The 72089-nt window shown below is 35.5% G+C and overlaps 1 protein-coding gene across 1 annotated transcript; it reads right to left on the reverse strand.

Annotated features, from left to right (window-relative positions):
* Positions 1 to 12814: 12814 nt before the first annotated feature.
* LOC136766632 (complexin-1) lies at positions 12815 to 60635 on the reverse strand. Its single transcript, XM_066720234.1, has 5 exons — positions 60528 to 60635; positions 59844 to 60091; positions 58632 to 58747; positions 23757 to 23932; positions 12815 to 17948 (listed from the first exon to the last, which is right to left on the reverse strand). Exons 3-5 carry the CDS (start codon positions 58660 to 58662, stop codon positions 17751 to 17753), a joined length of 405 nt encoding a protein of 134 aa, XP_066576331.1. The 5' UTR covers positions 58663 to 58747; positions 59844 to 60091; positions 60528 to 60635; the 3' UTR covers positions 12815 to 17750.
* Positions 60636 to 72089: the final 11454 nt, after the last annotated feature.

The raw sequence follows: 72089 nt of genomic DNA on the forward strand, positions 1-72089 counted from the left end.
AGCAAGATCAACAACAACTCTACTACCTCAGGGCTTCTACTTATATAGGTAGCCTGATGAACGTCCTCTGACGCGATTAATATGTATGGGCTCTGTAATCTTATGTTAAGGAAACTACTATGATACAATGAAAGTCCATAGAGAAAATAACTATGCACGGTCTAGAATATAATATATTAATGAGAAAAATTCTATTCATCAAACTAGTTATTTCTACAGCTTTCAAATAGTGATAGCTAGCAAAAAGCCAAGCATCTATCATCTGTATATAGTTTTACTTTACATTTACATGGACAAATCTAATATTTAAATGCTATATATGTCCAACTAATGGATTTTAGACTTTATCCATTGCTCTGTCACATTTAATTGAGAGCTCTGTTTTATTCAAATTTTCTAAAATCACGACATTGGCTACAGTAATTGTGCAGATAATATTTAGATATTTTGATTAAATTAATAGTCTCATATGAGCCCACATATAGGCCTACAGTATGGACAAGGCTAGAATGATTGTATGCAACATATGTTCCTTATGTGATGTATTCAATTTTTCAATTTAACTTAAATAGTGATAAAAATAAAATCCACATGGGAAATCAATTGCAGTTAAGCTAGACCTGTAATTTGTTCATGTCATTCCACTTAAAGAATGCACAGAGCGACCATAAAATCTATCTAAATTCTGCTGACTTACCAGGATATATCACCATACAACTGGATGAAGCTGATATATCAGTCAGCTAACAGCTGTGTGGAGAACACAGACCAAGAGATGCCTTCCCTATACTATAGCCTCCAGTTTGATTTCCATGCTTTATTTACCACAGTTTAAACAGCTACAGTGATCAAGCATGGATCAGCAATGCAAATACAAAAAAATGACATGTATTGTGCATTATTCCAGAAATGCATTTGAAATTATATTTTTTGTGGGTTGTGGTTTAAGAATGAGTAAACATATCTAAATTGTTTTAGCAGTTACCTTTCTGGGAAAAGAGCATAGGCATAAGTTTAGGGGGGTGGGTCCTCCCCAATGTTGAGAGAACATTAAGCTGTCCTCTTCAATAATTTATGGATGGCTCTAATAAACAAATCTCACATGAAACACCCAGTTGTAAATTTTTTTCCCCTTCCTCCGTAGGTTTTCTTTCATGTCTAATAATGTTTACATAAAATTATTAACAGTAATGGACCTGCAAGTTCATTGTGCTGAGCAAGTGTGGGTTCAAATCCTGCTCTCGCCTCGTGGATAGCAGTTTTTGCTTAAACATATATATATTTTTTGTATTGGATTTATTTAACTGAACTGATTTTTACCTAACTTAATTGTATAGGTTACACATCTCTCCTTACAAAGATGGATTTTTCATCAAAAAACGCACTGTTTTCTTCGCAGCAGCCATCTTGGATCCGGCCTCCGCTACATCCAACATCTGGTAACGAATTAAGAAGATAAAAACTTATAAATGAATATGAGATCACACTATAGCAGAAACATGTGATATTGGAGGTCATGGGTGAAGGGGCAGCGCCAAAGGATGCATTTCTGTAGGTCACGTGCGTCACGCCAATGCAGTGAATCACTCTGAAAGCAGCTGGTCACGTTCATGTGGCGCAGATGTCTGCAGTTCTGCGCTGCTCCTCCAATGGGGTTGGTGGGATTCTGCAGGTCTGCACTACAAGTTGAGTAGTTGCTGAGAACTGGTGGTGACAGTGACACTATCTGGAGGCGAGTTCAGCCAGATCGAGTAGGATGTCTTAAGTCATACACAGAAATTCATACTATTAATAATGCCAGATCGGAACATTAAGTTAATAATGTACACTGTATTAAAATTTACCAGATTAATGTTTTATTAAACAGTATGAAGATGTATCTAGTTTTAGTTTAGTTTTACTGCAATGCTAACGTTAACTGTTAACAATATGAACTATAGCTTCTTACTGTCATGGTCACCTAAAACAGAAAGTTCACATTTGCGTCCTTAAAGATCGAGTTGCCAATGTTCCAGTCAAAGTATTCATCCAACTCTAGTGCTGAGGCAGCAGAGAAACAGAACTGCCAACAGAAGTGCGGCCATTGCTCTCTCATGTTGAAGTTCTTGTCAGGTAAAAAAAAGATAAAAAAATGTTTCCTTCGCCTTGCCTGAAAATTTTCACATTGAGGCCTTCAGTTCAATTTATTTGTTTATCGTGCAGTGTAGCTGCACTGTATTCAGATTTTTTGAATGACATCATACAATCACTTTGCTTAATGTTTATCGCAGTGTAAGCAGGGGTGCAAGGTTGATGTTTTATTGATGATGTTTTGAAGTGGGCAAGTTGTCTTGAAATACACCAAAATTGTATACTATACAAATGTACACTCACCTAAAGGATTATTAGGAACACCAGACTAATACTGTGTTTGACCCCCTTTCGCCTTCAGAACTGCCTTAATTCTACGTGGCATTGATTGAACAAGGTGCTGAAAGCATTCTTTAGAAATGTTGGCCCATATTGATAGGATAGCATCTTGCAGTTGATGGAGATTTGTGGGATGCACATCCAGGGCACGAAGCTCCCGTTCCACCACATCCCAAAGATGCTCTATTGGGTTGAGATCTGGTGAATGTGGGGGCCAGTTTAGTACAGTGAACTCATTGTCATGTTCAAGAAACCAATTTGAAATGATTCGACCTTTGTGACATGGTGCATTATCCTGCTGGAAGTAGCCATCAGAGGATGGGTACATGGTGGTCATAAAGGGATGGACATGGTCAGAAACAATGCTCAAGTAGGCCATGGCATTTAAACGATGCCCAATTGGCACTAAGGGGCCTAAAGTGTGCCAAGAAAACATCCCCCACACCATTACACCACCACCACCAGCCTGCACAGTGGTAACAAGGCATGATGGATCCATGTTCTCATTCTGTTTACGCCAAATTCTGACTCTACCATCTGAATGTCTCAACAGAAATCGAGACTCATCAGACCAGGCAACATTTTTCCAGTCTTCAACTGTCCAATTTTGGTGAGCTTGTGCAAATTGTAGCCTCTTTTTCCTATTTGTAGTGGAGATGAGTGGTACCCGGTGGGGTCTTCTGCTGTTGTAGCCCATCCGCCTCAAGGTTGTACGTGTTGTGGCTTCACAAATGCTTTGCTGCATACCTCAGTTGTAACGAGTGGTTATTTCAGTCAAAGTTGCTCTTCTATCAGCTTGAATCAGTCGGCCCATTCTCCTCTGACCTCTAGCATCAACAAGGCATTTTCACCCACAGGACTGCCGCATACTGGATGTTTTTCCCTTTTCACACCTTTCTTTGTAAACCCTAGAAATGGTTGTGCGTGAAAATCCCAGTAACTGAGCAGATTGTGAAATACTCAGACCGGCCCGTCTGGCACCAACAACCATGCCACGCTCAAAATTGCTTAAATCACCTTTCTTTCCCATTCAGACATTGAGTTTGGAGTTCAGGAGATTGTCTTGACCAGGACCACACCCCTAAATGCATTGAAGCAACTGCCATGTGATTGGTTGGTTAGATAATTGCATTAATGAGAAATTGAACAGGTGTTCCTAATAATCCTTTAGGTGAGTGTATATTCTATAAATTATAACATTTCATTAAGTTGAGCTTTCTTGGAGATTTCAGAAAAAATATGCTGTGGAGGTATACGTACTGTACTTTTAATTCTGAAAAAAGAGCACAGATGCACTACCAGTTTAAACATGGGGGCTACACAAGAACTGTCCCCTTTCCTTGCCTGCACCAGGAATGCTTGTTAACTCCCTCAGTGCACTTAAGGAACATGTTCATTCCAGCCTTGAAACTGCCCTTAAAGTCCTGGTTGAGGAAATGCAGAAGCGAACACCTAATGGCCTAATTTCTGAAGCAGAAAATGGATCTAACATTTGCACGGAGACGAAAAGAAGTGCTGGAGTCAGAACCTGCCATATGCCCAGTGGCTGAACGTTGGCATGACCTCTTTATGGAAAATAAGCTATGTTTTAGACCCTAGGCAACTCATTAGACAAATTTCTGTCATCGATATATTGCTGCACTGTATGTATTTATGAATGAACAATAAAGATTATCATAATTTAACTTAAGGTGCATGGACTTTCATGCATTTAAGTGTGAGGCATGTTTTGCTATGCATTTTACCCTGTTTAATTTTATCGGTTTTATTTAGACCTGAGACATTATAGTGTGTGTTTTTGTCAATGGTCTACATGGAGTTCATCAGGATTACTGGCAAGAATCTGAAGGATTTCTATGATGGACTAGATCGACACAGTCCTTGCCTTATTGAGATTTTCAGATCTAAGAGAACAGGACAACTGTTGTCAAACTTTTTACAGCAAACCAAGGTGAGTGTGTATTTTTATTATTCACCTTCTCTATTCTAAACTACTACACCCCAACTGCAAGACTGTGTCCCTTTGTTCAAAGAAAATGTTATCAGCATTGCAATGTCTTCACTCGATTGTATAGTTTCTGTGCTTCATAAAGTAGCGTAATATCCTAATGTATCACAATGAAAAGCGAATCGATGTGCACAGTGATTTCAACCAGTCAATGCAGTCATTTAAAAATATTTGTTTTTTATGTAGACAGTCTTAATCAGTTTGGTGTGTTGAGTGGGCTTAGACCAGCTGAAATTACCCTTAAGAATTTAGATCATTTCCCTTGAATAAGTAAAAAAAGGCCTTCATATTAGTTTAAGTCAAGAACTATAATCTTAAAATAAACCATTGGCAATAGTAATAGTTAACAGTTATTTTAACTTAAAGAAGTTAAAATTATTGTTCAACAATAATGATTATAAGTCATAATTACAAATTAGACTACTTTTTTTAATTTTTTAGACTTTTTTTGAGGCAACAAACTTTGAAAAATATTTTGACTAAAGTCAATTTATCAGGGTTTACAGTGTGGTTTGTACTGTCCATAAAGAAAAACTACACATTTTGGATAGAAAGGGTATCTACCAGGGATTTATGGCTCCAAATGATTGAGGGGAAAACATGTATTAAGTTATTAAAATCTAAGTTCAGTTTAAATTGTTAATGGCTTGATGCTGCCACCATAAAAAACTATGTAGATTTGTCTTATTCTTTTTTTATTTCATGGGTTAGTGGCAGTGTTGGAGACAAACCTATGAACATGGAAAAGGGTATTATTACAAGAGTATAACATTACTGTTATATTGTTATATGTTGGTGTTTCCATTCATTTTAAATGTATACAGTGCCTGTATAAAGTCTACATTCGCTTTCAAATTGTTTGTCTTCTGCTGCCTTATATCCTGCAATTAAAGTGCAGTTAAATAGTTTTATCTATATATCCTACCCCACAACTTCCCAGGGAAACAAATTTGTAGAACATGAATTAATAATAAAAACTAAAATAGCTTGATAGGATAGGTATCCACCCCCTTGTAATAGCATCTTAAATTAGCTCAGGTGGAAAATTACAAATCGAGTTAAATGGCCTCCACCTGTGTTAAATTTGAGTGATTCACATTATTTCAGGATAAATTGGGTAGTTCCTGTAGGTTCCCTCTGCTGGGTAATGCATTTCAAAGCAAAGACTCAACCATGGAGATTAAAAAAAAACTCTGCAACAAAGATGTTGAAAGGTACAGATCAGGGGACAGGTATAGAAAATATCAAAGGCCTTGAATATCCCTTGGAACATGGTCAAGACCATTATTAAGAAGTAGAAGGTGTTTGGCACCACCAAGACCCTGCCTACATCATGCAGTCCCTCCAAACTGGATGACCAAGCAAGGAGACTGATCAAAAAGGCTACAAAGGGGCCAATGGTAATTTTGCAAGAGCTACAGGTATTTATGGCCAAGACTGGTCAAAGTGTGCATGTGACAACAATATCCCAAGCACTCCCCACATCTAGCCTGCATGGTAGGGTGGCAAGAAGGAAGCTATTACTCAAGAAAGCCCACCTGAATCTCGTTTGAAGTATGCAAAATAAAACAAACAAAACATTTTGTAGACAGACCCAACACTGCATATAAACAACCTCCCTATTGTGAAGCATGGTGGTGGGAGCATGTTAAGGAGGTGTTTCTCATCGGCAGGGACTCGGGCACTTGTCAGGATAGAAGGGAAAATGAATGGAGCAAAGTACAGAAAAGTACTTAAGGAAAACCTGCCCTCTGCAAGAAAGCTGAAATGGATGGAAATTTACCTTTCAGCATGACAGTGACTCAAAACACAGCCAAAGCTACACTGGAGTGGCTAAGGAACAAAAAGGTAAATGTCTTTGAGTGGCCCAGTCAGAGCTGCAACCTAAATCCAATTGTGGCATGACTTCTCAAAGAACTTGACAGGGCTTTAACAGTTTTGTAAAGAAGAATGGTAAAATATTGCCAAATGTAGGTTTCCAAAGCTGTTAGAGACCTGTCCCAACAGACTCACAGCTGTAATTGCTGCCAATGGTGCTTCCACCAAGTATTAACTCTTGGGGGTAGAGATACAATCAGTTTTGTATTTTTAATCTGTATATTTTTTTCACAATTAAACCTTTTTCCTCTTAACAGTGTGGAGTATGGTGTGTAAATCCTCATTTAAATGCATGATGAAACTGATACATATTCAAGTTCAGCTGTCCACACTAGGTACCTACAATTGTAACAATTGTAAGTCACCCTGGATAAGGGTGTCTGCTAAGAAATCGGGTAATAATAATAATAAAAATTAAAAAAGCAACATGGAACAATTCTGTTTGCCTGAGAAGTCACGTGAAACTATTTAACCAGATCAGTGTGTTTGTGCCAGACAAAATAATAATCATAATCATACAAGTTTTGAGTAGTCAACAGCAGCAAAATGTAATATTCTATGTTATGAACAAGGTACTATACATTTCTTACTTAATTGTTTAACTGGTGATGTGTAGGCATTTTGTTTATTGTACTGTTTTGCCTCTGGTACTGAATGCATGTGTCTGGGAATGTCAGTAATGCAGATTGAATGCCAAGACAGAAAAAAAAGGAGAAAGGTATTATGTAGCCCCTTTTAAAGTGAAATGTTCTGCTGATTCCAAGGTTTTGTTATGGATTTCATTGAATAACTACAGTACACATTAATGTCTGCTAGACATTTGGAATATCAACAAATAGGTTTCATACAATTAATACAAAGGAAGTTATTTATGGCAAGTCAAGTTATCATTTTCAGATAATTACATTTCAAGATATGTTTAAATCTTTACAGATTACTTTAAATATTTAAAATACTTCCTGTATATAGCCTGTATGGCAAGCCAAATTATAATTTAGAGATATCTCTAAATCATTTAGAGATATCTTCAAATCATTTAAAGATATCTGCAAATCATTTAGAGATATCTTCAAATGACTTCCTGTATGTAGCCCAAGATTATCACTTCCTGTTAACTTGTTCATTCATTTCTATGTAACTGAATAAGGAAACAGGAAGTGATAATCTCAGCCAAAATACAGGAAGTAATTTGAAGATATCTTGAAATGATTTGCAGATATCTCTAAATGAACAGGAAGTCATTTGAAGATATCTCTAAATGTTTTGCAGATATCTCTAAATTAACAGGATGTTATTTGAAGATATCTCTAAATGATTTGCAGATGATTTAGAGATATCTGCAAATCATTTAGAGATATCTTCAAATGACTTCCTGTATGTAGCCCAAGATTATCACTTCCTGTTAACTTGTTCATTCATTTCTATGTAACTGAATAAGGAAACAGGAAGTGATAATCTCAGCCAAAATACAGGAAGTAATTTGAAGATATCTTGAAATGATTTGCAGATATCTCTAAATGAACAGGAAGTCATTTGAAGATATCTCTAAATGTTTTGCAGATATCTCTAAATTAACAGGATGTTATTTGAAGATATCTCTAAATGATTTGCAGATGATTTAGAGATATCTGCAAATCATTTAGAGATATCTTTAAAAAGCACCGTATTTAGATATCTCTAAACCGTTTGCAGCTATCTCTAAATCATTTACAGGAAGTCATTTGCAGATATCTTGAAATGATTTGTAGATATCTCTAAATAGGATTTTTTTGATATCTTGAAATAAAGATGTCTACATTTATTAAAGATATCTTTTAATTATTTTCAGATATCTGTAAATGGCGTTAAATGAGATCTCAAATTAATTTAGAGATATATGTAAATTATTTAAAGATATCTTGAAATGCAATTGGCTTGCCTATCCTTTTGAGTTTGTATTTCACAATAATAGTACTTGAGTATCTCATGTACGTCTTCTGGATTCTGATGTAGGTCACAGGTCAACTTAATTGTATGCATATGCCTAACGCTGTCCTTGCCCAATTTTCACATCAATTTAGTGCATATGTGATCTGTATCAGAACTCAGAGGAAGTACAAGAGAAGGTAATGTACTTTTATCATGATATTCAGTTTAAATGTGCCTGAATTCTGATGACAACTGTAAACACCATAGCTGTCAAGCAAGGTTTTATGCATATATATTATGCATATATCACATTCTACAACACATTATACCCAAGCTTGCACATAGTAAAAAAATGCACATGCATTCTATTCCCGATTCAGTCTAATAGCATTTTAATCAAACCAGTAATTGTTTTAGTTTGACCTAAATGTCAAAACAATTAATTTAAATGGAATGTCCAGTAGAAGGAAGACCACCAAAATCTCAGATGCACAATCACCTATAAACAAATGCAAATATGCATAACCAACTGCTTCCCAGTGTCCTTCACTTCACACCCCCCCTCTTCCACTGCTAGGCTGTCATTCCCTAAGATAAGGAGATAAAATTCAAAATATTTCCAACTACCAAGCCACTCAAATACTACGGGTTTCTCTGGAGCTCATTAACTAAATTTAGTATGTATGTAAGGCATGCAGCAAATTTACAAAGGAAACATTCCTGCCTATATTATTACATTCCACAGTTGTTACTTATCCTGGTGTGTATTATATTACATTTATACATTTTTCTTTGGGCATAGACAGTCTCTGGAAAGTTTTGGAAAGTGGAATGAAAGGGGAATCAATAGTTAAGTACTTAAAATACTACTACAGGGGCTTGTACAGTTCTCAGCAACTCACATTTAAGCTCTTTTGAGAAGCTGTTTCTGCAAGACTAGAGAAGTTGTTTCTGCAAGACGAGAGGAGCATCTTAATGAAAACCATATTCTTGGTAATAGTCAACATGGGTTTAGACGAGGCAGATCATGTCTTACTAATTGTTTATTTTTTGTAACATGCCACTGCAGCTGTAGATCACGTGAAAGCATATGATATGATATACTTAGATTTTCAAAAAGCTTTTTATAAGGTTCCTCACCAAAGACTGATCCTAACATTGGAAGCTGTAGGCATTCAGGGTAATGTAAGTAGATGGATTATTAACTGGTTGATGTATAGGAAACGGAGGGTGTCGATAAGAGGAGTTGCTCCTAACTGGAGTTGGTAGTGGGCTTCCACAGTGATCAGTTTTGGGGCCTGTGCTTTTTCTAATCTATATTAATGATCTGCACTAGTTAGCAACCTTGTCAAATTTGCAGATGATACAAAAATACAGTTAGGTCCATAAATATCTGGACAGTGACACAATTGTCATCATTTTGGTTCTGTACGCCACCACAATGGATTTCAAAGGAAACAATCATGATGTCTATGGGTTCCAGACTTCAGGCAGTCTTTGACTGCAAAGGATTTGCAACCAAGTATTGAAACTCACAATTTAAATCATGATTATGTTAGTTTGTCCGAATGCTTTTGAGCCCCTACAATTGGGGGGACCACATATAAAATGGGTATAATTCCTACACCATTTACACAATTTGGATGTACAGTAATTACCCGCAAATTAAAGACAGAAGTCTACACTTAAAGCACATCTTGATTGTTTCCTTTGAAATCCATTGTGGTGGCATACAGAGCCAATCTGATGACAATTGTGTCACTGTCCAATTATTTATGGACCTAGCTGTAAGGGACTTAGATAATATTCAGTTGTGGGCTGACACCTGGCAGATTAAATTCAATGTGTACAGGACAAGTGCAAGGTATTACATAAAATTACATTATAATTACACTAGGAGAGGAATAGAACTGGAAGAAGTAACACATGAGAAAGAAAGGAGTCTACGTGTACTCATCACCTTCCCCATCCAAACAAAGCAATAAAAAAGGCAAACTAAATGCTAGGGTATATTCTCAAAAGAGTAGAATTTAAAACAAGGGAAGTAATGTTAAGACTACAATGCACTAGTTAGACCTCATCTGGAATACTGTTAGAGGCGAGTAACCAGGCTTCCATGTTTCCGAGAGACTGAGGGAACTGAACCTTTTCACCCTGGAACAGAGGAGACTATGTGGGGACTTGATTCAAGTCTTCAAAATCATGAAAGGCATTGACCACATCAAACCAGAGGAGCTTTTCCAGATCAACAGGGACACACGCACCCGGGGACACAAATGGAAATCGGGCTTAACGTAGGGCTGGGCGGTACACCGTAAAAAAACGATATACTGGTATTCATTTACGGACCGGTTTGGACTTTTCCTATACCATCATGACGATATTTTAACCTTTTCTATGCTAAATTGAATAATTTACTAATTACCGTGTCATTCAGTCATAGCATTCAGCTACCAATAAATGTGTTACGTTCACGTATGTTCACGTATCCCACAACTTGCTGCGCCGGCTGCTTGAGGCTGCGCTGTCTGACATGAGACGCATCTGATCAAAGAACGACGATAGTGTTCGTGTAATGCAAATTTGCACAGAGCTGCACGGCTCCACCAATGGGATCGCTTGGATCCTGCAGATCTGTGCAGAACTGCGCAAATCTGCGCTACAAGAACGCGACCACCTTTCTTCACACACCCTGCAGAAATCGATGTAATTGGATGACTTAATTTATTGTTTTTATTTTTAAAAAATTGAATTGCCAATCATTTAAGTAACAACTTAATTATTATGCATCATAATCATTATTTACATTATATTTTTTTAAATAATGTATGTAATTGTGTTGATATAGAATTCTATATCTATGGTTTTGACAATAACTGTTCACAGCTTCATTGTGTAATGAAAGTTGACATTCGCCTCTGTTAACAAGGGGACAGCAGTACTTTTCATACAGCTTAACACGTCCCTCTTGATTTCTGCATAATCTTTTGTCTCGCAGCCACAGCTCGCCTCCCGCAGCAGCTTCTCAGACTGCGTGATTCTGCGCAGACTTCTGTGGGCGGGGCTTAGTGGCGTCACGCAGAAACACTGCAGTAACGCGCATCTCTGAATCTCTGCGCAGAGCTGCGCTTCTCGAACGCGACCCTTGTTTTGGAATGAATGCGCCTCAGCCAGATATCGAAAATAAATTCCATGTGCATTGCTTGTTGACATAAACAAACAAACATGATAAATGCACAATGAATGAAGACAAGATGCAGGAGAGTAGTGTGGGTGAAACTTCACAGCAAAGTGACCCCAGTGAATTTGTCCAGGAGAAAGGTTGATAGTGTGGTCATGACTTGGTTTCAAGACAACTGACACAGAACAGGGAAACATAATTCAATGTCAGTTGTGTCCTATTATTTTTGCTTTACGGACAGTATAAAATGGCCATTAATAAATACCGTCATACCGTCACAAATGTGAAAAATACCATGATACTGTATTTTGGCCATATCGCCCAGCCCTAACTTTTTAACTTTTTAAACAATGTTTTTTGGCAAAGTTTTGGTACAATTTTCTCCTGAGCCTCAAGTAGTATATTCTTAAGATATAACCATCCATTTTCAACTGAATCTGTATCCAGTGTGCTCCAGTCTAACTCTTCTAAGTGCCGCCTCATACCTTCAAGGTTTGCTTTTCTAAAATTGTAGACCATTGTTTTAGACTTGTTCCTTGTTTTTTTTTTAAAGAATGCCTCAAAGCTAACCATATTGTGTCTCTAACGAGTGTCCCTCTGACTCTATCTTGGTCATTTGAAAAGATCATTGTATAATGCAACATCTTTCTGAATATCTGAGTTGGGTGGTCTGTAATACACTCCTACCACTAATCCTCCGGATCTTTTATTCAAAAGTTTAACCCACTTCTGTTTCATTACTAGGATCTAATTTGAGTTATTATGCCTCAATGTCATTTTTGACATACAATGCTACCCCACCACCTCTTTGATTTTGCCTGTCCCTCCTAAATTGTGTGTATCCTTTCAACTTGTATTCATCCACATCATTTTCTGTAAGCCATGTTTCCGTCATTCCTACAACATCATAGTCACATGCCAACACTGTGGATTCTAGGTCTAACATCTTGTTCCTTATACTCCTGGCATTGAGGTACAAACATTTCAGGACTTTCCTACTAGTAGTTTCCCTTGGTTTTCTTTCCTTAGTGGAACATCTCCCATTGTCAGAGCTCCCTGCCCCCCTGGTCCCTAGTTTAAAAACAACTCCTGTTCTTATCTGCTGATTTGTGAAGGGAACTTTGTTTGGGTTGTATTGGATATAGGACAGAATTATTCTGGTCATTGGTGTTTGCCAAGCCAGTTGCCTCTTTGTTTCTCACTGCAATCCAGAACCAAAGGAGTTTCTGTTTTTCATTCCACCATTCATTGATTCAAAACATGATTATGATACAAAGTCAAATCACCTGACTGTTCCAGGTCTTAATCAGTTGCTAATTAAAAAGGTAGTAATATAATCTACAGGAACCCAGCCCTCATCAGTTTTTATGTGTTTCCCAATAATACTCCAAATGGTGCCAAAATATATATATATAGATATAAAAAAACAATTATATGAAATCACTTTATTTAACCTGTGCTGTGATTCCATTTTGAAAGTAATGATACAGTCTAGAATATCTGACTTGATGGCATGCAGTGAGTACTAACAGGCGGAATATAAACACATAGATCACACAAAAGTCTCTTAAATCACCTTGCTGCAGTGGCAGACAATATGCATGCATACATGTAGAAACAAAATTAAAGAGAGAGAGTTAGAAGATATTACAATACAAAAAAACAAAAACAAAAAACACACCAATTATACAGATTCTTGAATACAAGCACCAGAAGACGTAAACAGAAACAGTTACATACATAAAAGTACATCAAAATCAGCTTTTCTTAAAACACGAAGGATAACAGTTAAAGACAATGCAGAGAAATGTTAGACAATTACATTCAGGTCACATCAAAGGAATATTTTGTTATTTGTTGTTGTTTCAGACTGTATTTAAATGGAGACAGTCCGAGTGATCAGTTTTTTGTTTTTTTTCATTGAACAACGGTGAACCTTACGATGAATGTAACAATGCGACCTTGGCACAGGTTTGGTCTGATATTGTTAGGGACACTAAAAAAGATAAATATAGTGCAAATTAATTAATATAGATCTGATACGCTTGCCACATAGATGGATATTTAATAGCTTTATCTATATTTCCATCTTACACAAGGGGGTTCTGATGTAATAAAACACTAATGTGGAGCTTAAGTTCATACAGATTAAGTTTCTCTATAATCTTTTCTTCCAGCTACCTTTAGGTTTTATAAATGTTTACTGAGAATAAATAAGAAACATGTCCGAACATATGTCGATGATGTTCTACTGAAGCATTTTTGTAAAAATCAGACAATGACACATTCAACTTAAAATCACAAGGAACAGAACATTAAAACAATAAACAACCAACAACACACAATGCCCAAGAGAAAATATATATTTTAAGGCCCAGACCAAATCAAAAGCTTGACTGACTTATCAAACATAAAATTAATTCCCAATACTTGAGGCCAATCATTAAGTGCTGTGTTTTTAATTTGAGATTAGTGGGCAGGATTTGTTTTTATTTGGTTCAGGTCTTAGAATGAAGACAGCTTGCAAGAGTAAGGCTGTTCACATCAAACACAAAAAATATTTAGAAACAGCTTTCTTTGGTTTAATCAAATTGTGGGATTAAAGTTGTGAAAGGCAGTTGGCTAATGGGTTCTATACATCTTTTTTCAATAGGATTGAATCCTGGTATGTCATGGTATAATCCAAAGGTTCTTACAATTGTATGTTTGCTGAATAGATAATGTACTAGCAACAGTGCATATATTGCTTAACAGATTGTTTGAAATGGAAAAGAAAACTAAACTTAATTGGATGTGATTCTAGGAACATTTGTTCATTAAATGGTTATTGAATTTAAATGTTCATTTGGTCTAGGCCTTTAAATGGCTGGGACACTTTAATGTGAAAAGAAAAATACACAGTCAATGTAATATTACTGCATGAAATACTGTATATTATTAATTAAATGAAGCAGTAATCAGTAAAGTTGTAATACTGAAAAGGAACAGTTATATGGAACTGTTTAGTTTTTTAAAGAACGTTTTACAGTGATAAATACATTGATATACATGGATATTGATTATCTGCTACAAAGGTAAAACCCAAACATAGCTGGTTCACTTACTCTGGTGGATGGTAAGATGTGGGCGGGGTTGATTTTAATACAATGGTGCAGATAAGTGACGTCAGAAAATTAATACAATTCTCTGGAAGCAAGCTAAAAGCAGAGCAAAGAAGAAAGTAAAATTGAGAAAAGTCTCAAAGAAGGGGGTAGGGGGGCTCTTTAAGGAAATATAAAACTGGTACATCTCCTGTCTCTCTAAAAGCAGCAATGTTCCTATCTCTGCTGCGAGACTGAGCACTGACCTTGATGCTACCATCCTGCCATTTTACATTACAGGTTTGAAATCTCATGTCAAGTGGTTAAAGTCTGCACAGTTTTGCAGGAAATACAGAAATACAGAACCCAAAAAGTGCTTGTATTTATTTACTTCTTTCCCAGGAAAAAGAAAAACAAACATAGAATAATGTATTTGTATGTAGTGCTGAATCATATTAATATTTTATTTAGTTCATCTCACTATAATTTAAAACCTGAGCACAGACAAAATATGTATTGTGTTTTATGCACATTTGTTTTCATGATAGCCAAAACTAGGTACAAATCTGCAGAATTATTTTATGACTGAGGGGGTGACATTCTGCAAAATAGACTTCAATATACAACCACAATATCTGAAGTGTGTGTTTTGGACAACACAGTTTAATATGACTAAAAGTCATATGTTTTCAAATTATCTTTGTATATAACAAACAGACCAGGAATTTATCCCAACATATATCAACCATATGGCAATTTTAGTCAGAAATAGTTACTGAACACCCTTTTTCCCAATATATTTAATATGCACCCTGAGCGATTTTGATCCAGCATCAATAGGGTATGCAAAAACGTCCTGGGTACAAAACTTACTGTAGCACCAGTATTAAATTAAAAAAGCCATTCTAATAATGAGAGTCCTCCTACTTCAATCACAAATGTCTGTCACATTTTTTCTTTCAAACAACTAAGCTCAAGGAACAACACATATTTGATTTTGAGAGAAACATTAATAAAGAAATCAAATTAAATTCAATTGCACATACATTTATGGGAGTTCCTATTTGATATCATTATTAGTTGAGTGTACATGACTATTTATAACCCCCATATAATCCTGGATGACTCGAAATTTGATTGTATTATTATTCCACACTCTTTATATTAGTCCTGGCATACTGAATGTTTGACCTGAACAAAATAAGGTGTTTCAAACAGCAGTATACAATGACTCTCGTGGTCACTAACCTGCTGATTATGTGCATAAGTGCTGCTAGTCTTTTAAAATATTTACGGTATAATAATAATATAATTGGCTTCAGGTTATTTTCTGATATTTACATAACATTTGTATTGTTTTCAGTAGTTCCTTACAATGTGAACAAGTACCAAAAAATAAACGTGTATACTTTTTTGCAAATAATGACATAGTTGTTCATACGAAATCTTATGACTGAGAACAGCAAGTAGCAGGTAATGCAATCAGGACAAGAAAGGTAAACAGCATGAGGTTTCACAGTGATAATCACACTCGAGTTTTGCTGAATGTAACTATTCAATCCCATTTCAATGGCTTTCAAAATTCTTTGAATACCTATTTACACTATTAAGACTATAAACACTGACATGCCAAACGGATCACCCAATAAGCAGGCAAATATTGAAGCCACTGTGTCAATGTAAAATAAAGGGGAAATAAGCCTTTCAAAGGTTGATTTGTTTAATTGTTTTAACCAATAAAAATGTATTAGAAACTCAGTCCTGCTGGTTTCCCTTTTATTTTAGAAATAAACGAGGTACAACACCACACAAAACATTTAAAGCTGGTAGTCACTAGCATTGGTTGGTGTGCCATATATACTTCACAACATTGACTATCAATTGAACTCTAATCATATCTGAAATACGGGAATTATTTAATTGGGGGTTGTTTTCAATAAGGGTTCTTTGCAAAACATTCAACTAAGCTAATCATTAAAAGTTTTTTTTTTCCTACATCCTTTTTTAAATGTGTTCATTTTATTCCAACAAGCTTCAATGCTATTGAACTACCTTCTACCACCCCCACACCCACCCCCAAACACCATCTGCATAATTTTTAGGGACAAATATTTTACTGCAGAAGACAACACTGTAACTGAACACCCATTGTTTTACTTAACAAGCTGAACATACAATAATGAAGATTGTCTGTTATTGCCGATTTGGGAACGCAGTCCCTTTAATTCAACGGATACAGGACAACTTCATTCAGAATAATATTGCACCATTGTCACTGTCTGTTTACATCAAGTATATATGAAGCATACAACTGGCTGAAAAACAAAACAATGAAGTAATCTAGCATTACATGAGAATCTCTATTTACATTAATGAAACTGGAAAAATAGCCCTCTAGGTTCTAGTGCTTTTATTACAGCTTGATACATTTGCATGATGTCACCCTATCATCTAGTTCCTTAAAGGATCACTGAACAAGTTTAATAACTAGAATTACAGAATATTCAGCAATGGAGTTATTTGGCTTGTGCGTATCAAGCATGTTATCAAATCAGCATATGTGAAAGAAGCTGTTTAATGCAGGATGGCTATTCATTCAATGAGGACATTTTAACTACATGAATTTGTTGGAACCGAGAAAGTGGCATACACGAGACAACACAATTGAAAACTGAAAGCCAGAATTATTGCCTTAATCCTTTATGCAATTCACCCCCCCAAAAAAGAAATCATTGTACAGATGTTCACAAATTGTCTGATCATTGGCATGCTTAAAAATGAATAATTGGGAGTACTTTTAAATTGATTTGTTTTTCCAGTTTACAACATTGTGATCAGTCTATTTGCTTACATTAATATTCACGAAATGAAAGGGGAAGTTTGGTCATAAGTACTAGTAAATTCACACTATGAAAAGTTAGACAGATACATATGTAAATGTGTGTGTGTATATATATATATATATATATATATATATATATATATATATATAATGTGTGTGTGGTGTGTGTGTGTGTGTGTGTTATAAATAACAGATCTTATACAACAACAACATGATATGATTCTGATATTTTTCATCAAAGGTAAAAGTATGGCTTATACTCTTAGAGTTTTTTTAATTCTTTTTTTTCATTATATATATATTTATATACTTCTTTGAAACCAGAGGTTATTTACAAATAAAACAGGTGGATTGTGGTTACCTAGGGACTATATACTAAGTCTCTGGGGGAGAATGAATTTGCCGTATAAACTAAAGGGTAACAATCTAACACCTCTAACCCTGTTACTTTTTAAACATGTCTTGAAGGGGACCAGGAAGGTATTTCATGACAGTATCTATGATGCTTTCTTCTTCCTCCTCAGCTTCATCACCACATCCAGCAGGTATTGCCTTCTTTGGACGAGTAAGACTGCCTTCTGCAGCTACCTCCATTGCAGCCTGAGCTTCTGCCTCTCGTTCCTCCTTCTTCTTAATGCCATACTGGAGAAAACAACAGAGAAAAAAACAGGTACGTGTTTAGAGAGCCGGACTCCTCTCAGAGGTTGACACTGCCATCTCCAATTATCAAAACTTACAGACTTCATCATGTCATTGTATGATTGTATCTGATCTCAGAAGGCTAAGAAGTCCTAGTTCTGGGAAGTGAGAGCTCAGGGAGCTGTGTTGATGCAGGGATCAGGAGAGGGTGAATCTGAAGTTAGAACTCTCTCCTCGGGACAACAGAGTTACCTTGGATGAAGGTGCCAGCCAAATGAATAAATGATAACATTTAAACACAGAAGTCGTATTGCAGCAGAAGATTGTTGTATGTTTTTATCAGAGAACTTAGCAAGCAGACAGAGTGATTGGTCTGATTCTGTGCTGGAGTCTTTCACCAGACTTCAAATATACATCTCTCTCTATCTACAGGAATGTCATAAAGACACCTCATGTTTTGAGATTTACAGTCCAAATGTAACACTGTAAAGAAAGAAAAAATCTGCAAACATGTTGGTTAATATGAAAAGGAAAAGGGCAATAGAAGGTACCTTATGCTTTTCTTAAGAAAATATTTTCCTTTCCCATAGGCTTGGCATTCTGTCACAACAGTATATTGTCATCCAATGGTTTTCCAACTGATTTCTGTTTAATGCCCACTAGTTTTGTAACCATTGCCCTATTGTCTAATCTTTATGACTTAGTGGCCAATCATACAACATTATTGTAGAATATCGATCATAAACACATTAAACATTGATTAATAACACTTTAGCATTATATATATATATATATATATATATATATATATATATATATATATATATATATATATATATATATATATATATGCATAGCCATCATTTGCTCTGTATATACTTGCTGATGCCTGCTCTTCATTATGCAAAGCTTTGAATGTTCTTGCAATTTCCCTTGCAGACAACTATTCATTGTGAAAATTAATTATGGCTACATGGTTCTTTAACATGGACATTTGATATATTGTTGACATTGTGAAAATTGTGCAAAATATTTTTTCAGAAAATGTCAAAAACAAAATGCTAAAAATAAAAAAAAATCCCAAAAAGAGAAAGCAAGCAATGTAAACAAAAACAACAACAGAAACCACTGTAGCATACATAGCAACATGAACACATCACTTGTTCTTTAATCTATATTATTGTCCCCAGCTGTTGCTTATTTTGGTCAGACTGACCCACTTTCCAGATCAGATGTGTCCTCCTCATATACATTACAGCAGGTGTAATCCTAAAATAGCTTTCCTCTGCTTCTGATAAACTACGTAGTGGTTGGTCTTGAAAAAGAAATACTTACTGTGCCGTTCAAATTCAGTAGGAAATGTTTCGGGAATAACACTTATAACACCAAACTCATATATCTATATGAAAGATGTGTGCATGAATGTATAAGCTAACAATCAATCAGGAAATACTAACTAATTTAAACAAAAATGAATGTTTTTTTTTGTTTTTTGTTTTTTAAAAATTTACTTGGTAGGTGCCAAACAAATCAATTGACTGCTGTAATGCAGGATCAATACGTAAGACTTATACATACATAATATATGGAATAATTACAGAATAAGCCTGCTTTAAGGAGAGAGACAAACTGTTCAAACGTAAAAACAAAAACAATTAGACCACAATGAGTCTAGAACTCTTCAACCCTTATTTTTCCTTTCTTATTCAATATATCAGAACATTTCACACTCCTGCACCTCACCCATATGGCTGCACATGTGTGTGTCTCTGTGTAATGTAGAGAGAATATAGAGAAGCATTGGCATGTCAATGTGGGAGAAAACATTGGCATATGACCCTCCAGAGTTTTGCTTCAACTATTACCCGTGCAATCTCCCCTCTAGCAAGCAGTGTCTGGCTCCTGGAGCATGCATATGTGGCGTGACTAAACCCCATCTGTACGCACAGGGCCAGTAAGAACCATCAATGGTGACAGAACGTGATGACAGACAGTGTGTCCCGTGCGATGCCTTATCCTGACGCATCCAAGTGGAAGTGTTTTTTTCCAATGATGTATAGCTGAAATGTAGGAGAGTGGTGATCATCCACTGTGAATCCCAGACTAAAAGATCCAGAAAGATGTTTTTCTCCTTTAAGGGGCCTGTCGTTCAATGGCATTTCCAATCACATTTAGAAGAAACCAAATATCCTAAATTAACATTAAAGAATTAAAAAAAGAATAAAAAATACAACAAACAATACCTATTCTATTGTTTTTACATATATCTGTATTATATGTTTTTAGAATTTGGAAATGCAGAGCGTAATCTTCTCATAAATTGGTCCCAGAGGTCAGAATATAAGTTATTCAAAGACACAAGTTGTTGCATGTGCTTTATACCACTTTTATTATTTATTTATTATTTATTAATTTATTATTGTAGTTTCTCCACTGAAATGTATACATTCATACAATCTCATTTGGCTTATTTGTTTCCAGATTCTGTGTATTTTGATCACAAGTTGTCTCTGTGCTCCGGAGAAGTCTAAAATCACAAGTAAGTCTAAAATCTGTACAACTCATTTAAGGTATTCATAGCTACATTACAATTTCAATGTTCTAATTTTAAGCTATGCTTCCCTGAGCTGACCCTTTTCTCTAAAAAGTAAAATATGTAACACTCAACATCCCAATGAAATGGTCTGTTTCCAGTTTTAGAGCAAGAGAGTAAAATAAAGCTCCCTTTTAACCTTCACTTCAAAAGGAAAAGGGTCATTATCTAGAGGTGCATTAAACTCAACTCCCAAGAGAGCCCAAGAGATTGATGTGCCATTAGCGCTGCAGTCTACAATTGATTGAAAAGGTCAGCATTACCTTTCAGTGTATTGGCACATCTACCCCTAAATCCATTCTAAAGAAAAGGCTTTCTGATTCTTACAATTCAACTTCTGGTTACAAAAGTGTTTTTTTTTCCCAATCACTTGACATAGCAATATGCTATCTCTCTCTCTCTCTCTCTCTCTCTCTCTCTCTCTCTCTCTCTCTCTCTCTCTCTCTCTCTCTCTCTCTCTCTCTCTCTCACACACACACACACACACACACACACACATAAAAATACAATTGGTGTAATAAAAATAAATGGGTTTGTACATTTTTATGACATGTATTTATTGCTCCATAATACAGGTAAGAAAAAATGATTGTAGAAGACAATCTGCAACATACTAACTGCATATACAGTACTGTGCAAAGGTTTTAGGCAGGTGTGAAAAAATGCTGTAAAGTAAGAATGCTTTCAAAAATAGACATGTTAATAGATTATATTGACCAATTAACTAAATGCAAAGTGAGTGAACAGAAGAAAAATCTAAATCAAATCCATACTTGGTGTGACCACCCTTTGCCTTCAAAACAGCATCAATTCTTCTAGGTACACTTGCACGAAGTCAGGGATTTTGTAGGCATATAGTCAGGTGTATGATTAAACAATTATACCAAAGAGGTGCTAATGATCATCAATTCAATATGTAGGTTGAAACACAATCATTAACTGAAACAGAAACAGCTGTGTAGGAGGAATAAAACAGGGTGAGGAACAGCCAAACTCCGCTAACAAGGTGAGGTTGCCGAAGACAGTTTACTGTCAAAAGTCATACACCATGGCAAGACTGAGCACAGCAACAAGACATAAGGTAGTTTAGCTGCATCAGCAAGGTCTCTCCCAGGCAGAAATTTCAAGGCAGACAGGGGTTTCCAGATGTGCTGTCCAAGCTCTTTTGAAGAAGCACAAAGAAATGGGCAACGTTGAGGACCGTAGACACAGTGGTCGGCCAAGGAATCTTACTGCAGCAGATGAAAGACACATCATGCTTACTTCCCTTCGCAATCGGAAGATGTCCACAGTGCCATCAGCTCAGAATTGGCAGAAAACAGTGGGACCCTGGTACACCCATCTACTGTCCGGAGAAGTCTGGTCAGAAGTGGCCTTCATGGAAGACTTGCGGCCAAAAAGCAATACCTCCGACGTGGCAACAAGGCCAAGCGACTCAACTATGCATGAAAATAAAGGAACTGGGCTGCAGAAAAATGGCAGCAGGGGCTCTGGACTGATGAGTCAAAATCTGAAATATTTGGCTGTAGCAGAAGGCAGTTTGTTCGCCGAAGGGCTGGAGAGCGGTACACGAATGAGTGTCTGCAGGCAACAGTGAAGCATGGTGGAGGTTCCTTGCAAGTTTGGGGCTGCATTTCTGCAAATGGAGTTGGGGATTTGGTCAGAATGAATGGTCTCCTCAATGCTGAGAAGTACAGGCAGATACTTATCCATCATGCAATACCATCAGTGAGGCATCTGATTGGTCCCAGATTTATTCTGCAGCATGACAACGACCCCAAACATACAGCAACAGTCATTAAGAACTATCTTCAGTGTAAAGAAGAACAAGGAGTCCTGGAAGTGATGGTGTGCCCCCACAGAGCCCTGATCTCAACATCATCGAGTCTGTCTGGGATTACATGAAGAGAGAGAGCAACTGAGTTTGCCTAAATCCACAGAAGAACTGTGGTTAGTTCTCCAAGATGTTTGGGCCAACCTGCCTGCTGAGTTCCTTCAAAACATGTGTGCAAGTGAACCTAGAAGAATTGATGCTATTTTGAAGGCATAGGGTGGTCACACCAAATATGGATTTGATGTAGATTTTTCTTCTGTTCACTCACTTTGCATTTAGTTAATTGATAAATATAATCTATTAACATGTCTATTTTTGGAAACATTCTTACTTTACAGCATTTTTTCACACCTGCCTAAAAACTTTTGCACAGTACTGTATACTGTATACATATTAACCTACAGATATATTCATACCCATGCAGGTGTACAAATACAGTAAAAATAACTGTAAAAATGAATTGTATAACTATCTATATACTATTTATAAAAAGGCATACCTGTCAAAGCTAGTCACATATTGTAACATACCGTTTCCGCTTCATTAAAAGGCCTAATCCCCTTAGCCAGGCTTCAGAATCGCTAAAATAGATTCCTAAATACCTGACTTTTAAATTGTAAATTACCTTACAGTTACACTTCATCAAGCTAACTCAGAATTGCAATGCAATTAGGATTCTGATTTGATTACTTCTCATTTGGATAATTTCTAGGTCACTGCCAAAAAAAAGATCTGAAGCACAAGTCAACATTCCCCCTTTCTTGTATCCAGAATCAAACTCTTGCCAAAGCTGTCAAATTTACAGCTTGCTGCCACTCAGATGTCTCTGCAAGTTTCTCAAGGTTCCTCAAAGTCACACACTCCTCACTCTATAGGCTTGTGAATGGATTAGAGCTGATCACAGAGATTCACAGCGCTCCCTCGTCTACCCTGTATTGTGAGCAGAGGGCTGATAGATAGTCTTGTGCAATGATGCTCATCAGCCGACACTTGGAGAGTTCAGAAATAGCTTCCTCTCCTCTCTAGGGAGATTAAGAATGGAAATGACTAGGCCACGCAGCTACACTTCCCTTGTATGTATGTTTAAAATGTCCCTAAAATATTTCTGTTGAATAATATGTTCCTTTCTTTCAAAAACATGTAAGTCGTTTAAAAAGGCCCTTTTTTTCTGATAATATTTATAAGATATAAAAAAATATGAAATTTTACTGGCCAAGAACAAAGGAGAAATGTTTCTGATTAACATATTTCTAATAGAAACTTTAAACAAATGAGATCCCACTATACTACTACTCTTTTAACCCAGATTGTGAGAAAGAATCATGCATAAAATAACATATTTCTAGTTATGTAAAGTACATAATTCAGCAGCAAGGTTCCTTACCTTATCCCTGATGCCCTGACGCATTGTTTCTCTTTCTGCTTCCATTTTTGCATATTTTGCCTTCCTCTCCTCTTCCTGTTGTCTAAGAGCTTCTTGTCTTTCTTCTTCCTTCTTTTCAGCATCTGGGTCCTTCTCTTCATCCCCACCAAGCATCTTCCCCATGTCTTTGGTAGCCCCTGTAGAAAGGAAAAAAAAGTTGATTGTTTATTGTATTACTACAATAAGAAGGTTGACAATAATACAACATAAAATGTTCTTAATAGAACCTTCACACAGCTACAGGAAAATATAATTTATTAAAAGGGTCATTTGAAATACTTGACTGTACCTGTCTGCTGCCTATTCATGTATAATGAGACAAGATTACTAGTCAAAGACTGGGGTAATGCTGGGGTAAGAGTAGGCCAATACATATTTGACAATGTTAGCTTTTAAAACATTGTTTTAATTATCATTAGATGTTTAATTTTTGTTCTCTCTCTCTCTCTCTCTCTCTCTCTCTCTCTCTCTCTCTCTCTCTCTCTCTCTCTCTCTCTCTCTAAGTATATATATACAAAACACATCCATACAAACTACTCCTTTAAGACAAGGTATAATAGCAGTGTTTTTAAAGCAGATCATGGTTATCATAATAATTAACAGAGCAGAGTAGGTCATTCATTCCTCTGTTGATGGCCAACAGGGAGTTCCCCACTGACCCCTGTATTCCCAAAGGGCAATGGAAAGGAAAGATAGAGAGAAGAGAACAGAACACTGCCAGTAATTTCCTCCATCCCTGTTGAGAAATATATGGTCTGCTGTGTCTAGTTAAAATTGCCATATATAGTATAGCTCATTACATCACATGGATCTAGTAAAAATACAAGACCAAAGATCACAGAGGTCTGTGGTCTATTTTTACAAACTGAACTGTGACATAGATTCCTGATATCTCCACTCATGATACAATCTGTATTTTAATGAGGTAGAAACCCAATGGTCACATTTCAATTTTAATTTCTCAGTTTTCTTTTCATTTATATAAGCCACCCAAAACTTAGCTTGAGGTACATAAGCACATGCAATCTTAAGCTGCCAGAGTCGCATCATAATACATGCATCATCACAATTAATGCTTGGGGCAAAAATGTCAACAATACCTTTATTGTTCTAATTTCATACTGCAGGTGATGTAAGATAACATCTAAACCACACAGTGAGTCTCTGAACCTCCCTGCAGCTGCTTTGTTATTGTTGCCAGGGCATATTCATATCATTGTTTTATTTTTGACCAAAATTAATAACCAACATACACCATATTAGGACATCCTAAGCATAATGCGTCATGCATCACTTAGTTTTGCAATCAACCTTCAGCAAGGGGCATTTCACATGTACGATTTGATTCAGGTTGAAGTGCGGTTTGGTGGGTTTGGAGTTATATGTGAAACCTCTGATAGTGACGAATCCCATCAGGATGCAGATCAATCCAATCAGAGTGAGATCACTAAAAAAGGGTGGTCTCAGGTCCGTTTGAAAGCTAACTCCGTACATTTACGTCCTTGTCAAGTGATCTGAGTGTGATAGTGCCCTAAGTTTAGCGTTCAGCTGTCAGTTATCACTCATATTTGATATCATTGGTTATCACCTGCATTCTGTATAGAGAATTGTGCCTATTTATTGTCAGGTCTCATGCATCATTCCTATTTTGTATCTGCTGTCACTCACATTTTATGTCAGGTATCACTCTAATTTAAAATCAGGTATCAACTATATTTTGTACTGGTATCAGGCGTCACTCGATTTTTATTTTATTATCAGTGCTCACTTAATGTCAGGTATCACTTGTATTTTGTGTCAAGAATCAGGTATCACCACACTGAAGATGGTTACTTATTCCGTATTCCTTATTTTCCTATTTACACAAGGGGCAGGGGGTAATGTAATCAATGAAATAATAGTTTATATGCATATATCATGGTATCAATGTATAGATGATTGCTTCCTTTTGTAAAAAAGGTGTAAATATAAAAAAAATAACAAAACTCATATAATTTAATTGTGTATTGTCTCAGGAAAGTCCCTAATTAAACTATGTCTGTGTATTGGAGGTCTTAGAACAACATTCATATCACAAGTGTGATAGTTCTTTGCAGTGATCCATACCACATTGCATTAGTAATGTTAGGCAGTCGCTTTTAAGTTGTGTCAATTCATTGAAATATAGCAAAGTCAGAAAATAAATTCATATGTTGTTATATTTATTCATTCATTCATTCATTTCAACATTATTATTTTTTACATTTAATTTTTTATCATGAAATATAAACCCAAGTTTTAAGAATAAAACAAGATGGTTGCCTGTCTTGAGGCCACTCTCTGGTTCTGTCATGTATCTTGACTTGATTGACATGTCCTGTAACCAATTAAATAACAGCAAAGAAGGTTCAGTCATTTGATTCACTAGTGAATTAAATCCAAGAAAAAATTAAACACACTCTGATACCCTATACGAAATACAGGAGATACCTGACAGAATTCCAGTGACACCAGATATCTGACTTTAAATTCGAATGATCCCTGATACAAAAACCGACTGACACCTGACACTGGACACAAAATAAGGGTGATACCTGATATTAAATTAGAGTGATACCTGACAGCTGATACAAAATAGGCATGATTCTGGATACGAGTGATATGAAAATACGAATAATATCCGATGGCTGATATTATGAGCGATAACTGATGATTGAATGATAAACTTACTGAGACGTCGAGGGGTAACAATGTCCTATTATGGACATTTAAGGGATTGATTCTGGATTGATTCTCCAGACTGCTCAATAGAAGCCTATTCAGACAAGAATGTATTGCTGAAGACAAGCATATGATTGCTTCTCTGAAATATATTGATTAAAGTCGTTTTTGATATAAAAGTTCTGATAAGGAAGTAATTTGTGCTTACTGCTTACGCTCCTCATTATCACTATGATATTCACGCACACTTAAGCACTTAAAGAAAATGAATACTGAAATACTGCAGAGGAACTGAAATAATTTAGACAAGAAACATTGCAAGACTGACAAAGCAGTGCTATCTCTGTCCTAATAGTGAGCCCTTATGTTAGCATTGTGAGGATCATTACAACCAAATCCAACCATTTATATTATAATACACATTTTAATCTGCTGCATTGCAGGAGTGTAAAACAGAAGTGGGAACTGCATTTGAAATGAAGGTGGAAGGAAAATAATGCAAGTGTACATTTTAAAAGATTTTATAAAACGGAATCACCATGCAGTGATAAAGAAGGTGATTTAGACCTAAAAGATAACTAATCTGAGTCATCAGTGAGGGGGGTTGAGCTATATTCTGCTTTTGCTTGTATGTGTATTATTTATCTTGTTGAAATGTCATTCGTTTCAAAATAAAGGTGTAAAATTTACAAGTAAATTACATTTTTATTGTAATGCGTCTGAGCGATTGTGAGAATAGCTGTCTATAAAGTAAAGTGCCTACCATTCTCAAGTAATGTTAGTCTGTATTCAATAAAATATATCTATTATTGGACACAATTTAGAAATTCAATTGCTTTTACAGTAGGTTCAGGTTCAGGTTCAGTTGCAATATTATGCTCTGAAAGCTACTGTGATGTGTTCAAAACATTACAGTAACATTTGTCTCTCTGTACAAGGATCTGAATAATAACACTCTTAGAAATAATCATATATATATATATATATATAGCCAGACTGCTACTTATACCATTAGTAAGTAGAACACAACATTTGAAAACAAAGCTACATACATTTTGTATAAGGTGTGTTCTGTTATTAAAAAACAGAATTTGACTTAAATAATGAATTGACATTAAAACTGAGGAACCTGCTGTTCTGTCTCCACCCATTAGAGTCTCACAAGGTGCCCTATGGGCTCTCCTGACTCTTAACACCCTTGGTGACTCATGACTGACAAATTGTGCAAAAATGTCATTTCATATAAGGGGAATCCTAACATATTTTAACAATTGTTCCCTGTGGTATTATTTTTGTTTATCTTTGTATGGAGTTACTTTAATCACACAAATGTCACAAGGACAACTTACAGAAATGTACTTGTTATTTTCAATATTTTTATAAAATCAAGATAGAGTTAAAGCTTTGATATTTTGTTTTTGTCACATTCCTATTCACCATGCAGAACTATAAGGCTTCATTAATGAATGCAGTTTGTGTTAGTTTGTGGTTAGACGATTTCCTGTATTAAACATAGGTTTGTGCATTGTAGTATGTATTAAATTTTTTACAAAATAGTGGTACAAACAAAGTTATATAGTTTATTACAGAAGCAGATATACATCAAAGGTATACACCAGAAAGACATTTCTTAATTAAAGAAAGTTCAAGACAGCATACAAATGAGGAGGCCCTTTACATTTCAAATTTCAAGTAGTAGACATGATTTGTAAAGCTTTAGAAAGCCTAAGAACCTTATTTGTACACATGGAAATAGCAATGCCTTTGGGATTGACAGGAGGCTCAAAACTTTGATTTGGCCTGGACCTTAGATGTTTAGATCTGTTCTTATGTACGTGGACATTTCTAATTGTTTCTGAAGAGATGTACTAAGAAAGTTAGACACTAGATTGGTATTCATTATGGTTCCATACATGATCTACAAATGTGCCTAAGATCTTATGACCTTTTACACAGCTTTACAGCAATGTGAATTTAATTTAATGAGCATGGGGTGATCTAAGCTATGAAATTAATCTAAAATACACCCTGCCACCATATCCTCTCCAGGTTTAGGTTATTAGAAGTTCTCATCAATTTCTCAGTCATTATCTAATCTGTGTGAAGTGCAGACAAGCAAGCCTGTTCATTTCTCTTGAGAAAAACGCAGGAGATATTGCCATCTGGTTTACACTACAAATTTATGTACAACATTACTAACCAGAGGTCATCCATTACCCTCTGCTTAACATACTGTTGGAGAGCAACACAGATGTGACATGGAGCACCATATTTCCTCCAGAATAACACAGTTGTACACATCGATTAACAAACATGTTTTTTCTGGCCATGATTCAGCAAAGCTTTGGCTTGGAAAAATAATAAAGTTGCCCCTGTATATGTCTTATAATGAGTCAAGCAGCTGAACTATACTGAACTATAAAGACAGGTTGGAAAATATACAGAAGAAGACAAGGATCAAACCCTGTTCTAATATCTCAGTTGTTATTAGCACTGAGTTCAAACTGAGTTCAGACACAAATGTGCTAGTCTTGTGAGTGGGGTGAGTATGAGAAAAATCACACCTGTTTGTTTAGAAAAGCAAGTCATATCACCATCAAACCAATATCGATCCACTGCTGGATGAAGGCCCCCCATGATGTTTCCATATACAAGTCTGTTGCATAATGTATACTTTTGATGGGTTTATATGCTATGGGATTCAGTGTTTCATTATTATTATTTCTGCCATGAAGATTTTCTCCCCCCTTCATAACTAAATATTTCAGCCCAAGCACCTTATGTAAAGCCTATTCTCAAAGTTGCCATTAGACAGTATTTGGAAGCAAATTAAATTTAAACCCACTGGCGAAGCACAGTTTATCAAAGCATGTGCAACACAGATATACTTCTCAAGATAATTCCTACAAATAAAGCCCTGTGGAATACTTTTAAGGTAGTTCTGTTGCAGTAGCTGGTTAGCATGAGAATTACTAAGAGCACAGCTGAACAATAAACAAGTAAAAATGGGAATAATAGGAAAGGGTACATTATTTAATATTTTAATTAAAACGATTTTAAAATAAAATGCTTTTCATGCATGGTTATTATTCCATTGTGTATTTCCTGTAGCATTTTCTATGATTGTTTTTGTTCATGCCATCACTTGCAAATTCAGATCACATCTAATTTACTAAGCAGAAGTTGTAATGTCAAATACACTGCTGACTCTTGTCTTCATACTTAAAAAGTAAATTCCATACTGCCACATACATCTGACTTCTTTTCAAAACCGTTCAGTGTTCTGTACAAAATTATATGAAACCAAATAGGGAACACATGCAAACACCCCATAAGATATAATGTAATTAATCAATAATTTATGTTAAGCAAGGAGACACATAGTCAAGTGGATATATTAATTTAGCAGTCACATAATCTTCCTATTTCAATAAGAAATAATTGACTGTCTAGTTTCATCTGTACAGTTGAAACACAAATAAAAAAACAACAAACAGCATAGCAAATACATATCTGGGCTTCAAATGATGAAAAATTAATGGAATAAAAAGAGCTTTGAAAAATAAGTCAGTTCATAAAAAATACAAATAAAAAGTATTGTGTGTCATACACTCTACATGTAATCACTCAAGGGATTAAATATGAAACGTGGTCTTGAATATTTAAGAAGTTACTTTGCAATTACTTGCTAATGAACCAACTTAAATTACGGTTAAAATACATAATTTATATACTTATTTTTTTTCTTTGTTATGAGACATTAACTACATATGTATTATATCCATAGATGCTTTAATACTTAGTTCCTAAAGTTGAGCTCTAAGAGATGCATTATAATAAAACTGTGTCAGGGCTTGTGTTCGAAGGATGTGTGGATGTGTGTTTCCACCTGAACACATCAGAACACAAATCTCTCAAGATCACAGCACCGAGTCAGAGGCTAAGAATGATGGTCACTCTGTAGGGGTTCACATGTGAGAGGGAGAGGACGTTGCGACTCACTCTGCTTAACTGCCGAGACCCTGCATTCACTCTCATAAATCACACCTGCCTGTGTTGTGTCAAGCTGTTCAGGGGGGGAACTCAATGTTTTTTCTACCACTCTGGCCTTTCTTTAGATAAGAAAGACACATCATGGTTAAAAAATACTAACATTAACCTTAATATAAAATGCATTTGAAATCTGGAATTGTAGTGACATGTTATCCTTCTAATTTTAAAGTATGATTAATGACACCAGTGAATTCAAAGTTCTGCAAATCATTAATCATCAATTACTATACATGAGTCCTTGTTTATATGGTGTATACTCCCAGGTAAAATTTTTGGTTTCTTCACCCTTAGTAACTTCTCAAGCATGTCACCAACCTGCTTCAGCACATGCCTACCAGACATTAACAGGCTAAATAAACCTTCCTAGACATTCTAGAATTGGGTGGATTAGAAAGTACATATTGACCATGTTTTTCCATGTTGATCTCTTCAGAGTCATATGCATATAATTTCAAGTTAAATAATTTTTCAGACACATTACCATAATATAATTTACAACTGCTGTAGCCATGTTTACTACTGCTCCTCCTTCCTTCATAATCTCTAGAATAGTAGTAGCAGCCTAGTAGAAAAGAAGGAGGAGGAGGAAGATATATAGATCAATTGAACCAGCCTAATGAGACACAAGCCTTAAAAGACGGAATGTCTCTTTGAATAAAAAAAAGACTGGACCTACATCATTGCGATTTTTATTATCCATTCTGTGTCATTATCTTGGGAAAGCAGTCTCCGAACCCTTTATAACACCAACAGCAAAGAGATGAGATAGTCAGAGGGTCGAATACATCAACCTAGAATTGTCTTGTGAAGGACATTGCTGTCAAGTATCAAGAAGCCAGATTAATCCCAGAACGGAAGAACAGATATGTTAGGATAGGGTGAGGATTCTAGCTAGTAGTATGTTATTCTTTTAAAATGTATACTACACAGCATCATGACAATAAGCACACTATAAACATGGTCATTGAGAAAGAAATATTGTAAAGTAAATACAATTTTAGACATTTAAACCATTCACAGATAGTTGACAATCTTTTTAAACAGACTTGTGGTATGGTTTAATTGCGTTTCATACATTCTTCAGAGAATGTAGCTCTTTGCTGAAGTCTCCCCCACAGACACAATGATCAGGGCCAAGGCATTCAGAGATGGCTTGGTTTAAAAGTTTAGACTTGGCTACTGCAGATTTTAAAATTACTTCCAAATGGCTTGCACTCCCTGCAGTAAGGTAAAGCCTTTCATCATGTTGATCCTTCATTTGTTCCTTTTAAAAGTGAAGCAAGATTAGCATTCATCCAGATGTCAAGGTTCTGTACAAAACACAGCCATGATGGAGTGTGTCAGATACACTAGAGTGTATCACCTGAACCAATGGGACAGCAACATAATAAGAGTTATTTTGGTAAATGCACTTTTGAAAGTGAAAAAATGTGAAGGGCAAGTATAGAATAAGAATCCATGTTTCTCACAAAAATGCATCACATCTCTGACAGTTGTATGAGACAGTGCATTCAGCTGTTTAAATCTGGGGATCTCCTGAGTGATTCTTAATTTAATTTAACTTTGGAAATGCCCTTCCTTCTGAATATAAAGGAGAGCTATGTATAGCTGTTTCACTGCAGATGTCTGTGGAGAATATCCAAACATTATTTATCTGTATTATTAGCTTTCTCCTGCAAGCCATTTTCTCTTTAAAACATATGGATTGCTAGCGTAGGATGATAAGGATTGAATAGGCTAGGAAATCATGTTAAAATTAAATGTTTTGGTATTCAAAAACAAATAGCCCTTTTATTTTTCTAGAATTTAATATAAAATCTTTACAAATGAACTTGGATTCTTTGTAGCCCAAAGGTTTGTAAAACAACAACACAAATCACACTAACTGCTTCTGTCTAAGTCCAGGACATAGTGTTTGATTTGTAATGATCAAATGGTCTAATTGTATGTACATAATGTTCCATGATCAATAAGGCATGTTTATCTAAACTGAATAATAATTAAGAGAAAGTAAATGCTGGTGTTACACTGGACTTACTCTGTTTTCTGTTTTTGGTGATGGTTTGATAATTAGAATAACTAGAATGTTTACAGATTTACAAAATTATAATTTGCTGTGACCCAGAAAACTAACTGTATTGGGACTCTCGGATCAATAACTTATTTCAGCTAAATTTGAAGCCAAGTCTTTTTGACAATAGACAGTACTGAAATATTCTGGTAATAAGCATCATTTGTTTTTCAAAGAAAGTATGAGATGTTTTATAAATATGTTGTAGAACTAAGAACTCTTAGATATGGATCACTTTACAATATGCTTTCTATGCAAAATACTATTTGGTCCATTCCAGAAATTATGCAGACAATAAGCATTTGCCAATACCATCACGTTTTTCTCAAAGATCATGGTCCTTACTAGAAGAACATTAATAACATCTCATATGAAGAAAAAGGAATTCATATCAACACCTTACTATGAAGCAATTCCAAAGAAACTTTCTGACACTGTCAGTCAAGCTCAAGACTAAACAGCATTAATAATCAGATCATAAAATGTTCAACATAAGAGTGAATGCCACAGAATTGTATTATGTTTTAACTTTAGTGTGTACATAGAAATTTACTGTAAAACTTTACACATATTGATGAGTATGGGATAAGCAGTTTTAATTTCAATTATTTCACAAAATCAAAGCACAAATAGCTTGGTTGGATAAGTGTCTACCCCCTTCTAATAGCAATCCTAAATTATCTCAGGTGCAAGCAATCACCTTCAAAATTAAATACCAAGTTAAGTTGCCTCCACCTGTGTTAAATTGTAGTGATTCATATAAATTCAGCAGTTCTTGTAGGTTCCCTCTGTGAATTTGAATGCAAAGACTCAACCATGCACACTAAGGAGCCTTTTGAAAGAACGTGAGGATACAGTTTTTGAAAGGTACAGATCATGGGATGGTTATAAAAAAAAATATCAAAGCCCTTGAATAACCCTTGGAGCACAATCAAGATAATTATTAAGAAGTGGAAGGTGTGTGGCACAATCAAGTATAGAGGTGTAAAAAATATGGTGTCTGAGTATCGCATATCATCATATCTCCATTGTTTTGCTATGTGATAATACTCCCACGAGTTGTGTGATTCTCGCCTATGCAAAGTTTTGCAGGACTGCAACTCTTGCGTACCTTGAAGGAAGTACTGTATATATAAACACTTGTGTGTGTATTCAAGTTTAATACTACTGTTGTACTGATTCTCCCAGGAGGCTTCCTCACTTGGTTTGTGACAGTCCACTTTATCATAGCAACCTGAGGATATCCCATTCATCACAATTCAGTGTGCCTAATGGGGTCCCTGAAACCATCCACACACCTTTCCTAGGCAGCACCCATTCACTTTTAGCTCATACACAAACACAAACACGCATATATATTCACATATACAGCCCTCGTTCAAGTTTTTTGATTGAACTAAAGTCGGCACACCCTTAAGATCTTCAATTTCAGTTACAAAGTGTAGCCTGCAGAAAACAATTTAGAAGTGACCTTTACTTTGTGCTTTGGAGGGTTGTGGGAATGATGGAATATGTTCAGCTTGAACCTTTTGGCAGGCACATTTTAATCAAATCCATATGTTTTATACAGCATACATTATATTCCATAATTCTCTCCTGAAGTATGGTATTAAAAATGAAATGAGACTGTGGATGGTGTAATTACCAAGTACTATAATGCTGGGTGGCGACTCATTTTAGTAGCATTATCAGGCTATTTTTTTCTATAATGAAAAGTCTTGTCAATATGATTAAATATTAAACATATCTGCTATGAAAGTCTGCCTTGTGAAAAGCAGTAAAAGAGAACCTGTAATTGGAGTACCATTCATACGTTATTTTTATTTTTTACGATGATGTAATTTTCTTGGGGCAAATGTGTATGCTCAGGACATGACACAGAGCTTTCATTGCACATAACCTGTCAGATAAGAAACACAGATGAAAGAAACAGGTATTTAAATCAAATAAGTTGGGTTATATTGATCAATGAACAATAGTACAAAGCATAATTATTAATGTATATATATATCATTGAAGGCTTATTGGATAGACAAACACGGCAAGAACAGATTTTCTTAGATATTTATTTCCAATTATATTTAGTTAAAGGTTTCTGCTTCCATTCCAGTGACCATAAACATTTGCAAATGAATATGCTATGATGATTGTCTTACCAACAGAAAACCCAGAAGCTTCTAACATTTGCATCTACAAAATGCTCTTGTGCAGAATATATGACAAAAACTGAAACTATCCTAATGCTTTCTAACTTCAGTGGCTAGATTGTGGTCTTTCAAAATGTTCTCTGTGTGATATGCAGAAAAATCAAGGTCACAATAAGATTCTGTAACAGTTGCTGTTGCTGGGAGGTGTTCCTGTTCTAAATATCAAGAATTCCCCAAGTGAAGAGAATAGTAAAAAAAAAAGAAAAAAAGAATAGGAGTAGGTTGAAATAAAAGAACCGAGGGGGAGGAGAACAAGCTGCTTCTGCCTCCAGTGCTGACTCACCGCAACTAAAGCAGCAGGGCTTACAGGCAACTAAAGTTAGTCTTTAGCATTTATCACATTCTGAAGATTTTTAGAAAATAAAACGATCTACACAGAACATCGTACATCTATCAAGTTAATACCATTCTAATAAAGTCATTTTATGGGCTGCTGGTATTGATGTTCTTTTTTCCATTCTGTTGTTATTTGTAAGAAGCCCTTCGAATAACCTTGCCTCATCCTATAGTGTATCAGGTGTGCATTTATTTATTATTTAATTCCCTAACGAGGGTAAGGAAACGCATATACAAAAGTATGCCTAGGAAATAATCCATGAGGAATGTTCAAATTAAATATGTAATTACTTCTGATCGAGGGCTTGGGGAGAACAGACTAAATCTGTATAAGATACTGCCTGCCTGTTACACTGGGACTGCTACAACGTGGCTTTGTCTGTGTGAACCTCTCTGCATTTTGAAAGAGGAACATATTTAGATTTGCTAAACAATGGCATACATGTGCTCCGCAAATAACACCTCCCCATCAAGAATGCCTGTTGACAAATCACAGTCAACGGCATTTCCTCTAATTAACAGATGAACACTGCCTCCCACTAAAGTTCAGAGGGGTAGTGACGGCACCCCACATGACAGTGCGATCTGTGGCTCCATTGCACATTGTGGGATGTCCATGACTATTCGCCTGCTATAATTACAGATGCTTTATAAGAAGGAATCTTTTTTTCATCAAACCGTAGCATAATCTGACATACATCAAAAATTTAAAAGATAGATGTAATGGATTTGTGTTTTTGAGTGTGTAAAAATAGCAAAATACGTTTGGGCTGCCTTTTTTAATTAGTTCCTGTCGAATTATAATTATTATTAACACATATTACTCAGAGCTGTTAAATGTGGGTGTTATTAGAACACTTTAAGCATGGGAATTAGAGACTGGTGTTCATGTGCAATTATACTCCTACAGGTACCTATGCACTTATATATTTAGTAATGACATTGAATTTGAAAAAAAATTAAAAAGAAAAAAGTATTTTATTTGCAAGTCAAGTGTAGACTTTCCACACACAACTAAGTGAGTCTAGAGGACAGAGTCTGCACTTTACAATGTCTGTGTATCATGATCAACATATTTTAGTCATTGTTTTTATTTTTGTATTTGTTTTGGTTTTAAACAATTCATTTCTGTAGGGATCATTTACCCACGTTAACTAGCATTTTTTTTGTCACTATCTGCACTAAGTAGGATTACGAAATGTAAATAGGCTAAAAGGATCCAAAAATAGTGTGATTTATGACAAATATACTAGTCTGAGCATTTACTTTTTGTTATGAATCATGTTTAAATAAAATGTCTTATTAAAATTAAACATGTAGCTGCCCACTCACCCTTACAGATAAGCAATTGCTGACTTTTCAAATACCTTAAACAACAAATAAGTGGAGTATTTGAATTAAATATAAATTGATCAATCAGTCAATCAATCAATATAATAAATAAATAGATTAAATCTAGATTAAAAAATTTTATTTGGAAAACACGGCGAGTTGAGTTGATGCCAAAGAGCTCGATTTTGGTCTCATCTGACCACAACACTTTCACCCAGTTCTCCTCTGAATCATTCAGATGTTCATTGGCAAACTTCAGACGGGCCTGTACATGTGCTTTCTTGAGCAGGGGGACCTTGCGAACGCTGCAGGATTTCAGTCCTTCACGGCGTAGTGTGTTACCAATTGTTTTCTTGGCGACTATGGTCCCAGCTGCCTTGAGATCATTAACAAGATCCTCCCGTGTAGTTCTGGGCTGATTCCTCACCGTTCTCATGATCATTGAAACTCCACGAGGTGAGATCTTGCATGGAGCCCCAGACCGAGGGAGACTGACAGTTATTTTGTGTTTCTTCCATTTGCGAATAATCGCATCAACTGTTGTCACCTTCTCACCAAGCTGCTTGGCTTTGGTCTTGTAGCCCATTCCAGCCTTGTGTAGGTCTACAATCTTGTCCCTGACATCCTTGGACAGCTCTTTGGTCTTGGCCATGGTGCAGAATTTGGAATCTGATCGATTGATTGCTTCTGTGGACAGGTGTCTTTTATACAGGTAACGAGCTGAGATCAGGAGAGTCCCTTTAAGAGAGTGCTCCTAATCTCAGCTCGTTACCTGTATAAAAGACACCTGGGAGCCAGAAATCTTGCTGATTGATAGGGGATCAAATACTTATTTCTCTCATTAACATGCAAATCAATTTATAACTTTTTTTGAAATGCGTTTTTCTGGATTTTTTTGTTGTTATTCTGTCTCTCACTGTTAAAATACACCTACTATTAAAATTATAGACTGATCATTTCTTTGTCAGTGGGCAAACATACAAAATCAGCAGGGGATCAAATACTTTTTTCCCTCACTGTACATGTATTTGACTTTCCTGAACAGATAGAAATATTTGATCTCTTAAAAGGTCTTTTGCCTTGTATTTTGTGTATTTTGTGCAATCACTTTGTGTTTTTTTCAAGCAGGCAATGCATGAAGTATATCATATCATCAGTGCTTTTATGAAAGGCAGTGTGCCCTTGTAAAACTGCTGTTAGTAGCAAGTTATGCATTATCAAAATATGTTTACAACCACAGATTGTGGTTAGAGTCCTTAGATTTCAATTTAAATAATTAGTAGTTTTACGAAACAGAGAAATACATAAGCATTTAGTTTACCGTTTTTAGAAATACGGTTTACACAAATTACCTTTCTTTTTATTTATAGCATTACTTAGTATATATCCTTCTGTGGTTTAGTTAGGTTTAAGAGTTTCCTGATAACGTTCCATGCATTGATGTACAACAGTCAATCGAGGAATTCAAAGCTGTTTTTTTTTTTGTTTGTTTTGTTTTTACAGATCCTCAGTGGGTTTGCGGATGATTTTGAGGAAGCATGTAAGCAGGGGCACTGGCAATCTAAATATGGCCCCCAGCACTGCATACGAGCACATCATTACTACCCACTTATGAGGTTAGTATTAGAATTGTAGTCCTAGGTGCATCACACTGTCACAGCACAGACAACTCCCACTGTGGCGTAAAGCCCTTAGATAATATGATAGTAATGTTCACAAAGTGGAGGAGTACCTACTGCAAATAAGCCTTTATTTTTCACGATTTTCATGATTCTGTTGGGCTGACTAATGTTGTTGGTGGATAGATACGGTTGTTTGGGTTATATATTGTGTTAACCAGACAATACATTCGGCCCTGCATTTGACAAAACCAAACCTTTAATAAACATGGGTTTTGTCCTGTGTTTTGTCAGTTTGTATGGTTCTCAGTTAGGGACAGTACACTTTGGGAAGTCCATTACTTTTGAGAAACGGAATATCTGTATGTAAACAATATTGTATAGCTGTTGGTTAACAGGACAAAGCCTGATGTCTGCTCCCTCTGCTCAGATTCTCTTAATGCTGCAGATGCCGCAGTGCCTTCCTGTCACCTTGCCTTTTCAGATGCCAGTTACACTGATTTACAACACAAAAGCAGGTGGGATTTTATAGAGGATTGGCTGTAGTCTTGCGCTGATAGAAATATTGATTTGATTCCTTCCCAAAGAACAGTGCATTGGCTTGACTTTTAGTGCGGTCAAACTGGCAATAAACATGAAGGGCAACATCCATCAGCTGATGGTATTTGATAAATGGACTAAATCTGCCCTGGTCTGCAGTGCCCTTTGCAAATTGTGACCTTTCCAACAAGGATTTTCTTTCAGCCACATTAAGTCATGGATGCTGTTCAATATATACAGAAATAGGTTTTTAATAAAAGATAGGAAAATCAACCATAGGTCTGCATTGCTCTCTAACACCTTTTCAAAGAGCCTTTTAGCTTGTGCCTTATGCGAGAGGTAAAGATTATTTGATATAAATTCTCTCAAAACAAGAACATTGAAATCAGGTTGCCCAGCTCACTCATCAAGTGGGTTTTTTATATTTGATTACCATGAAAATGGATTGCCTTCCCCAGACTCTTTGTATCTTTGCTGCCCTTCGAAACACAGCAAACACATTCATAATTACTGTACTCTTGTATATTCCTTTACTATCTAAGGTATCATAGTGTATTTTGTATCCTTATTTACTAACACAATTGACCTTGATTTAGCCTGGAGTGGTCAAAACTAAAGTGTATGTGGTATGTACATCCAAAAATACTAAATTAAACACCTATTAAAATTTCTCTGATCAAATATGACTCATTAAATTGTGAGATTATAATGTGAAAAGTGAGATTGTGATCGCAGAAGAACAAAGACACATACAACTAGTTGTTTACTACAAGAAACACATGACACTCTGATTCATGTAAGGTGTCACAGAAGTGAGGAGATGATCAGGATGCAATCTGGGTTGATTTTGAGACTGTCAGTTTTGAACCACAGCAGTGGATCAGGGAACAGCACTTTTTCCCAGTATGTTATCACACTGTAGTGGCACTTGGGAAAATAAGTATTTGACATGATTAAAGAAACAAAGCTGCATGTGATATCAAATTACGTGTTCAGTTTAAAATGAAGAAAGGACTGGGGCAGGTTAGTGTTCTGATCCATATTATGTATTTGTCCATTGTCATTGGCTAAATTCCTTTAAAAGGTGACTACAGTTATTACGTTATTACGTTATTAAGTGAGTTATTATGTGAGATATATACATTTGATAGGGCCTATTGGCAGCTTTTCTATTAGGCTTAATAAGGCTCATCTGCTTCCTTGCTTCCTTGTGAAAGGTGGTGTCCCATAATCCCTTGGGAACTGAAACAAATTGCAGAAGTAATAACAACCACAGACCACAGCCCATTTCCAACACACACCTCGTTTTCCATAAAGAGGAATGTTATTTGCATGTGAGAATGCAACGTTTGACAAGGTAGAACTGTAAACTAGCACAGTGCTCAAAATTAATCCTTGGATAGTAAAGGATGTGTGCTGAAAAGAACAGAAGATAACCCAAAGAAAGGCCAAAAGTAACTGTCTGTGTTGTAATTGAAACAGTCACTTTAATATTAAGGTTTATTCTCATTTCAAGGTCAGTCTGCCAGGGAAGTAGTGTTGGGATGGGGAGTTATTGTGAGATGTCACCTACAACCTTAGCAATATGCTCTGTGCCTTTTTGCTTTCTGTACAAGCTTCCTGCTTGTAGGTTTGCAGACCTCTATACACAGGTACACATGGCATAGGCCTTTTTGGGTTAAAGAGAGTCCTGCTACAGTAGACAGTTCATTCAAGGTTTCTCCCTCATCATTCCATATATTGTATTTTGCAGGCAGAGCTTATTGGATGCTGCAGATATATCAGAATCACACATTGTGCTGTCTGCCATTTATAACACCACAGGATGTTAAGTCAGATGTACAAACTCAAGAAGTGTTTTACAGCAGAAAAGTCTGATAACAGCATGATGCTTGATTTTATTTAATTCTGTCAGAAAGAAAAACAAAATAATGAATTTATTTAATGTAGAGTATTTTGCCTGTGCTGTTTGAGTACACTCATAGAGTATGAGTGGCTGCAATGGCCTGGTATCTAGGGTTTCCTTTTTTATCAAATGCATAACTTTTCAAAGCAACAACATTCACAACAGCCTAATTAAACAGATCTATCAAAGAATACATAACAGCTTTTGAGCCACCACAATGTATTAATTATTGAGTATGAATTTATGGAAGTGTATGTTTCTGATTTTGAACAGTGACAACTTTCATACAATATTAAGAACTTATTTTGAAATGTTACATAAGAACCAAAAACATATTATTATTTCAATCCAATATTTAATGTAACAACTTTCTATATATATAGGAGCTTTTTGCCAAGAATACATTGAAGGCAGCGATACTTAATCTTCAAAATCGATTACTTTGAAGCCTGCTCGGTGGCACTATTCATTGTGAATAAATCCAGCAAAATTTGAAGACAACCGCCATAGGAAATAATTACCACCTAAGGTTGTATGAAAGATGAGAAGTTGGATCGTATGGATGACATTTCACACCAAGGCATGACTAGGATTAGCGTAACAGTTGGAATTCTTTTTTTAATTTAGCTCTGTTCCACAAAGACTGCAGGATATGCAAAGTGTTTTGTTTTAAGTGTTATTTATTTATTTAGTTCGTTTTTGTCATTTAATGAACACCACAATCTCTGTCAACCTCAGATTTAGAGATTTGCATACATGACTTTGGTGACATTTGCACAAGAGCTGGCAATTGTATTTTCACAAAGTGACATACCCAGATACAGCGTTAGTTTGAAGTGTGCCGAGAAAAGACACCACTCAATATGGCGCTTAGTGTTATGATAATTCTTGTGAGATTCCCATCTGTCAGCTCAGCATAATGAGGTGGAGGTCGAGTGAAGTCTTTCTATTGCATTTTGTCTCAGACCAACTCCATGGCTTCTTTCATTTTAAACCTTTTTTGTTACATGGCATACCATGTTAACTGTTTCTGAATACATGACTTTGGTATAGCATTTGTGCTATTTAGTCCCAGATCATTATTGACATATAATTAAATCTTCTTTAGCTGTGTTATGTCTTATCCTACTTGTTTGTTATCCATTCAATTTTTACCTTCTACCACCTTGAAGTTCATTATTGTATTTCACTTTCTCCTTCTTCTCAGTAGTCTCCAGCGAAATTTTCCAAATGCAGTATCATCTAAGTCAGTACTTGTCGTTGTCTCACTTCCAAATTGTGGATGCTAGTTCTTCAAGTTATACCTTTTTCCCCAATCCTACCTTCTCTCTATCTCTGATGTATTCCTTTTGTCTTCCAATTGAAGTTATATTTTTCATTTTTTTTCTCTCTTTCCAAGTGTTCTGTTTCCCTGATCAATGTAATAAATTATTTAATATGCATTCTTCTTGGATAATACAACAAGGTCAATATAATCTGCCTGTCAGATTTATTCATTGTTCTGTCATTCATTGTCCAGTGTAGTCAATACTGTTTCCAGTACTAAACTGATCAAATGACATGAAAATATGACATTGATTTTGTCTGTCAACTTCTCCTCAGTTTTCAGTGCTCTAATTGATTTAGATTTGTCATAGATTCTGTTCTATGATCTTGAAGTTTCTTGGAGATGCCAGACATTACAAAATTGTCCATAACCCTTTCTGCACAATCCTTTCAATATCCTGTTGGTATGTAGCAAGTACAGTTTTGGTCTATTCACTCATTTAATCTCTATATTAAAATCTTGCATGAATATAGGTAGTGACTCAACAAAATATCACAATTATATGTTTGGTAAAAATGCCAAAAAGCTATTCAGTGTGATTGACTTCTAATGGCACTGGAATAAACACTGACTATAATGTTAATTATATTTGTATTGTGTGGTTGTTTTTGAAAAATAAATAAATGTATCCTCTATATTATGAAATCGGAATATTTTATCTTTTTTTTAGGTACTTTATTGAATTTCCTTTAGTATTTATACAAAATATTATTATTATTACTCATTTATTGGCAGATGCCCTTATCCAGGGTATATTAGGAGAAAATACCTAGACTTGCTTTAATTTTGAATCTTTGACCTGTGCTCATTCGTTTCTGGGTTGATTCTAATTGCTCAATTCATAATGATTCAGAATATATTGTACTGCAATCTAGTCTACATGAGCCCTGTTTCCTCAGTTCTGTTGCAGCCATTTTGAGAAGCAGCATACCTCGCCTCTGAAGCACTTAGCACTAGGCTTAGAATGACAGGATTAAGTATTCCATTATACAGCTCTGTCAGCGTTTTCCAAGATGAGTACTTCAAATGATAGATACATCCCTTCCAGCCTAAATATATGTGGCAGTGTGAAACAGGAAATATTTTTTTTTTCTTATTGGAAGGTCAGAGACGTGACACCCCATCACTTTGGTTGAGAAATTATGTTATATTGCGTGCACAGAAAATCACATGAATAACATTAAAAATCAAGATGAAATTGAAGGTAAAAGGTGCCATGCAATCTCATTTATGGTCTTGTTAGCTAAACCGAATGCTACAATAGAAGGCTGTACATTCATATTTCACTCAGACCAGCTCACATTGAAATTCACAATTCTTTGACCTTTACCACTTCCGAAAAGGAATTTAAAAAGAAAGGTATCAGTGGTGTGATAACCTGAAATATCTACTTATCTCCCTAAGAACGTTAATATGTGGGGAATTGGATTTGAATATTTCCTCTCACATATATTTGTTAGTAAATGGCATGTGTAAAATCGGTTTGATTGAAGCAATAGTAACAGGTTAAATGGTTCGTGTTTGAATTAACAACATTATCCAAGGCATCAGGGGCAGAAAAAAGATGAAGAAAGAAAGAAAAGGAAAATAATACAATGGCAAAATAATGTCTTCCAATATGTTTTAAACGTATGTGGAAAATAAACCTTGCAAATACTTCAATTATCTGCATAGGTTAAATACAAAATATCTCCAGCAAAGCTATAATTCACAGCAAAGGAATATCTGCTATACTTGAGAAGATGTGTTATGTTGTGTTGTATTTGAACTGCCTTCAGAAGATTCTGTTGCATTACATTAGTTATTAGGGCACTAAAAACCTTTGTCATTGAATGAAACTTAAATCCAGCAAAGAACTATACTATACTATACTACCATTACTGACTGAAATGTAGTTTCATATCTCAGCACAATAATGATCCATAGCACACAGCAAAGTCAACAACAAGTCCTAACTTAGATTGTGTGAAAACGTGTGTCTATGACTATATGATGTTCAAAATGTAGTTTTGTTTAATAAAAAACATATTTAATACATATATATATTTAAAGTAGTAAATCTAGCAGAGCTAGTTGCCCTTAACTACAGAGCGAGTATTGTGTTCCAGTGGAGTCTGGCTAATTGACCAGCATGAGAATGCAGTTGCATTCCAGACCATCATTGGTTTGTCAGGTTTGCATCAGTAACCATGAATATTAATAACTATAATGAATTATAAATATAGGTGATGTTTTTCCTAATCATTCTCTACCTTTCACATACCATAAGGGTAGCAGAAATTAATTCCTAGAAAACTCCTTATCTGCACCAACAGCATTAAATAACACTACCACTTCTAATAGGTTTTCTCTGCACAGTTGTTTAAATAAAAGGCAACATAAATAACCAATTGAACCATGTTACATATTGCTCTGGAGGAATATCTCCATGGCAGATGGTAACTGGAGCTGCCTCTGAAATTACTGCAGCTTCGGTGTAGTCATGCGACATCCTGCTCTTTGCCAGTTTTGAGATGCATTCTGTGCTGTAATTCTTTTTTAGTGCATAACGATCACAAAGTGAGATTTTGTCCTAAACAGACTCCCCAGAGGTCATTCAGATGCCATGCATTAGCTTCTAAGGAAATGTGGAGGAAGCATAAATAAAGTATGCACAACAATGTATAAAACAAAGACTAACAGCAATATTTTGCATATCCATTCCAATGGGTAGTTTGTACAGTACAGTTCATTTGTTTATTGGTTGATGGACATCAACAAACAGAAATGTCCTGCATATTTGTAAGTACCTCTGTAGTAGTCTGATCCCAACTGCATTATTTTATTATATTGTGTTATTATTATAGGACTATATGTTATGTGAAAGCAAACCATCTATGCTATTATGGGAGCCGTATTACAGACAGGGAGACAAACAAAAGCTCACTTGCAGCTCTAAAAGCATCAAGCATGTACTGTTTGAAATTAGTTTACTCTCCGGAGTAAATCTGCTTCCAAGGACAATCTGCCTTCAGTATAGTTTTGCCTTTATCTCCAGATTTGTATTTGTTATTTTTTCAACGATGACAAGAAGTAAAAGCAAAGTAGCAAGAGACATCCTACTATACTGAAATGTGTTTAAAACATTAGGCTTCGGAAAATATAATTTATAAATTGAAATATACTCAAAATAATTAATAGTGTCATTATCCTGGTTGTATCACACCTATCCTAATGATAAATTTCATTAACAAAAGGTTGGCTGTTCTAATATGTACATGCTTGTGTAAATGGATCATTCAGTGATAACAGATTGGTTATTTTACATAATTTATCATGGGGGAGGAAATGGTTAAATTCTAAAAACCTTTTGGTTTGCAGTTCAAACCTGCTTAGTTAAGAGACAACAGCTTGGCCATGACAGTGAGACTATCTGAAACCCCTGTGGGAGTCCAATCAATGACAGCGATGGTGGAGCCACAGGAATGCCAACCAATGCCAGATAATGAAGGAAAATATTAGTTTTTTGATGGTGTTTGTCTATTTTCCTATGGTCAGCACTATTTTTTACCTTGCTTAGCCTTGCTATACATTCACTGCTTTTACTACACTCTGCAAGGAAATATTGTTATTCTCTCTTCAAGAGAAGACTCTTCAAGATTTAAAATTCCACAAAGTGAACTCTGCATGACCAAAGGTTTGAAATGATTAAATGTGGTAGATTTAAAGTGTGTTTAAAAAAAAAAACATGCCAGTGACATCATTCAAATGTAACTGAAATGTAAACTCACATCACAGACTCCACTTATCAACACCCCACCCAAACATAAAACTATAATTCCTCTCCGAAATCAAGTTAGAAATCAAATTACTTTACTGCCAAGGACAATGAGATACATTTGAAATAGGTTTAAGTTGTTGCTGATGTTGTTGTTTTAATGGGGGTTTATTCCCCCAGTACTTACAGAATGCAAATATCAAGCTAGTTTATTAGAGCAGAAGATTATTTCACTCAGCAAGTGAAGGTCTGCAGGAAATCACTGTAGCTTCCTTTAGATGGCAAACACAAATCTAAGTGATGCAATATTCACTTTGGTTTATGTCTCAGGAATGAAGGAGATTCATTCTTTTAACAACACACACATAAGCTGTACTTACTGCCAGGAATCAGAAGACCAGTCCATTGCAAATCAAACAGACAAAGCTACAGATTAGTTAGTAACCACAATAATAACTCACACACAGCCTGGTGTAGCATAAATTATAAAAATAAAGGCATTTTTAATGGTTAGTTTGATCTACATTAGTTTTAATGTTGTTTTCTATAGCTTTTGAAAAACCTAAACTGAACTAATAAAACAAAGGACTGAAGATCATTTCTATGTGTATTTGTTTTTTAATTTAAATTTAAATTGGAGAAGAGCAATATTAGTCTATTAATTTATTTTAGTATCTGATTTCCTGAATCAGCTGACATTGTCATTTATTTGTAGACTGAGATATGTGATTTGTGCTTATGTACATTTTTGTGTGCATGTCAACTCTCCAAATATGAAAAATACAGAGGGGTGTATTAAAAGTTGAGACAGCAGTAATGTGCAACAATACAAGTTTGAGAATGTAATAACAAAAGTATTTTTAGTAAATGTGGCAATCAATTCTAAAACTTAATGTGAAAGTTAACAAGGTACATTCATCTAAGTGTTAAGGTGATACCAAATGAGTAGGCAGAAGGGGAAAAGAAAAGTAAATATGTGCCTTTAAATCAGTTATTGCAATACTTTTCAGACCTGTTCTGTAGTCTGGATCCTTTCATGGCTCTTTTCTGAGTTGCTTACTTCATATCTTGGACTAAATTACAGAGTTTATTAATTCTTACTATTAGCTCTGTTGAATCATCTGTATAGACATCTCAACTGAGCTACCAAACTCAGGAAAGTTACAAAACCTGACCCTGAAACTGAAACTTTCAGCTGTACAACTCCACAATTTACTGTTTAGGCCTGAGCAGGTTCCTTATAGTAGGCTAAAGTCTATCTGTACTATAACAAACCCTGTTTATTAACAATCTTAACAGATGGATGCTTTTTCTTTCTAATTTAAATTTGTGCTATTATTCTGCACAATTAACAACATTAACCTTGATAAAACAATATCAACATTGACTAATGTACTTTATGTACTTTTTTGTCTGATTATAAAAAGAAAGTAGAAAGAAAATGAACAACGACAACCACTGTATAGAACAAGGATAGTCAAAATAAATAATACATAATAACATCATATTAACATGGAATTTAATCAGGGAGATCTGATGATGAATCAGTTGTTTTTAAAAATCGAGTCTTTCTTCTTACTTAAGAATTATGGAAACAGCACACCAACTGACTGCTAGCTCTGCATCACCTGATTGCAGTTCAAATATTTTAAGATTAATTTTAATGGAAGGCAATTATTAATGAAAGCATAATTTGTCATCATTTCTCTATGACTTAAGTGAGAAAAGGACATGGCTTAATAACATTAATTGCAGGTACTTAGGACAGAAATAAACGTTGAACATAGGTAGGGATACAGTTATGACATTGATGTCTATTATAATTATGAAGAGAATATACCAATCCTCAACAATGTGTTTATGGCATCATCATTATAACAAATGGATAAAAACAAAGCCATAAACAAAACAACAGAGTTTTAATAAATGGGGTATAGTGTTCACGGATAAACCTAAATCACAAAAATAAATGTGTTGAATAATTTATGTAGGCAAAATATATATATTTTGATGTCTTCCCCATGAAAAACAAATGCAAACACATTCATATTCCTTGACTTCACAGAATGTGTGAATTATATTCATGTGCTAGTTTTACTGCTTGTGCTCTGCTTTCAAGCATTTGTATTACATTGAACTTTGTCTCAAAAGAAAAATACATTTTAGTGTTATTTGTTCAAATTTTTCATCTGTTAAATCGAGTGTAAAAAGTCAAATAAAGTGATTTAAAGAACACTTTTATTTCATGCAGTAGTAATATAGGATACCAAAAAAGGAATGCAAGTCATACCTAACATCAAGATGAGCATATGTATTGTGTTTCCATTCCATATATTACAACACGCGGTTCACCACTTATCTTATTACTTTTTTTTGTCTTCGTTATCTGGAAATCTTTTGTCTATTTAACTGATTATTGTGCAATACACGTACACAATATTAATGCAAACCATAATCTAAAAGTAAAAATAGAAAAGTTATAAGTTGGAGGCCTTTTCTTTGGCAACTCTTTGCTCGATATCTCCATTCCTAATTATGCCCTCCTGTAAATGCCCTAGCTCTAATTTCTCAAACATTTCTTTAAGCTGCAAGTTATATTTCTATTCCTATCAGTTGAAGTGCTACTTGGCATTAGACTAGCTGAAGGGGATAACACGAACCAACAGTGGATGATAATAACATCATATTAATGAAATGTCAAGCACATTTAAATTAGGGGAAAAAAACATCAAAGCACAGAGATAATACACTCTCAAGACCAGACAGAATAATGTTGGTTAAGGAAAAGGTTATACTGTTACACAGATCTCTCTCATATGAAGGATATATAGATGGTCGGGGTTACAGTTACACATCACTTTTAACTACGGAGTGCTCCCACAAATCCCTGTGTCCACTAAACAAGGAGAGGCCATTTCAGTTGCTTGTTAGTTTGGTTCTCTCTTTCTGAAGCCTGGTGGTGCACTTGAAAGTGTCCAGAATTATTTACATTCCTCAGAATCAGAGTATAAATTGAACTAAAATACATAAAGTACAAATCTGCTTAAAATCAATGTATTTTACCTATTGCATTTTATTCATGTTTTGTGTTATATATCTTCCGCAAAATACTCCCTTACTTTAAGCAGTAAAGATAATACAATCTGTTAACCTTCATTTATTATTTTCTTCTGTATTACAAATAGGCTTTCTGAAGACCTGAATATTACCTGCAAGATTCAATCTGGGGTATAATGTAAAGCTATCACTATAATGCATGATGTAATGTAGAAATGCATTTATGTATATGTTTATTGAATGTATCCATTATTTCTGTGGCTACCAAGAATAAATGCATGAAACAAAGGCATCTCAATTTCTTAATAATCCATGAAGATTTTATATATAGATATTTAATTTATTTTGCCTATTTTTAATATTTTTTTTTCTGCAATGCCCTGGAACATGTGATAAGACATCCTTTGCAAATGATATCCATTAACCAAAGAGTAGTGCTTAGGTGTCGGTCACAGGATGAAATAACCCCATATCCTAAACTGTTAAATGCTGCAGCACCCCACACTTGGTTAGCCAAGCTCACAGCCAGGGCTTCATGTCTCCCCAGAAGCTAGCAGTTACAGTTGGTGAATGTCACAACCTGGATTAAAACCAACAACCCACAGGCAAAAGACTCGTGATGCAATTTGAGCAGAAAGATTAGGTTAGCCACTTAGGACATAACTATAAAGAACAACATGAAAGCAGTAACAAATTAAAATAATAGTGTGAGGTATATAATATGTTTAAACTCAATCATAATTAGTATTCAAATAAACTATATGTGAATTGATGCTGGAAGTATTTGTACAACTTAATCTAGATTCTGTCAAATCACTTATGCTCTGCTTGGTAAGAAAAGTATCTGTCACAGATCAGATGCACAGTGATAGCTTATATTTCAATTGGTTTGTTGTCGATGATTGTTGCTATTCAAAGATAGAATTCTGTTGCAAATAAACTCAGCTGTCTTGTAGAGGCAGATGGTTATGATTTTTTTACATCAAATTTAAGTGTTTGGGTTAAAATTATATTAGTACTCAATGATCATTTTTTTCTTTCCAGTTGCGTTGGCTTTAAAGACAGATTCCAAGTGATAGCTGAGAAGTGTGCATTGATGTCTCAAGTGTTCTTGTATACTTTACAAAGAAGCATTGTATTTTCTCACTCTTTTGGAGAGTTATTATAAGTGTGGAAATTTAGAACCACAATGGCAAGATTGAATAAATCCGTGAAAAAGGATGCAAAAAAAAAAAAAACGTTAGCAGCACTGCTTGAATTTCCACTCCAAAAGTCATATCTAAAATGTATCAGTTATGATCTCTTCGGAAATGAGAGAAAACTTTGATTTTAAGCAATGCAGATGAAATATCGTCCTGTCAAGCAATTTCTTACCATGAGCTATTAAGATATGATAGAGAACGCTTATGCAGTCTTTCTAAAAATCCTCAATGTCATTGTTGCATATCAGATCCCCACCTGACCAGGAGGGAAATAGAAAGCAGAAAATCAAGTGGGAAATAAAACCAGCACAAATTGCCTATTTGGCTTAATATAAATCTATCCTAAAACAGGCAAAATATTATCCAAAAACATAAAATGCCCAGGTATTATGCGTAAGGCAAAACAAAATATACATTGCTGCTGTCTTCATAAATATGTTGTTCTGACTGTGTTACAGAGCTCATAAAGTACGAGCTTGTTGCCATGATGAAATCCCTCTCTGAACATAGTTAGCATCAGTTAGCATACGTGTGCATTAACATTAACAAAGTCGTCCTTGAATTTATTTTACAATAAACACATTTTCTGTTATTGGGGTTATAAATTAAGGCACAGAAAGTTGATCCTTTCCATGAATAGGATCATTATTATTTAAACTAAATGTGTATTAGACTGAACTAATTTTACAAAGTAATTAAAATAAGTTGCACACTGTTTTAATTTGATTACACTTGAAGTAATAAATCCACACACTTCGACATTATAATGTATCACTCATTTGGGTTTGTTTCAGTTCTTCACAATCAAACTATGCATTTATCATACTATTCACTGGATAATTAAATACTTATGATACATTCAAAAACAACAAAAATGTAGTTCTGTAAATCTAAAAATAAAGCGGAGCAGTATTAAAAAGTTCTGTGATATTATACTGAAGGATACATTGATCAAAAGCAATATATGTCTAAATAGGATGGAGAATAAAGTTTGTCAGTACTGGATACTCTAGAGGGTATAGATGTCCAGTGGCGCTGGATATATTTATACTGCTAATTTAAGTACAAAATAATTATATTTTAAGATTATAAGATCCACTGACACAGATTTCAGACACCTTGAAGCATCTCTCCGATTCCCTGAATAGCACAATTACACAAACAAGCAATCTGTAGTGTGAATGATGGATGTTTTTGTTTTCCTTTTGGATACTGCATGACAGCACATTTTTCAGTGAAATAATAACACATACTCTTCCCAGAATATAATACTGTTAGTCCATAGCTAAACTGTAGGGTTCTCTTAATTTGACTGTTGAATTTATGTATTAAAATCTATAATAGGCATATATAGTCAGCTTCAAAGGTATCCATGCATAAAAGGCATTGAAGTTTGCCTTTTTTAATCGGCTCTATGGTGTAAGGATACCATACTCTGGGAACATCGCTCGCAGGAACGATGCATTGTGAAATCACTAGGACGTTTAAGTGTTTAGGGTCTATCCATCCCTTAAACCATAGATGCTAGCAGTGTAACAACTTGATGAAAAGCATCTGTGATTTGCCCAGGCCCTATGAACCATAAGGAAAACATCAACAACAGGACGCTTCAGAGTAAGAGGGACAACCTGAGGGATGGCTATTGCATAGAAACAACTGTGACAATTATTATTATCTGGCATCATGGAAGACCCATAAACCCAATTACAGTCATACGATGACTCAGAACTGAGGTGCAGTTCCCTGTACAATGGTATCATAATTACACATCATCACAGGGCTAAGTAACTGCTTTTGTGCATTAACATTAATGAAAACCCCTTGGATCTTGGCAAATATTAGCATCTCTGATGTATGCCATTTCTGTAGCACAAATTAAAATAAACCATGAAAGGTATCTTGAGATGTAATTTTATTAACAAAGGTTTACCAGCGTTTTTCATAGCTGCAGAACTAGGAAGCTTTGGTAACTTAAAACAACTGGTGGGTTTTAAAGAAGAGCTGAACTTGTGAAGAAAATAGCTGTGAAGGATCATGTGCAATTATCAAGACAGATAGGTGCTGAAGAAAATCACAAGATTTCAGTTACACCTCAGTAAAAACGAATTAGACAGGCATTGCAAGGAACAAACTTGCAATGCCACTGCAAATGTGTAAGGACCACCTTGCTTGAGCAAAGGAAAGAAACAAATTTACATTTCAGTAGTGGAAAAGATTTCGATAGACAATTTAATGTGGTTAAATGCAGGTTATATTTTTAAAATGCTTAATGGAGTAATCATGATGAATACAGGGAATCCTTGAGAACTATGGGAATTTTAATGTCATTGATAAAACCATGCTACTTGCTGTAAAGTGCATGTTTTGGAGCCACTGACGCTTCCAACAAGACAATTTCCCCAGTTTCACATCAGAAGATGCTAAACCATGTCTCCAGTTATACATACCTTACATTTATCCCTGGACATCCCAATCTCCAGGTCTATGACCTGGTGAGCATTTATTTGTAGGTGCATTGGTTAGTCCCAGGGTAAATTAAGCAACTGACTGGCAATAAAGTTGGATAATTGCATGTAGCTGCTTGGTTATACAACCACCATATTTGTTTTTTCTGCTTAAAATGTGTTTTCCATTCCTTTCATACATTTATTTTGCATTTGTTTGTGTGTTGATCTGTCCCTTGTTGTTTTCTCACAGTAAGAGTTTTCAGCTCCTTCAGGCCATCCTTGACCCCACACTGCTTTGTTTTCTCGTGGAAGATGATGAGTGTTAAACACTGTTGACTGTTATTTTCCCACTGCAGAGTTTAACTGCCTTGCCTTTCATGTAGTTTGTGGTGTCTTTCCTAATATTGATTTCCATTTCACATGATAACTTCCAGGAAGTAGACAATACAAATGGAACGATTTAATGGGTCTTATATTATAAATAAGTGCTGTGAGGTTTGTCCTGTTTCCGTTTCTTCAATAATGTTTCCCTGTCTGCAAATATAGCACCACAGAAAATACTTTCTTGACAGTGTTAATATCTCCTGAGTGATGTAACTATATCATCCATTTGGCAATTTTTTTGGTTAATGTATAGATTTTTCACTGTGGTTCCCATCCCATACACTCACCCTACTAATTACACAGCTAAAATCATGCAGGATCAGCAAATGTGCTGCCTGTTTCTAGGTCAGTACATAAATCAATACGATTCAGTGTATATCCCGTACAACACTTATTTCCCATGAGTAAAAGGTGAACTGATTTGATTTCTTCCCTGAGTAAAGCACTAGAAAATATAATTAAACGTGCAACAGAAGTAAATTATGTTAAGTGCATCTTTAATGCTGGGAAATGCAGATGATCTGACATTTAAACTACTCATGCTCAGGAAATAATTAGGGAGATTGATAGTGGTTTCAGAGACCAATGGCCAAAGGAGACAAACTAGGTATAGAAATGCTTACATACATGTACATATTTAGAACATTTCTACAGCGCTTTTCATTGAGTTAATGCAGGTTACAGTCCACTACAAAACTGTTCTTACTAATCTCATACAGCTCTGGAAAAAATTAAGGGACCATTGCAAAACTGTCAGTTTCTCTGGTTTTACTATTTATAGGTATGTGTTTGGGTAAAATGAACATTTTTGTTTTATGCTATAAACTACTGACAACATTTATCCTAAATTCTAACTAAAAACATGAATGGAATGGAATGACTGCCATACATGTAGAGATGCTGATTTAAGAATAATTTGCAGTGGTCTCTTAATTTTTTCCAGACCTGTATGTTTGTGTTTCTATTTTTCATTGGCTCTTCAGAATTGGTTGTGAGTAAGGATGCATTCTGAGAAGCAAATAGATGGAGATTCATTGTACAGGTCTCATCAGTACTGAATTTCAACACTTGGATATTTGTATGTGATGACACAGCAAGGTTGAATGACACCTCTTCTAGTTAAAATAGGAAATGTTCAGGGAGGCACAGTGAATTGTGTTTGCTGGGCTTCGATGAATAGGACACTTAAAGAAGAATCAAAATATGGTCATGCTTCACACCAGGGTGAATCAGTTATCTTCTGAAGATAAGTAAAGCTCCTCACGAGTCAGTAACCTTATGTCATGTTTAAGATTGTTTCCGATCTGTGCAATTGGGGATTGAGGATTTTGTCATCATCTAATAAATAAACAAGAATTTTGAAAAATAAGTAAAAATGATATAAAAGCGGACAAAGGGCCGGATTAAATCAAAACATTGACCCACTCGCTATTAGAAAACTACAGAACTGTACTCAGTTGCGGCTTCATTTTTAGTAAGATGACACTTTCTTCTAATCATAATTGTAACCGCTACAATGTACAGGTTTGTAGTTTTCTATTAGTGGTTGGGTCAAAGTTTTGATTTAAGCCGGCTTTTTAGTTTTAAGCCCACACATGCACAGACCACAAGGAATAATCAATTTTATATACTTTATTAAGTATTATTCCACCAACACACTAGGTTCCCAATACTGAATGGTTGTATGTTTTCAAAACCAATACTTAAATATTTTATAAAAAGTGAACCAGATACACTGAATTAAAACAGTGATGATGTAGAAGGAAATTTATATTCGATGTTGCAGAAGATTAGTATTCAGAAAGGGGACAATAACCAAAACAAAATGTGAAATATGAAATTGCTGTTCTGTGGAAAAAGTTGTAATAGCAATGCTTACATTTAATCTCCAATGTGTTTTTCATATATTGTCTTCAAATTCCCAAGTCTCATATTTAAGGGTCTTTTGTATTAAATGCAAATGTATCCATCTTTAGGATTACATCACCATAAAATGACTGAGTCACTTCAGCTCTGGCCTTGCATTGTCTCAGAGAGTGTATGACCATGCAGGATTTTCAGAATAGCATTCCCTGCAGCCATGCAGGTGAGGGCAGAGGTTATATGTCCTGCACCTGACAACGGTTCCCTTCCGTAGCTTAAGTGTTCAAGAAAGGTATCAAGGAACTCACATTTTTATACATCCTTCAAACTGAGACATTTAACACAAAACAGTTTAGGAAAAAAAAGGGATATGAAAACAGTGAACATTTAACAGGCATGTATTAATATATTAACTACTTCCATGGGGTTGCCATTTAAACAATAACACTAATTGAATAGAGTCCATGCACAGGACACAAGATAATTAATCCAAATCTATACATGGTATTTTATTTTATTTTAAAATGTATCACTCAATACACAAAGTTTATGAAAGACCATAAGGAGGAGTTACAGTGGGGGAAAAAAGTATTTGATCCCCTGCTGATTTTGTAAGTTTGCCCACTGACAAAGAAATGATCAGTCTATAATTTTAATGGTAGGTGTATTTTAACAGTGAGAGACAGAATAACAACAAAAAAATCCAGAAAAACGCATTTCAAAAAAGTTATAAATTGATTTGCATGTTAATGAGGGAAATAAGTATTTGACCCCTTCGACTTAGTACTTGGTGGCAAAACCCTTGTTGTCAATCACAGAGGTCAGACGTTTCTTGTAGTTGGCCACCAGGTTTGCACACATCTCAGGAGGGATTTTGTCCCACTCCTCTTTGCAGATCCTCTCCAAGTCATTAAGGTTTCGAGGCTGACGTTTGGCAACTCGAACCTTCAGCTCCCTCCACAGATTTTCTATGGGATTAAGGTCTGGAGACTGGCTAGGCCACTCCAGGACCTTAATGTGCTTCTTCTTGAGCCACTCCTTTGTTGCCTTGGCTGTGTGTTTTGGGTCATTGTCATGCTGGAATATCCATCCACGACCCATTTTCAATGCCCTGGCTGAGGGAAGGAGGTTCTCATCCAAGATTTGACGGTACATGGCCCCGTCCATCGTCCCTTTGATGCGGTGCAGTTGTCCTGTCCCCTTAGCAGAAAAACACCCCCAAAGCATAATGTTTCCACCTCCATGTTTGACGGTGAGGATGGTGTTCTTGGGGTCATTCCTCCTCCTCCAAACATGGCGAGTTGAGTTGATGCCAAAGAGCTTGATTTTGGTCTCATCTGACGACAACACTTTCACCCAGTTCTCCTCTGAATCATTCAGATGTTGGCAAACTTCAGACGGGCTTGTACCTGTGCTTTCTTGAGCAGGGGGACGTTGCGGGCGCTGCAGGATTTCAGTCCTTCACGGCGTAGTGTGTTACCAATTGTTTTCGTGGTGACTATGGTCCCAGCTGCCTTGAGATCATTAACAAGATCCTCCCGTGTAGTTCTGGGCTGATTCCTCACCGTTCTCATGATCATTGAAACTCCACGAGGTGAGATCTTGCATGGAGCCCCAGACCGAGGGAGACTGACAGTTATTTTGTGTTTCTTCCATTTGCGAATAATCACACCAACTGTTGTCACCTTCTCACCAAGCTGCTTGGCGATGGTCTTGTAGCCCATTCCAGCCTTGTGTAGGTCTACAATCTTGTCCCTGACATCCTTGGACAGCTCTTTGGTCTTGGCCATGGTGGAGAGTTTGGAATCTGATTGATTGATTGCTTCTGTGGACAGGTGTCTTTTATACAGGTAACGAGCTGAGATTAGGAGCACTCCCTTTAAGAGAGTGCTCCTAATCTCAGCTCATTACCTGTATAAAAGACACCTGGGAGCCAGAAATCTTGCTGATTGATAGGGGTTCAAATACTTATTTCCCTCATTAACATGCAAATCAGTTTATAACTTTTTTGAAATGCGTTTTTCTGGATTTTTTTGCTGTTATTCTGTCTCTCACTGTTAAAATGAAAAAAAAAGAGTAAAAGTATTTGCCAGACAAGATTGTAAGGATTTACACTCCAAAGGGCATTGATATTTGTCTTATAGATTTATATTTTGTGTCAATAAATGGATTCATATATAAAATACTGTAGAGAACCCCACAGAAATGCAACAGGGATATCCACAATCTGATGTAGCCAAGAGGGACATATTTTAATATATTAAACAGTCCAAATAAAAGGGGACATTATCTCTTTGTATGTATTTTTGCCAGTGTGAATTGTTTGTGTTTGTTTTTTGGTGTGTTTTTTTTGTTTCACCACAGTTCAAATATTTATCTAGTGTTCACAAAATACTGAATTTCATGACACCTGCAGTCCATCAAAATAATACAGATCCATTCTGTTTGGTGTTGGATTGAATGAAGTTATGAAAAGTGAAATCTCAAGCAACCGACATATCCAGCACTTAAATATTGTATGTACAGGGAAATCCTCTCAACAGGTTTGCATTCTGCCCATGGAAGGGAAAAAAGATCAAAACTGCTTTAGAAGAAAACCTACATTGTCATATCTCAATTCTCTCAAGAGTAAAATCATTTTGCACACAGTTCAGTGGATTTTAGTCATTTTCTTTATCGATGTAGCTGTGTACTGGACCAGAGACCTGACAAATGGCCTTATCTAAAAGGCTGCTTAATGGAATGAATCCCATTTCACCTCTTTGCAGCATATTCGCCGCAATCAGCAGTTCCATATTTTGATATCCATCACGTCACTAGGTTCAGCCGTCGCCTCACGTTATTGTAATTTATATAAACATGAGAAACTGGAAAATCAATGTTTGTTCAAAAGAAAACGTAAACAAAGCAATAGAGACTGGACTATCAAATTCATAAGATTTTTTTTAAATTTTTGAGGTACATATTAATTTGCTATATTTGTACAAAGCGAGATTTCCGAATGTGCATAAATGAATACATACTTAAATATAGCTGAAATATGTTATTAATTGAAGTATATATTTTAATGATTAATGTATGTATGTATGTATGTATGTAGTTTAGAATATATCTATTTATATATATGCTCAGAACACCGGGATCCAATTGGTCTTGGAATTGGAAAAAGGAAAAAGAAACAAAAACTGACTAAAAGTTACATTGTACTGAAAAGCGACGACACAGGGTATGCACAAAATGACTGAGTATACAGTTGGGTTAAAACTGGCGATTAAATATATACATTTACGTTGATTTAATAGTATTTGCATATTTGACGAACATAGGAAAGTGGAAACTGGAAACAAACGGTCTCACGGAGAAGGGGAAATAACTTCGGGTGGATTTGTGCGATTCCTGTTTCAAGTTGTAGAGTACGGCATCCCATATACATTGAACATTTAACCTGTCATCTTGCATTCTGGAGACATCAAGCAGTGTTGCTCTTGCACTCGCACCAGTGCGACAAAATTATGTGACGTCACCAGTTATCAAATTCCTTATGTATTATAATATGCATCTACTTCTGCCAGAATAAGTATTGAATTATTATGTTAAATTAAACTGATGGGGGAGAGGGGGTGGAACTGTATTCTGTACACAACGTCAGTGTTTATTATATTGAAATATTTAAAAAGAGATTCCAAATGTAGTATTCTATGGACATTTCCTGGAATTGGAATTGTGAATTAATTTATATTCTCCTATTATCACACTCTTTTGTTTGAACACTCAAAGCAATTGTTGCCGCACTGGAAACATTCCTTCCAATACTTTCCAATTAAAAGCGCTTCCCATGTAGATTAACTAAGGAGAGGAGATTAGGAGATTAATAATAGATATGTGTACATCCGCATGGTCCGAATGAAAGATCATAAACGATTTGGGAGAATAAGTTGTACCCAAACCGCGTCTGTCTTGGTCGGAACTTGCTCCTCTGCGATGCTACTCTTCGGGGCTCTAAGTTACCTGCAAGAAGCTTGTTCAGCAACTTACCTCCCAACGCTTGCTTCATAACAAAATCCATGGCGATGGCTTTTAATTCCTTCCTTCCTTTGCTTCACAATCTTACATTCAGATTAAACAGGTAAAGTAGTCCTTTGTTGCCAGATCTATAAATTACAACACACACAAATAAATATATAAAAAGCTACTGCTCTCTCTTGAAAAGGTATACAAGAGTATGATAATGTTTCGGAAAGCATACTGTTTAATGATAATAATAATAATAATAATACATTACGATGATTGTATATGGCGATTAAATGGCCATTCAAATACAACATTGACATAAAGTAAAAACGTATTGATACGTAAAAACTGGCTTGAATACCTTACCTGTGCCTAAAGACCTAAAGGTCATGTTAACCTTTCATCCCATGGGCCTTGTGAAGAACATGAAAGGCCAATTGATTGATATATATATATATATATATATATATATATATATATATATATATATATATATATATATATATATATATATATAAACTTTGAAAGGTAATTGAAACAAGGTATTGGTTAAATAACGAAACAGCATAGTCTCTTTTACGTTTACAAATCATTTTCGTACGGCAGTTATATAATGCACATGTATATATGCATATAGTTATACTAGTACTACACTAGAAACTAGAATAGGGCTACTATAGCCCGTCCTAAAGGCAGCTGAGGAACGGACATTGCAAACTAAAATGTCCCAAATCACAACTCATATGGAAACATATGTATATCCAATGTCAATCGGTTACTCATTGTTTGGGGGCTTCCTTTTGTTTACCACTGGGTTTCCAATGTGCTCCATCAGGTTTAGGAAGAAAAAAAGGCTGTAATCGGCTTCCGGAGCTCAGTAATCCGCTTCCAAAGCGAAAACTTTCTATCATCCAATTAATAGAAATGTTATCTGTATAATCTCCAGTGTTCACGGGATGCATTGCGGCTCACTGATACATGCTCGCAACCTGGATTGTTTTATGTCATGGAGGCGATAACGGTTTAAGTAGTGTTAGATATTGTATTCGTGCAGGGTGCTAGCATATTACCTTAGCTGAACCAGTTTTTGCTTATGTACGAAAGAAAGCGCAATATCACTTCCTTCTCCTTTACGCTGCCAGATTTCAGCACCATTGTAAGAGGAGAGCTCCCCTTTCGTCCCGACAACGGGCAACAACTAAGTAGGATTTCCCTCAGAACAATCACAATAATTACCTGTCCCGGCGACTTGGCTCTATACAAAACGACGCTTTAACCCTCCAAAATGAAGTTTCCTTTGATTAGAAGAAGGGGGTATTTAACTGCTCACTTGGCGCATCCCTGTTTTTCCCAGTCTAAGGACGTCCTTGTTTCCTCCTGCACAGTGCCTGTCCGAGTGTCTGTGAAGGGAACTGCAGCTGCTGCTGAAGGAACTCAGTGGATCACATGGAGGTCTACCTTCTGAAACGTCCCACGTCCTGACACTGAGAAAAGAGCAATCAATTATGAATGCTGCTGATTCGCTCTTGCACCCTCCCTTTTCCTGCAATGGCATTTCCTGACTTGCTCACTACTACACCAAACAATCCCCCTCAGTGTATTTAGTGACCTGTCTGCCTTGCACAGCCCCCTTTCCTTCTGATTTTCTTCTTTTCTATTACTGACCTACATACGCTCATCCGTATTCGATTTTCGTTGTTTTATATTTCTCAGAAGGTCGAGATTATTTTTTAATTATTATGCTCATCATTTCAATTTTTTTTTTTTTTAGAATCTGTCTTGATTATGCTGTTGGTTTTCTCAGGGTATAATACATCCTGCTTTTGCCGCACAGACTCAAGGCACAGAGACGCTTGGAGTGAATAGCACACACTGGCTGTTCATCTTTCAGTAGCCTAATCGTTTCTGCAGCATGCTCACCTCTTTTTGTCCTTGGGGTATTTAAAGCGCCAGCACGGCCGAAGATATCCCGGTTATTTCTCCTCAAGTTCAACCTCCGAATACCAACGCTAACAGACATGCATTTTATTTCCAGTGATGGCATTTAAAAGAAATAACGAGAATATTAAATCTCACGTGCTTTATCGGGATATAAATAAATAAAGGCTATAAATCCTGCTTAGAAACAACATGGGCACACACCCTTCTCTTCTGTAGCGTGAGTGGCGAACTGTGAAGATGGGGGGTGGCATCAGTACGAGAATGCAGGAGCACAGAAAATACCACAGCCATTTTACACACATCCAAATAATAATAACACTAATACATATAGGGACATCATATGCATTGTATTATTTCCGAATTGCACGTGTGCCAGTGATATTGTATAGCAAATACTCCCGCTCATGCACCCAGTATATCATACAACTTACCTGTTTACTTTTTCCCTATACTAAAATGCACATACTACACATACTACATGTTGGACGGTGTGGACGTCACCTGATAAATGGAGGCCCGTACAGTTCGTGCAGGTGAAGCGGACCAAGGTCATAGTAAGAAAGACAAGGAGACTGCAGAAAAAACACGTCAGGGCCGTGATATGTTTTTTTGTAACGTTCACTGAATTGTTACGACAAAGATTTATTTTTTGATCTGGAGTGAAAAATAAATACGTTTAAGCATCTTTATGAATGGTGAATAGGAATAGGTAACAGCATGAATGACTACCTTCAGATGTAAAGTAGATAAACCACCCAGTAGACTATAGTATAGTGAATTTAATATGTAGTAATAGTAGTAATAAATAATTTAATAATAGTATTATTCATACAAAAAAATATGCATCATCAAAGGTAGCTGTAAAGAATCTTGATTTAAGAAGAGACATTACATTTTGAAAGAATAGGATCTTATTGGGAGACTATATACAACTGGCAAAAGTACAGAGAGTGTGGAGGAATTGTCCAAACATAGTCCAAGGGGTTATTACCTGCACAAGCCATCGTCGAGTTATACCCTTAATCTCTTGCTATCTCTGCACTTCACAGTCATTGTGAGCTGAAGCACCATTCTCCAGAAAAATATTGCCAGCTTTGTGGAGATGCACTAGATTTCTGCTTCTGGGGCTTCCTCTGGCATGTTCCTCTGATTATAAATAAGAAATCATCTGATCATCATTGTCTCCAATTACCTGATTAAATATTCAGGGTGCTTATTAATATATCAGATCACTGTATAACTGAGTGTAGCATGAAAATATTTCAAGTCCTTTTTAAGAATAATACTACATTTATTGATATTTGGTTAACAGATCTGGGTAAAGGAACAAACAATTGTCTGCTTAGACAAGCAATTTCTATATTTGAACAGTGGAAAAGGCCAATCAGACAGGATAATGTGCTGTGCATTTAGTTCATTAGCACTGGTCAAAACGTTATAATTTGTCAGTGAGAGAATTATTGCATTAACCTGTTGTGCCTGGATGGAATTGACTGCTCGGGGAAGACAAAGAAATAATGTTCTTTGCTTTACCACTTCAACATCAGCCTCACTGAGACATTAAGACATTATGGACTGTGCTTGAGTTCCCTGTGAAACAATTGCCAAACAAACACAATCCATGGGAATTCTAATACAGATTCTGAGCAAGAAATTGAATGTAATCCCACTCACTGAGATTCTTGATCTCATCCACATAGTGTGTAAGTGTACTTCTGCCTCATGGCATCACACTATATTAAACCCACTCATATATTGCCATTACTATATATGATCCAAAGAATGAACAAGTACCATTTGTAAACTCAATTGCCTCTGTATATATGTAATCACTGCATATATTATCCAATTCTTTCTATAGCTGTTTTATAGACAATCTTCCTTTTTTTTTTGGAAATTCAATTAGAAACCAATTGCATCTTTAAAATGCAACTTTTAAATCTTACTCAAGCTGTGAGGATCAAATAACTGTTTGTTTTCTTAAACATATAGAACAGATTTTACTGCATCTCAGCTCCAGAAATTGTCCAACATCACTCATGCTTTGCTTGTCATAGAATAGCAAGTGAATTCCCTCAGGCAAAGGGCAGAGCAACTCTGGTGCATTAGCTTAAAGTAATGGACATCCGAGGCACACTGTCCCTTTGATGGTTATGCTCCAGTTGCTCGCACTCACAGCATTGTAAATATCCTTCTGTACAGGTGCGATTTCTAGCTTCCCTGGCAAAAGAATAACAAGTCATTGGAGGTTTCTTTCAATCCCTTATAAAGGATGCCCTTATGTGAAATATGTTCCTTCACAATTTCTAAACCATAAATTGTAGAGATGTATTCTAAGAGCAGTAAGCATAGGCCAAGGCAAATAATATATATATTTTTTTCTACAAGGCAGGTTACATCTTTTGTGATAGCACTGCTGTTGGCGTGGAAGCTATTGGAAAGCACAGTTGCAAGTTATAGTAGTAAATATCTGGTGCATTTAAACTATTCAGCCGGCTGAGAGGTTTCTTCCAGAAAGCAAATTTTTGCCATTTTTTATATTTGCTCTATTCACTGTATTTGTTTCATATTCTAATGTAGTTAAAACTTACATTTAAATCAACCTTCAGTTTATGACAGACCTTACAGAGACATTAAAATTATTATTTTAAAATCATATATTTTCTTTAGATTTTACACAATGTGCAGTCTTTTATTTGTTTTTCACCCTGCATATGCATTTAGAGATTTTAATTTATATGTGTGTAACATTATTATTTCATTAGGAAAAACATGCATTTCTAAAATAAAACATTTTTTATTTTTGTCTTTTAATTTTCATGATAGTAGAAGCCTAAAATGTATAAATCATGTATTAAGTTCTTTGAACAGTACAGGCATTTAAGGTCAGAGATGAGATGTAGTATTGTTCTGAGTCTGTATTCACTTGTTCTATTAGAAAACTCGACAGGGACCCAGTGTTTCATCCTGATAAGATACAGATAATGATATTTGTTGCTTATATGTTCTCCTTCTCAACTAGGTCCAGGTATCTAGAACTATATGTGTTTTGATCGCATCAGCTGTTTGTGGCTAATGAAGGGCACTGCTGAACAAATTCCCACTAAAAATATTTTCAAAATCAGGTAATAATATTCTCAAACCAACTGGCCTTGAGACACAAAGTGACACCTTTTAATTTCTTCCCCATTTGCACATCTGACAACAGAATATAAAAAGCAGGAGTAAGCATACTGTAGTTTTGCTCTAGACAAAACTATGGGGGTTTATAATGCATTCACTTCTAGTAGAAAAGTTTGTTCAATATAAATAAAGTTCAACACTCATGTAAGCATGGGTTTGAGTTGTGTTTTTACAGTCATATTTAACATAAAATAGGTAATCCCCACTTTCATTACCAATTTCTCTAAAACTGGGGATTTAAATCTGCAGATCTGTGCTTTGTTGTGTGTGTATTGTATTGGAGAGATCAAACCCTTCCACCTCTGTTTGTCTGGTAAATAGATATGCAAAGCATAGAAATTCAGGGTTTTCTATGATTTTTTAATTGATTACTTTCACTTATATGTAAAATGTTCTCAATAAAAAACAAAAATTTGGTTTCTTTTCAAGAGAAAATAAAAGCTTTTAGAATTTAAGGAAAGAATATTACATAGATGTAATATAAAGCAAGTAAAACAATAAAATTGTTGAATACAAATTTAAATATTGAGTTATTTTGTTGCTCCTGCTCATAGCTTAGAAATTCCAAAGATATGCAAAGAGTCTATTAGAGGAACTGGATTGTGCTGCCTAGGACTCTTCAGATTCTTCAGGTTCAAACTATAGTAATGTGTTAGAAATTGGATAGCATCAAATAGTCAATATCACAAAGGAGCTCTCTGCATTAGCAGCTGATCATAAGCAAACTTTTTTAGTATTCTGTAAAGCTGTGTCACATACAACATTTAATAGCATCCTGCTTTAAATCCTTTTTCCTATTACCTAATGTATTGTAGTGCAGGTCTAATGTGGAATTTTAATCCCTAATTTTTTACTGCAGTTTTAAAATAAAACTCTTGAAATCCTCAATATCTAGTCCTCAATAGGCTGCTCTACCAAATATAAGGCAGCCGATTGACCAGTCAGCCCTTCCTCCAGGTTAAAAACTGAGCTTTGAGTTTTCTCCCTTCCAGGACTCTGAAGAAAGCAATGCTCTTCTGTTAGTGCTTGCCAAGTCTTCAACAAATCTTGACATGGTGTTGCCTCCAACTGCTAAACCTGCCCTGACGATGGAACTCACAAGCCACAAGGAGACCAGACCAAGATACGTTCATGAAAAAGAAGGACATGTACACAGACCTGTCTGCCAATTGCAGGAAAAGAGAGGGGGATGCCCCAGTGAAGCCCATGGAAGTAAAATGCTGCAGTTTTGACCTTGATTCCATGGTAAGGAAGCAGCAGCCCATTATCCATCAGTGCTATAAAACAGCTGAGCAAAGACTTTGGATAAAGAAAATGAGAAATATCAACTCAGCTGCAAAGAACACCTCAGCTGTGTTCACCTATATCTGTCACTGAGGGCATATACACCTCCTCAGAGCAAAGGGACCAAGATGCACTCAAAGCCTAGTCAATGGCTGAAGACCTGAACGCAGAAATCACAAAGGCACTGCAGCAATGTCCCTGAGTTAACTAGGGCACAAAGACCCACAACAACAGAGGCAGCCAGAGGTATATATTATTAATATTATAATGTGAAATATTCAGAGAGTCCTAAAAAGTAAACAGTAGCACCGAATGAAATGTGACACAATGTTTCCACATGCCTGCAATTGTGCAGTACTCCAAAGCTGCTTCTGAAATGTTAACTTAAGTGTGACAACACAATTTATGCACCTGCCATTCGCAATAACAATGTGATTTAACTTGTGTTTTAGTACACAAAGATAGAACAATGTCAGCTTTACAGAGGGGCACAGTCAGCCATAAGAGCTATGGGGGGTGTGTAAATGAATCCAAGAGAACGAATATCATAAAACAGTAAAATGCAAAGCTAATTTTCAGTGTTACAAGACAATAAGATAAATTATTGCTTGTTTATCTGAAGAACAACTAGGCTCTAAGAAGGTGATTATGAATATTTAATCTGTGTATAAACAAGAAGCTGCCAAGATATTGTTTTACGAAAGCCACAATACCTTTCAATTGAAGTTTATATTTAGCTGACATTTCCATAAACTCTATGATTATGAGTATTAACCAACATGTCGACCTAAATGAAGTACTACATACTTACATTGGTCCTTCTATTACTTGACATGTTTTATTTATGCCTCATTCAGTGTTTAATGTGCTAGCTTTTATCGCACTTGCTCAATGTATAAATTAATATTAGCATTAAAAACAGCAGTTTATCTTATAGTTATTATATTATTATATGTGAGAGATAGGTGGATAGATAGATCATTATGAAAAAATATTTGAAATAATTTTACACACTTAATATAATTTTCACAATAATATTAATTAAGTGAAATAAATTGCCTTTTTTTTGTTTTCTTTCGCACTTTCTCTTTTTCTTATTGTGTCATTGGATTATTATTCTCTGTTCAAAGCATGCCACTGAAAACAGGCAAGGGGTGATAGTTTTATAAGAATGTTACAACTTTAAATTATTCTAGTCCTTCATTTTTATGTTTTTAGAGAATTATATTTAGTTTGTTCAGTTTTTACTTTTCCCCCCCAATTATTTATCTTCAGTTTGAAATAGGTCTGAGATCAGAGGAGACCGGAGGAGGGCTGAAGTTAAAAAATGTCCTCTGATCTGAACACAAAGCCAGTTTTACCCAAAGACGTGTTTAATCAGTGTGTACTGCCAAGCCACTGAACCCAGCTAGACAAACCGGGAACTCCATTTCTTATAACCAAAGGCTGGTTCACTGGAGTTTCTTTGCATTGCGAGGGAGCAAAGAGTTCTCTGTTCTATATAAGCCGCAAACACCTATCACTTAGCCTAGAATTTAAACGGCAATGTATGGACTACATAATTCAACCTGTACCCCAGACAGAAGCTTTAATCAGTTGAGCTAATAATTTAAAGAAAAGTAAAATAAAACAAAACAGTAAAACAAAATGTACATATAGCTAAATATTCATTAACTATCCTTCTGGTAAGACACAGTGACTCATAGCCTTGAAATAAGTAAGGTGCAATGGCCAGACACTCGTTTATCAAGCCCAATTACACTCCTCTACCCTAAGCTAAACTTGTTGTCTAAACATGTTACAGTCTACTCTTTCTTGCTATTTCTGCACTGTGATTGTGAGTCATAAACTTGATGCACGATTAGGACTGCAATTCCTTACTGCTGAATGATGCATTGCTTTGTAGCTTGAATGCAGCCCATAGATTCCCTATATAACACAGAAGGTTAAAAAGAAACAGTGTTACAGCTTATGACAGAAACAGGGCATGCTACCAACATGGTAATTGGTTCTACTTAAAGAGATGCTGCTACTTAGCATGCTGAAGTAGCTATCAGTCACAGTGTATGATGCAGGGTAAACACAAATATGGTGTGAAATATATTAGACAGGCACATGCAAATTTTCCCATGACTTATTCCTCAGGGGTCAGTGGTGAACATGTGCAGCCTTATATAACATACAGGCGGGCAATGCAGAACAATCTTTAACATTCACCAGTGGACTGAGACATTCAGATTATACAATGTCCATATCAAAGTCACCTCAATTTTATTGCAATAGTAGTTAAATCTAAGTTATTATTTGTTGTGTGTTAATTAAGATTGGTTACAGTGATTTATTATATTTTGATTCGATTCTCTACCATATTTATATTTATACTGTTAACTTATATGGATACATATATGAAAATACTTTGAAGAAATGTGGGATCAGCAACAATAAATAAATATAGGAAAAAAAGATTCTGTAAAACATCAACAATGTGGGATTGATTTACATAATCACTACTTAAAATAACAATATTAACACCTACCTTTTTGATAGCCCTTATATATATATATATATATATATATATATATATATATATATATATATATATATATATATATATATATATATATATATAACCTTAGTACTAATATTTTCATTTTTCTTCCTAAATCTGTCCTGCGTTTTATTTCCTCCAGAGCTGGTTAAAATAGAAGAAAACATGTATATTTGATTGAAAAATTATGAATTATTATTATTTATTTATTTATTTATTTATTTCTTAGCAGACTTACAAAATAGAAGAGTAGTACAAAGTGCAATAATACAGTGCAGTTCAAGGCATAATACATTTTACAAATTAAAATGTACACGTGTACAAGTGTATACCAGATATACAGTAAACAATATATAAGGTCTTACATCCTAAATTTTAAAAGACAAACCTTTTGAGAAATGTGTTCATATCTATTAGAAAATGCATTTCATGTGCAATTTAAATGTTTTTAAATTATATTAATTAAAAAGTTAATGCAGCTCAACAGTTCAATGGTAATTAAAATTATCCACATAAGGTAGTAAATTGTCACATAATCATAATTTCTAATGTACTGCATATCTTAGCATTTCATGTTTATGAGAGTTTTTCCATTAGAGTATGGATTTGGAATACAGAGAAGATATTTGAACACTAAATATCATATTTCCATTATGCATTAAGAAGAATTACCAAGGAACAGCTGAGACTCATGGATCTTTGTACAAACAATACATTCTAAATGTCATTGAGAGAGACAGTGTCTCTATGAATGTTAAAGAGAGGAACTCTGGGTACCTGAGGAATGAAATGTCTTAATTTACATTTGGGTAATTCTATAACCATAAATGCCTTTCATTTTTTGTTCTTTTCAGTACAGTTTAATCTGTGGAAACAAAATGCTAAACAAAAAAATAAATTATAAATAAAATAAATTGCTTCTGAAAACAATTAAAAACCATGTCAATCACTCCAATCCATTGTGTTTTTAAAGTTGACACTTCCTGTGGCTTTACATATGATCGGCTCCACATCGGCTTTGAAACACAATCAACTTTCACACACAACAACACATTGATCACACCTCTACATCTATATTATCAAATGCTTCACAAGCTGTTATGGGAGTTTGGATAAGATCTCAATTTACCATCAGTTGTGTTACAGCCTGTTCTGGGCATGTCCAGGCTCGGCAAGAATCTAACAAAGACTTTTTTGTTGTATATATTTAGCTAATGTTACTGCAGCCAAAGAGGATGTCGCTTAAGCAACACACAGACCTGGAAGGCCTTCAGCAGTGACACAGCACAAACAGAGACTTGTTTGCCTTTTTGTACATTTTGTTCTCAATTACCATCAAGATTCCCTTGCTGACATTTCCTGATTAACTTTTTACTTTTTCCTTTCACACAAAGAGAAGGACTTGGTACAGACTGCATTTCAGGAATTTAAATTTCTGCAAGGCACATTGACATTTTAAACAAATATACATATTCTAAAAATCCTGCCTACATAGACTTCCATCCTGAACCTACCTCTAACCAAGTGAGTCACACAGCTTAGCTAGGAGACATATATGATATGCTAAAATCCCCTTTAGGATACCAGGGAAATAAAGTCACCATAACAGGCTGAGTATGTTCCCCCTGGATACAATACAATTCAGATGTGTGTTATCCAACACCCAGAGAGGCCTCTGGATCATCAACTGAAATCATCTTTTCCTTTTTATTTTCCTGCCAGTATGTTAGAATTAAAAGAAACTTTCATATTGATGTGTGTCTTCTGAACTGGATTGTTTGCCGCGAATGTAGTTAGGGTTACAAGAATTGTGTTGGCTTTTTTCATTGCTTTACAACCTTTTTAAGGGCTCTTTCTGTTTGCTGACACCTGGTAGTTTGCCCAGTCTGAGAGGTTTGTCAGCTTTCAACTCTGATGCCCAGACTCACACATCCCACACCTCACACTACGTCGCTATATATACTTCAAACTTCACTCACAAAATATATTTTCATTCCCCAGTGACTGGAAAAAATAACAAATCTAGATTTAAGAGTTAACTGTTTAAATTAATTGCATTTTAATTCATTTTAATTAAGCAGTGCAGGTATTTATCAAACACAGCAATCTACACAGCCAGATGTCCTGCCAAAAAAAGAAATTGCTAAAGGCAGGGTAGATAAATTATAAGTTACTCGTGGCAGCACAGAAGCCTTTGTCGGCACATCTTTAACCTTCAATTTATTCATAAAAAGATCTTAAAACATTAGCTTAATTACTCATTCAAAGTGTTATCATAATACATGTCAAAACTGATAGAAGTAACACATTTAGTTCAATCAATCTTTTTTAGGTGTAAGTTTAAACATAAAGGAAGCACAAAACATGGCTGTAATTCTATAAAGCCCAATAAAAATACAAATACTAACAGTTGTTTGTGTTTGAGGTGACAGAAGGGGTTACATTTTTCTAAGGTATGAGTTAGTTATATTTCTCATATATACAGTACTGTGCAAAAAATTTTAGGCAGGTGTGAAAAAATGCTTTCAAACATTGACATGTTAATAGATTATATTTATCAATTAACTAAATGCAAAGTGAGTGAACAAGAAAAATCGAAATCAAATCCATAGTTGGTGTTACCACCCTTTGTGTATTTTATATGTATTTTTTAATCTAATTTGTTAAAGAATACAAATAAATCAAATACAAAAGGCACATATTGCTATGTAAAAAAACAAAAAGATAGCTTATCAGATTCTTGGACAAATTAATTAATCTTATAAAGTGCTGCAATGAGAAGAAAGGCTACATAGGGGTATGACTGCAGAAATCTGGTGTGTTTTCTGTTTACAAGTGAAGTCTGATACTGATGATGGTCTGTCTCAATGACTTTCTGCCATTTCAAGGATAAAGCTAAAATGAAGAGCTGTGTAGGTGGATGCCAGCAAAGCTGACAGATTTAGTCCACAGATGAATGTTTAGATTGTGCATTCAGTCAGTTGCATGCAAACATCAGTCTATTAATCAGTTAAAGCAGAGATAATTAGCAAATAGGCTTGAACTATATGTATCTGAAATTAAGCCCATGTCCTGTGTTGCTCAGCTCAGCATTTCCAATTGATGATGTTTGTAATGCTTGAAGGTCAAAGACTGTCAACTCTAGAGACTTGGCAGATTCAAGAATCAGAAGACCTGTACTCCCATTTTGTTTGACACATGTGAGTTGGAGCTCAACTCAGCAGTGAAAACGCTACGTCTGGGGGATTTGTGACCTCTTTCTATAAGGTCTGGTGGATCAATGTGCACACTGCCTGTCTTTTTTGTGCTGAGATCAGACGGTTTTACTATTTAGGACAGCCGCTTTCACTCTGCTCATCCAAAATTGAAATAACCTGATACATTTTACTCTGTGTCTCCCTGCACTGGGTTGGTATGGTCCAGCTACTTACAGGAATGAGAAGGACAACTAATTTCCTAAAGCTTCTACTGACATTAAATGGCAAAAAAAAAAAGAATAATCACAAATATCTTTATATTAAAAAATAGATGTTCCATATAAAACCATTACGTAATTATTTGTGAATTAATGCTTCCCTATAAAGTAGCCTAATGTTTATCCTCCACTCCATCTGCTACAGCACCACCCTTTTTCAAAGCACTACATAATGATAGTCATGCCTGAAAAGCAACAGTAACAGGGACTAAACCCTGTTCTCACATGGCATGCTCATTGTATTCTGGTGAGGTAGAGATGTGATAGTGTCTGTTTGCAAAGCACAAGCTAGCACACAAAGATGCACACACGCACACACAGAGACTGAAAAACATAGTGACACTGACAAACACAGACTATTGGTGCAGTGGTAAAATAAGCCAGTATACTATATGGGCCAAAAACCAGGCTACCATGCTTTTGTCTCTTATGACTGTAATAGAGTATAATTTAAGTGTAAGTACTTCAGGAAGAAATTTCTGTAAATCTCAGACAAGTTCTTTTGCTCATATAGACTGCACCAACTGAATAAACTTGGTACGCCGGCATTATGAAGGTGTTTTCGAACATTTTATTATTATTGGTATTATTATATAAGCATTAAATAAACCACATCAGCAAAGTAGACATGTTTTTGTTTTAATTTGCAATCATGAGGTACCGTCTAAGAGAAACATATGGCAGTTATGGCTGTTAAGTAGGCTTTCATTTTGGATTTTTAAACCCAATTGCTATGATTAAAGCAAGCATTGTGGTTTACCATTGCCCTTGCCTTGCTTGAATATGTTGAAAAAATAAATGACAGTCAGTCTAATCTGTATTCCTGTACTGTTGCATTTCAGTCCTTGCCGTCCTTCACTTTCTCTGTGACATTGCAACGTTCCCTCAGCAAGGGTTCATGACTGTGTAAAACTCGCCCATTTGATATGTCTCTCTCTTAACCTAGTGTAAATGCATGCAGCTGCAACCTAAACTGAACATCCCAGTGATACGCTGAATACAAATTATCATCCATTTCTAGGATATTTTAACATTTAAGACAAAAGGTTAT

This window comes from Amia ocellicauda, chromosome 13, assembly GCF_036373705.1.
Source record: "Amia ocellicauda isolate fAmiCal2 chromosome 13, fAmiCal2.hap1, whole genome shotgun sequence".
In the NCBI taxonomy this organism is placed as follows: Eukaryota; Metazoa; Chordata; class Actinopteri; order Amiiformes; family Amiidae; genus Amia; species Amia ocellicauda.

What these genes read in the sequence shown, in the direction of transcription:
- LOC136766632 (XM_066720234.1), bottom strand. Translation starts at nt 58,662, where the DNA reads ATGGATTTTGTTATGAAGCAAGCGTTGGGAG. An exon ending in TATGAAGCAAGCGTTGGGAG is followed by an intron (nt 23,933 to 58,631) that starts GTAAGTTGCTGA and finishes TCCTTTCTACAG; the next exon opens with GGGCTACCAAAGACATGGGG. An exon ending in GTCAGGGCATCAGGGATAAG is followed by an intron (nt 17,949 to 23,756) that starts GTAAGGAACCTT and finishes TGTTTTCTCCAG; the next exon opens with TATGGCATTAAGAAGAAGGA.